Below are 72,089 nucleotides of genomic sequence, written 5' to 3'. Positions count from 1 at the left end.
GATATATGTGAAATTCCAAGAGACATTAAATCTAGCTGTAGAAACCTAGATTTGAAGGAAAGCACATTTAGAAAGCAAAGTTTTTAATTGTCATATTTTTCATAGTTTCATGGTTTCTGCTTATAAATCATCAAAAGAGAAATTCTACACAACTTACTGGCTGCTTAAAAGGTACATGAAGCAGAACTTGTTTTCTTACTAAAACCTTTTTCTTGCATCATCAGTGTTCACTCAGGTGATTTCTCCCTAAATAAGCAAACACAATGCACGTGCTACTGTACGCAGGAGCAGGTGTTGCACACTGCTTGCATGCAGCGCTTGCAGTTTTATGCACCGTCTCTGATTGCTCAATGGTGACTTTAAATAATGAAAAAGAAAACTCGGAAGTTTCTGAAAACTTACTCAATTCTGTAACGCAGCAAAAAGCTGTACAGAGCTGTAAATGCTGTGCATCAGGTCACCATAACCATTTACATTGGATATGCTTGTTCAAATGAGACAAAAGAGATGTAATTTACTTGGATAACCTATCTACTACTTTATGAATACTTTACAGGTGGCACAAACCTCTAAATGATCGTACACTGCAGACTGAAAAAATGCATCTGCTGCTTTCTCTACCTTTGGGCTCCTGTTGTTTTTACTACTTGTCATTCCTGACCTGGCTACAGCATTGTGCCCGTTGCAGGTATTGTGCATGTCTTGCACATCCACTGAGCCAAACAGAAATGTTCCAAGCAGAGACAAGTAAGACTTTCACACAAGTTTTTTTTTTTTAAATTATACATTTCCCTTTAAATTCACCATGATTGCCATAAGTATTTTACTTTATTATTTTTGCTAATGCAACATTTTAATGTGAATCACACTATTTTGCGTACATGGATACTTCATAGTCTCACAACATCAAACTAAATATCCTCAGCAATAATTCAGTGCCTTGTATCACCATACAACAGTTGAGTTTTCAATACGAGTTGCCTTTGTACTTCCTCGGCTCGGCTGAGCTGCATTTTGGATCCGATTCGCAACGTGGATCATTAAACATTTGTGACACAATCAGCGTTTGCATGTATAAAATGGAGGAAAGGAGCCTGTGCAGAAAAGAGCTGGATTTTGATCAAGCCTTTATGTTAGCAAGGAGGTGTTTTTCTTTCTTTTTTATTTTTTATTTTGCTCCAGACTACACTGCCTGTTACCATGACAACAAACTGAAATTTGACTTCATACATTTCACCTAAGTGCTCTTTTTCATCACTGAAAACATTCTCTTTACTCCCTGCAAAGTAACTCCACGCTTCTCTCCTCCCAGTTTATGGAATGCACTCCAATCCTTGGGCACAAGACTGGTCACATGTTCCAAAGTTATAGATATGCCTCAGTTCCCCTTACTTTTTATGCAGTTTCAGTTTGACAATAAGCTCCTCTGATTGAATCAGCCTGAAGTGGCATGAGTTTAGTTGCTATTCACAGATATGGTAGAGTGACATGGTGTTTAATGGTGACCCAGTCTGGGAAAACCACACAGGAGAAGTGTCTGACCTGCATAAGATGGATGAGTGAGGGCAAAAAGGACATCTGTTCAGGGTCGTCTGCCAGATGAGGCAAGAAAATACACATTTTTAGCCTCTGAACAGTAAAAAGTTTTCTCCTCCACCTTTTCCGGAGGACAGTACGTACGAGGAGTGCAGAGGGAAACTTAGTGTTCGAAAAGAAAGCTTCTGAATACATCAAATCTGGATCAGTTTGATCCCTTAGTGCTTAATTGTAAAGTTTAAAAAAAGGGTTACATGTTTCCCAAAACTGAGGCCTTGATAGAACAGCTGATTTTATACTAAATGTATTGATAAACTACTGATTAATTGCACTGAATTTTTTAGGAGCATCAGAATAAAGGAGTGTGATTTCAAATCTAACCCACATATTTCTTCTTTTTATTCATAAAAAGATTTTCAAAATCATGTTTAATTTTCCTTCCACTTCTAACCCTTACTCTTATTTTTAGCACATGCTTTCAAAGACACTCTACAATTTTCTGTCTAAATGATTTATCTAGCCTGATAATTTGTTATTTTTTTAAGTTGTACGTAGTGACACATTTGGGTTGGAACTTACATTAGAAACTGTTTTAATACCTTTCTTAATACGCCAAACTGTTACCTTTCTTTTATGGCATGCACAACTGCTTAAACTAATGAACTCCAAAACCACCAATGTGATAGAGCACATTACATTGGTTGAAGTTAAATTGGTGCAAACTGCAGATGTTTTGAAGCAAATTTGTTTATTCATTGTTCTAGTGTCTCATGTCTTTCTGCCTTTTCTTTTTTGAGCATAATGTTAGCATTTGGAGATCTTTCCATACATTTATTAGTCTTGTGAACTCATTTTTTGTGAGTTTCTACATTTTTTATACACACGTGAATCCTGCAGCACAGCAGAAGCCATATTTTAACCAGAAAACACATCCTTCTACGTATCTGTCAATTATAATAGAAGGAAATTGAAAGGAGTATGCTGAGGTAGTATATTCAAGGTCAGCACTGCTGGGTCTGTGCAAAAGCTGGTAAACGCTCCCCATAGAGGTCACTGCCTTGCATCATGCTGACTTTTGTCTGGCAAAAGGCCTACTCACATCCTATGAATGTAAAAAAGCAGTTTGTTCATAGCAGCAGGAACAATTATTGCTGACAACTTTTCCATCAGCTGTCCCATGACACCGCTGTTGTTTGTAAAAGAAGCAGCCAGGTACCCTTTAGGGGTTTGAGGGATTGAATTTCAGGGTCCCGAAGTGTACACTGCTGTGGCATTGGGTTTCCATCCAGACAGTAACGGTGTGTGCCAAATTCTTTGGCATGACTGAATGGAAGCAACCACGGACCATGTGACAAGATATTGTTCTCTGGTAGGTGTTGTCTTACACCTCTGAGAAGTGGGGTCTTTTCCTGGAAGATGGAAGCGGATGCTGTAACTAGTTTGAAGTCAAGACAGCTTTGCAACAGCATCATCTTTACAATCAATAACCAAAGATTATGAATTTTATGTTGTCTCTATTGTAAAAAAATAAATAAATTATTAAACAGTATATCTTGGTATGCTTGTCAAGACCTATTTCCCATTGAAAGAGTTCTTGCATTTAAAGGCTCATTCAGATTTAAGAGTTTGTTTTCACTTTTTGTCTCTTTATTTCATGTCTTTGCCCAAAGATACCAAACTTCTCAAGGGCTTACAAAGTTTTTGACAGTGATTTGGATACAGTTCACTCTAAATCAGTTGACTTTATAGTGCCAATTATTTAAGAAAGATTTCAGACAATTTCAGTCATTTACCTTCCTGTAATCCTTTGTTCTGCGCAAGCATATGCCAACAGTAGAAGAGAAATGACTGTTTTAAAAGGAAGGAACCTCCAGCAGAAGCATGTCGAGCATTAATTGTGTGTGAGAAGGGACTGACTCAGGAATAAGAGGGCAGATAAGAGGTGCATTTAACTGTATAAACACTGAACAAGGAGTACTTTCAATCACAAAGAGTTCACCCCATCAGTGCTAGCAATAACTGTCAATGTATCTGACCAGAAGAAACACTGTTAAAAGCAGAAGCACTGATCCAGTTGTACTTTTAATGAGACATTAAACAGAGAGAGCACATTGGTTAATGATAGCAATAGCTCTGTAAATGAAGCCATCCATAAAAAAGTTCACAACTTAAACGAGTAGCACTGAGCATGCAGTGTTTTCCAGAGAAAGAAAAACAGAGGACACAAAGTTAATGGCAGCAAATAAACAACAAAGTGGGGAAATGCAGTCAGTGTGTCCCACAGCAACCTAACCCTAAAACAGTGTAACTACAGAGTAAGCTCAGGATAATATAAACCCATGGTGGTTCTTAAACTGTGGTACACGACCCACTTAGGCTACTTGGGCTACCTTTGGCAGCCCTTTTGGAATCAGCTGTTTGCAAGGCGAATCAAAGGCAAAGTAGCTAGTGTGTAGATTCATAAATATGCAGCCATGTTTTATGCAATCCAGCAGAAATGTGTTCACAAATCAAGGCTGTCATTTAGTTATGTATGGAAAAGTTTTAATTAGATTTAAAATCTTTATTACTGCAGCTACTTCTATTGTAAACCTTTGACGGCCAGACTGTATTTTGAGGTCATGGGTTTTTTCTTGGAATTCTGTCTCATTGTTTGTTTTTCCATTCTTGAATTTGCGAGTTTCTAATTTTGATGTGCAATGTTTCCCTTCTTATTAGTTGTAACAAAAAACAACAAACTGAAAAAAAAAATCTGACATTTTGACATAGTACTACAATACATCTAGATGTTAGGTACATGGAAAACTTCTATCTAGTGGGGTGTTACTTATTTAAAAAGTTGGTGAGCCGCTAATCAAAATCACAGACTAAATGTCATACAAAAACATGGAAGGACAGTCTGGTACGTGGGCAAAAGCTAGGATGTGGTTCAGCAGAAGAAGAATAACCAAAAGAGCTACTTCCCACTCTGTTTTTATAGACTCTGGGATCCACCAGTTAAGTTTCAAAGAGTTTTTGTGAAAGACCTAGGGAACAATGAACTCTTTAATTTAAGCTGAAACTCTATTATTTAGACTTTTATTTGACAAAATAACTGTTTAAACTCTAGTCCAGATGCAACAGACAATAAAAAGAAGCATAAAATGAGGAAATACAACCCTTTACTACTTCTACTTTATAATGTCTGCATGATTTTCAGTCTATAAAGTTTTTTTACTGAAATTATCTGCGCTGGATGTTCATATACACATAGTTTACTTTTGAAAGTAGGCTGTTTGAGAATGAAATATGCGTTTTTGCATCACTGCCTCTTCTCTATTACTAGCAGAACAATGCAGCCATCTGAATGAGTTAGTGGCAGACATTAACGCATGTTTCTGGTTGCTTTGAGCATGAGCGACAGTAGTACACGGCGCTCCTGTGAATGATCAGTGAGATGTGTTGTGTTTTGTAGAGAGTGCTGTAAAGGTTGAGTTTCTAAATATATCTTTTACACTGCTCTTCTTTTTTTCAAACCATGTAAACTCAAAAGATCTACCTTTCAGTCAACAAACTCCTGATAAAAGTTTGTTAAACTTTAAGATATATGGTATCTGTTTCTGCATCACCTGAGAAATTTTGAAAGTAAAACATTGTGCATCCCAACAGGACTTTGTGTTGTGAAGCGAGGAGGCAGAGTACAAACTCTGCCGACTTCATCCATCAGCAGCTTGACGAATGACCTGATGTTTGTCCAAGAGTCAAGTAATTGCACCACAACGGACTCACTTAAAATATTTAAACGTTGTTGAACATGAACAGCTCGGTCATCGAGTTTCAAAAGCAGCCGTCGTTAAAAGCTTGTGTGGATGAAAGGTTCTGTCACTGTGATATTCACCCCCCGCTGACAGAGCTGAGGAAAAGAAACTTTCAAAAATATGTCCAAACACTTCAGTCGACTGCAAATGAGATGAGAAAGCAGAGAGAGAGTGAGATGTGCCATGTTTTCTCAGATCCGTTTAGATCTGCTTTCAAACCAGAAAAGCAGTGACAGAATAGTTTAGGATCAGTAGGGATGTAAAAAAGAGGGAGTGAATTATTTAAAAAACAAACATTTTGCTTTTGAACTTACCCAGATGTCTTGTACGACAACGTCCATCTGGCATTCATAGCAAAGCAGAAGAAACTGCTTGAAAAGTAATTTAGAGAATTCAGTGAGTTATGATTTTAATCAGATTTTTAGCCTCATTCCTCCATAAACAAACTTATAAAGGACCAGCTTCAAATCATGGGTGTGATAGTGGGCCAACCAAGGTGTCGGCTGGTGGATAAAGTACTTCCCCCCATGCTCTGTTTTCAGAATTTAACTCCATAAGCTTTTTTTTTCAGTAACCAGAATTTTTCTTTGGGGCTTTTTTCAGTTTTTAGTTTTTGATACTTTGAAATGTTTCAGATCATCAGGCACATTTTAATGTAAAACAAAGATTAACTGAAAAACTAATTATAATTTTTGTAGGATTACATTTAAATAATGCCCTGTCTAAAACTTGAGATCAAATTTATAAGCCAGACCTGATTACAGAAACTCAAGTAATCCCTTAAATAAACTTATCAGATGATATAAAAAATGTTTTCTAAAATGCATCTGCCTGGACAAGGGTAAGCTGCTGTAAGATCGTAAGGAAAAACATATGTGTGCTTTGACTTTGCTATATTTTCCCATGTTTAAGATTCAGCTGATCATCTCAGTCCAAACAGTTGGTGCTTTATGCAGAGTTTGAACCTCACAAGAAATGAGATTTCTTGTTGCCCCTGTGATCTTGAAATGATCACTAGTTGGATCAATCAGAAAATATATCGGTCTGCAATGAGATGGAGCTTCTCCAAGCATTAAACATGCTGATGTGAGTTCATTTTCATATGTGCAGATAGAGCATCTGCATCATCTAGGATTACGTAATGGTATTCTCATGTTTTTCAGATGCATAGAGAGGCAATGTTGAAATATTTGCCAAAGCCAATGACGTTTTATGCTACTAAATGAACTTAGATACTCAATAGAATATTAGGGTATTGACAAAAAAATAGGATCTTACTGTCACTGGAAAGCACACCACCATCTGATAAATCCCCTAATTTGTTGAAGTGGCTATTTATAAAGCAATTTCTTAAATTAATTGCCATTACTCTAAATCTCATGTGCCCTGTGAACACCGTAAGATAAAAAATGAGCAGGAGAATCACTCTGGAGGACAAATGTCTGTGTTCCCATCCTGGATTTGTTGCCCCTGTGATCTGATCTCGGATATGAATAAGATGACGAATGAGTACAGCAGATGAATAGAAAGTTGGATAAATAAATCAGTTCTTTTCCCAACCCCTGCACGATATTAGCTAATTAAGATATTGTATTTTGATGGATTACTTGTCAACAGTTTGGTAGTCAGCAAATTGTTCACGAAACCGTTCTGGAAATGGCTTTTGTTAGACTACCATGGATTAAATATTTTAGGTATCAAACAAATATAATTGCATAGACTAGATCATTTCTCTGGGTTTCATCAACATCAGTGGCATTTTGATGTTCCGACTAAATCTGCTTCAAACAGCAAACACCACGGAATTGAAACGTTTCCAAAAAGACATCTTAAAACTGTTTTATTTTCTGAATTTTTATTGAATATATTATATTTTTCTTTAATCAACATTGCACATATTCCATTTTCAATCACATCTCATATTGCTGTCTACAAAATGTTATGAATGTAGAAAATCCAGAAGTTGGAAGGTTTACCCCACCAAAAATAAAGAAATAAAACAAAATGAAGGAAACAGAACAAGAGAATTAAGGTCAGAAGTGACGAGCTCCAGAGATACAGAGAAAGGGAAGAAGAGGAGCACCCTCGTTGGAAAAGAATACAAACGTACCTTGGGTTAGAATGCATATTTCTCAAAACAAAGCATCATGCAGAATAAAAGCAAGGCTGGGCAAAACGCACATGAATAATTCTCAACACCTGAACTGTAGAAGTATTTTACAAGTTCATTTATACTCATTTTGTTGTTTTTCTGTTGCTGACTGATGATAGTTTTTGAGTGACGGTGACAAATGAACAGTTTGATTATTAGGCGCGCACAGAAGTGAAGTAGGAACATTGAAAATAAATGCACCCACCACCTTTACTGTCCCACAAACTGAAATAATTTCCATCACAGAACATCTACAGCAATCTCTTAAAGAACTGTTTACTTCTGGGCATTCAAAACGACCACGAGAATCATTAATGATGATAGATATGCTGGATTTCAATCATAATGTAAATATGATTGTAGCCTTGGCTGACCAAACTGCACTAGTTTGCATAGAAAGATGATGATTATTGGTTTGCTTGTCCCACTTTTTTTCTTTTCGGATTAAAAAGTAAAAATATACATTGTTCATTTGTGTTTACTATGTGTGCAACTTTCTATCATTTACACAAACCGGCCCTCCTTCATTAAGCTCTCAGTCTGTAAATGAGAAAACATGCTAATAGACAAAATGCAATTAAATGAAGGCAACACTTGCTACAGCTTCAACAGCACATGTGCACAAAAACTAATTTTACAGCAAGAGAAAACAGCTGAATGCATGTAAATTAAATCATAGAAGTGATTCATTTCTTTTTTTTGGTAAAAAGTATAGTGAGTATGAAGTATTCCAACTCTGAACTTTTTCACAGTTGTCAAGTGGAAGGAAACAGATCTATGGTTTTCTATTTTTTCTGGGTTTTTTTTTGTTTGTTTGGGTTTTTTTTTTACTAATAAAATCTGAAAAGATCTCAGTTGATGGAAGTTAATTGGTTCCAAAAGCATGCCAGGTTTGGAAACAATTAACTTTCTATTGACACAACTTATAAGTTGACCATTTTTCACCATTGCTGAAAAATGGTGAAAAATGGTGCTGACACCATCATGTTATTGGGGAGCTTTTCTATAGCAGGAACAGAGAAACTGATTAGAGTTAATGTGAGACACAAATACAGGTCACTCCCAGAAAAAACAGTTAAAGGCTCCAGAAGACTTGGATGGAGGTTCACTTGCTAACAAGATGACTCTATACATTTATCCAGAGCTAAAATGGACAAGATCCAAGTATATCCATGCGTTACCATTTCCCAGTCAAACTCCAGACCTACATAATTTAGGAATAGACTTGAAAATTGATGTGCACAGACATTTTCCATTTAATTCCACTGAATTTAGGTTACAGAGTACCCAGAAAGTATTCACAGCAGCACTTCACTTTTTCCACATTTTGTTTCAGCTTTCTTCCAAATTGTAATAAATTAATCTTTCCTCAAAATTCTACACACAAGCGGAAAAAAGCTTAGGAGGTATTTGCAAATGTTAGAAATAGAAAAAATATATATATTTACATAAGTATTCAGTCTTTCTGTCATTTATGGCAGCAATGACAAACTAAGCACAACAGTCTTTAGTCAAATTGGCTCTTTCTTCTTTTCAGCTCTTCTAAAGCTTCAACAGGTTGGAAGGAAGGAGTCAATCAGTCATTTTCAGAGAACTCCAGCGGTCACCTCTACAATTAAGGCCCTTCTCACAATCTTTCAGCACCTCAACTTGTGCCTCAAAACAATCTTAGTCTACAGACAATTCCTTTGATTGAATATTTCATGTTTGACCTCAGACCTGCACCGTCAACTATGGGACCTTATATAGACAGGTGTATACCTTTCCAAATCAAGTACAATCAAATAAATTTACCACTGGTGGACTCCATTTAGGCTGTAAAAATGTCATAAGGCACTGAATTCTTACATAAATGTGATTTCTTGGTTTTCTATTTTTACAAAATATGCAAAAATCTCAAAAGTTCTTTACCACATTATCATAGTGGGATATTTGTTTATATAATTTTAAGAAAAGAGATCATTGTAATACAATATGGAGTAAGGCTGCAATATAACAAAATATGGAAAAAGTGAAGCAGTGTGAATACTTTCCAGATGTACCGTTAAAAAAAACAAACATGTTTGATTGTAATGTAACATACTGAAAAAGCTCAAGAATTAAGAATACTTTTAAAAGGCATTTGAACAAACTGCACTATAATTGCAACCTGTTTTTAGTTTATTAGTGCTTCAAGGTACGGCTCTTACTTGTGCCGTCTCTCAAGATATTTCAAATTTTGAAAAGATTTGTAAATTTTGTCACCCTAACTGCTAAAGTCAATGTACTTCAGTTGCTTTTTATTTGACCCACAATTAGAGAAACTCAGTTTACAGCCAAAACAAAAACACAGTTTTCTCAGTCAGCAAGCAGTTGATATTTCTCACTTTTCTTAGACTAATGGCTTAGTAACTCTAGGTGCAGTTTGTGTCGCTTTATTTGTGTCTATAGGGAGAAACCTACTTGATTCACCATTTCTTGTAAGAGGGAAATCTCAAAGCTTGACATAGGGAGGCCAGTGTAATTAAGTTATTTCACATTAGCTTCAATACTAAGCAGACACAAAGGGCTGAGGACAGGTGCTGTGATAAGATATGCTTCTGTTTTCATAGCTGCTTTTGTTTTCAAAGCACACATTAGTTCACTGTTTCAAACCTGTGCTCCTCATTTCATAAAAATGTTGCACTCTGTGGAAAAAGTCACCTGTTTTCTCCATAGAGCCTCAAACATGTCCCAGGTTTTACTTGACTGATGCTTTAGCAGTAACGTCCTTCATTACCATGTATTTTTAGTAAACTAATAAATAACATTTTTATATGAATTCATGTAGATTAAATGCAAGCATCCAGCCTCTGGACAGTGTTTGCAGCAGTGACTGTGCTCTGCAGGAGATAAATTGTTAAAAGCAATCTGAAAGGTTTCCTATCAAACTGCATTGTACTTCATTACAAATTCAACTCGTGTCGCCATTTTGCATTTCAGAAGACTTTCCAGACAGGTGTGATTTTATTCTGATGTCAAGACAACACTTCTCTAAGGCTGTTACATTAGCTTTTATGCTCAGACTACTGCAGTACTTTCAATTCATGCAGTCTATCTGCTGTAGAGAATGTCAATAATAAGGCATTTTAGAGCAGGTTACAGAACTGGCTGCGTAGAAAGAAAACATATCCCATTTTGTCAGTTTATTTAAGACAAAATAAAACCTTATCACATTATATAGCACATATTTAAATTTCTGGCAAAAACATAAAATTTTCATGACTTCCTTTGGATCATTTGGGATCATTTTTATTTTATTTGTTGACAGTTTAACTGTCAGAATTAAATATTTAAATAACACTCTGGGATCCTATAAATGTTCTCAAGGAAAATATAAAACCTTTATTCAACAGAAAAAACACTTTTCTGATTGTTAAACAAATCTTCAGCAAGGTGTTTTTTTGTATTTGTTAACTTATTAATTTAAATCTATTAAGTTAATGTCTGATAGTCGTTCTGATTTAAGATGTTTACATCTCAGCCTTCACACCTTATTGGATTATTTGCTCATTCACACCAATTATCATTAATTACGCTGATGATTTAGCAGCACTGGCATACAAAATCATATTCACCTTCGACTCATGAGATGTTCTGGATAAATATCTCCTTTTAATTTAGCGTCTATGCTTTTTGCTCCCTGCAGCCCAAAGACACTATCAGCCCTTGGAATGCTCTGTCTCCTTTGTATGACTTAGCATGAATCCTCTCTTTGTTACCACTTATTAAAGCAGGTGTAAGTGAGCCATGCATCAGCGCCACTGCAGCCCCACAACCTGACAAATTATTTTAATTCACAGATAAAGGAAATCGGTTAGAGGCTATCCAGATTGTTTGTTCCGCTTGACTGGAGGATCAATTCCCAGGCTGGTCATGTTCTTGTTGAATCTCCTAACCTGTGGGCATGTTACTCTTAGGCTTACCCTCCCATGTGGGAATATGAAGCTGTAGCTGAATCATTTGTACCTTAAGATGTGTTAAGTAGGTACCTCCCAGGCACAGTTTAGTGTTGGTGTGATATCACCGTTTAAGGTCTCTAAGCACCGGGGGAGCAAATGTTCAGATTTCAATCCTCAGGTTATGTCCTGCTCCTCGACCGGAGCTGATGGGATTTAGGGGGCCAATACTGGTGTCAAACAGCTCATACTGGAGGTGCATAATGTGAGAAGATCAGTTGAACAAAATCAATTCTGAACATATTTTTACACCCTGGTTATGTTGCCATTCAAAAAATGAGAACTACATGAGTCGGATTATTCTTTTTCTAATATGTCCTGTAGACAGGATGTGGTTGATCTTTTAATGAGGTGCTTTGACTCAAATATTAGCTTTTAAGAAACCGCTTGGTTGTATCACACCTCTAACGACCACCAGTTAAATATAAGGCTACTCTGATTGTGATTTTGTTCTGCAAGTCAAAGATTAGGTGCCCATTTTAAAAAAAATAATACTATGTGTAATATTTGTCAGCCATATGTAAGTGTGTAAGTGTGTTGTTATCTGCAAGACTGAAGCTGCGGTTTGTGCTCCACACTCCTGAATGGAGAATACAATACTGGCTAAACATTCCCTCAAAGTCCGCTTCTCATTTGCTATTTGGAGTTGAAGTTCAGAGAAATCCCATTGGGAACATAAGGTGAATGTAAACATAAGTGATTTTTCATATATTACATTTATGGTAAAAATTATTGTCAAAATTTTGATTAACAAAATTTTACTTGGAATAAAACATTTCAAATGAGTCAAATCATCAGTTGATAAATGTTTTTAAATTCCCAAACACTAATAAAAATAATTTTATACATGAGCATATTCATAGTTAGACTGAACAAATTACACTTTTTATCCAAACCTGGAAATTGTTTGTATCTCAATTTCAAACGTTTCCTGTGATGTTTATATAAAACAATATCAGCCTAGCCCCTTGTTTACAAGGCAGGTCGTTTCCCTTTTATTGAAGGAAATAAGTTGATTTTGCATCATAACTTTCCACAGGTTTTACACAAACTGAGGGACATATTTATCTTAAAATTTCAACTTTTAAAAAGTTCAAATTTTGAAATGATGACATCATTTTGGTTCTTTTGTTGCTGATTCAAATTAAACTGTTCATTTTGTCTCATAATTCACAACTTTGACATTGTTTTTTTTTTTTGCCAAAATACAGTTTAATCTGCAGTGACCATAATAGACTAAGAGTATTACTCTGCATTATTCTTGTGATGATGTACCAATCACTAATAATATTTTGACAGGTAAATATATTATCAGATGTGCTAATACCAGACATAAACAGTGGCAGAAGCAAACAGTGCCAACACCATAACCCTAATGTTTCATGTCAGATATATGACACAAAATGTTTCTCAGTTTTGCTCATGTTACTCATCTTTTATTAACTATACCGGGATCAATGTTACATTTTTTATTTTTCAGTGGAAGAAAATTCTCAATATTGTATAGTACAATCTCTTGCTGTTTTCATGTTTTATTTTCTATATCATTTGTATTTTGGGGAAGAAATTAATTTTCTCTTCATTGAATAAACCCTGGGTCTTGGTTAAAAAAAAATATTTTTATTAACAAAATGACAAAAAAATAATTGTCTACGTCTTTTCAATATACATCTTCTCCATAATGATTTTCTTTGTAAACTACCTAACATTTATTTTAAAACTATTTCTTGGTTACAAGCTTCTTGACACTAAGGAAATATTTGGAACATTCAGTAAACATTTTTTTCTTTTTTCTGAGGGATACAATTTAAGAGGCAAGTACAAATACAAATTCTCAGAAAGAGCAGGAATGTGAACTTTGGATTTTCTTTAGGAAACACTAAGTTTAAGAAGTCTAAATTCAAGCTTTTAAGTGCCAGGGTAACTAACACTGTATGGAAAAGGAAAAAATAAGGAAATAAAACACTGTCTTTATAAAAAATAAATATGAGCTATTACTTAGTACTACTGGTAGGGCAGCTGACTTTTCTACTCATTTCATTCACAGGCAACGTTGCAGGTCTAAGAGATGTAACTAAGTCCAATGGTTTTCAGATAAAGCTGCACAATGATTGGCAAACTCATGTACTACTGCAAGAAAAATGCAAGAAAAAAATCAACAGCAATGAAGAATGTTTGAGCAGCATTAGTAACAACATGAGGAATGTGATTTTATCATGTTTTCAACAAACCAAACATAGATTCTTGTGGTTAATGGTCATAACAGTCAAAGAAAGTAAAAAAAAAGTCTCAAAAAAAATTACTGTACCTGCAACACATCTTCGGACACACATGTATAAACGTCTGATATTTACATTTTTTTTAATCCCCCTCCTATTCGGAGTGCATCTATATCACAACGTTTTCAGAAGTCCACAACATACAATAAATTCAGGGTTTCACCTTTGGTTATGTAATTATCAAGGCTAGGTTTAAAAAAATATAGAACACATGTTCATGTTACTTTTGCATACAGTAAATTCAGAGTGAAACATATCAGCAAAGCAGCTGGTCAGCTCTAAATTTGAATCTTAGAAAAAAAAAAGGAAAAAGAGTAAAGTATTTTATCTCATCAATAAACCGGAAGGTGAAAACTCGCCGAGTTTCGTCTGCCATTTCACCCTGATAGAAAGTGAATGTGGCAGATATTTATGACAGGTGTTTATGTGACTGACATCTTTGCTTTAGTGTAAGTGGATCTTGATAAAAGAAGATGCTCTTCCGATGTATTTCCGTGTGCTGCGCTCTCTCCCATAACTTTATACATCGTCTAAATGAGGATTTTCTTGTGTTATGAATATAAATCAAGATTTCTGTTGCCAGCAACACAGGCCAGCCTTGTTCTGTTGACAATATGTAACAAGAAAAATAAATGTGTACTGTCCGCATAAGAGCAGACAGCCAACATACTGTTTAAGAACCTATGATGCCTACAAAGCCGACCCAGCTAAAACGTAATGTCGACATTACAACCGAACATCTCTATCATATTAAAATATTCACATCTGTTCCTTACAAGACACTTTTTCACATCAAAAGAAAACATCTTTAAATTTTATAAGTCTCTTAGTGTCATCACTCCATACATTTATATATGTGTAATTAAGGCAATCATTTGGGGCCACGACTTACTCTTTCTCCAAGTCCGGTCTCAACCCTTTGAGGGTTTGTGTACTGACGGATTACAGCAGCTTTCGTCCCTGCTTCTCAGAATTTGTTCGAGGTCCCGTCCGGTTGTTGCTTTTTTCAGTGTCCACTAGTGCTTGAAGTTGACTGGTCACAATGTTTTGCTTGTTGTCTGCACTCTCCAGAGACGGGGGGGATATTCCCTCTCTCTGTAACTGGCAGCGCTGCAACACAGAGAGAAACAGGAAATGGGGGAAATTTGTCATCATTCTTCAGAAAATGGCACCTTCAGAGTGGAGCAATTAGCCCAAACACAAGCTTTCATTTCCCTTCCAGTGGTTGTGTACTTTGATACCAAGACAGATAAAGTTAAGTAAAGCAAGTTAATTACAATACTTTTAATGCAATCCAGGATGAAATGTTAAATATGCTAGTCAGCCAGTCATGGTAAAAGGAAGACACATCCTCTGTACTGTTTTCATGTGTAGAAAAGTTTAAAGTTCTCAAATTAACCAATTCATGAAGTAGCAATTATGACTCTTTGGTTTAGCATTTGAATCAAAGTGCTGAGCAACAGGACGTATCTTATAAAGCTTTTTTTTTCTTCCTTTTTTATGCATTCATGTAAACAATGTTACTGTAGTCTATAAATGATAAGGATGGACTCTGGAATTGTCTAGCAAAAACATTTATGAAACAAAAATTACCAAAAAATCCAACTTTCATCTAAGCACTTTCAAAAGTTCATCAAAAAGATAATCAAGGGTTTGGTTAAAGTCAAGTTAGATGCCAAAATACATTTACAACCCACCACACAAGGGTGCCATCTAATGTAGTATCTGTAAGGTAATAAGCTGGATCTTGTGAAAACATATATTGTCTTTTTGACATTAAGAAATAAAATTAGTTTGGGAAAGAGAACTTTGAAAAGGATTAAACACAAGTCAAAGAGTGTCTTCTGCTACTCATAAAGGTTATGCCATTTTATAATTAAGTGTATCATCTGCTTAAAAACAAATATTAGCTGATCCCAGGCCTTTTCCCCAAAAAACGTTTCATAAATAGGGAAGAAACTGGTCCTACAATTGAACATTTAGGATCAACTGTCTTCACCGCATAAGATGCTCTAGTTATAAAGAGAACCACATTTATACTTTATTACCCTATAATTTAAACAGGATGGACTTGTTTTTTACAATGACTCCAAATTCCTCGAGGCATCTTGTATTTCTTGAACAGAAAACTTCTGGCACAGTAATAAACGAAGGTAGCTATGATGGCACTAAAATCATGGCATCACAAATCTGTGATCCAATTTCCAGATAGCTCAAGGTTATTATTGAAACAGAAACATATGTATATCAACAAGTGTAGTGCTACTTAAATGGTATTACTGTGTGCATACAGCAGGTCTTTTATTATATCATTTAATATGAATATCATTACTTAGTACATGTTAACCAAGTTATCCAATAATATTATCTATTATTTCATTTTAATAGACAATGATACAATTTTAGTGATCCCAGCAGAAAAGGCTGTAGCTTTTTGTGTTATTTCTGAAGAGAAGAATTGGTCACATAAAAAAAATGAATATACAGTATGATGTAAAATAAACAAAGTAAAGCCACAACCAAAGATTAAATACTGTCCCTTTTTCTCTATAATGTGTGCACTTTGATTCAGCATGTTTTGGCACAAATGGTATCACACCATCCAAAGTTAACACTCTTCTTATACTTTGTTGTCATTGCTAAAAATGTAGACCAGTAATAGATGCTCAGCCATTTAGGTAAATATTCTTTTTTCATTTGAACTGTAATATTTTACCAACCAGTTAGAGCATTATCACCACCTTGTGGTAGAGTTGCCAGCAAATTGTTGATATATTGACAAAAGACAGTCCGTTGTCAAAACAGTAGTGAACTGAACAACTATTGGTTCACAAAAGAAAAATTACTCTATGCAATACTCAATTAAAAATGAAAACAATGGAGATTTGTTTAAGGCAAATTAACACCAACTTTGAAAAATGTAGGTAAAACTGCATTTAAAACAACACCACTACTGCTAATTGGCCTGGAGCCTAGAATAACTTTCTGTTACTGTTTTCTTGTTAAATGGAGTTTCAACTGGAATTGCAATTCCTTCCTCATGAAGTGTTTATGTTCTTTTGGTTACACCCTCTGGGGTGAAACATTTTGCAGAGTAACTGTTCTGTGTCACAGCTATTTGTGCTTATTAAGATGCACACTATTAAAGTGGAGTGTCCTCTTTTTAAACAGAGCAGCTGTTGTATAATTCGCTACCTCAATAATTTGAGGATTTCCACAGTCTCATAGGAGTTGAAGACATTCTGTATGCAATCATAGCTGCAGCAGGCGCAAGGCAATTATAACAAACATACTGAGTGTTTTATCTAATTCTCTTATTAAGGCTTCAGAGCAAAACATGTGGTTATTTACATTTGTTTACCTTTAGAAAAAAAAACTACACAACCAATGCCAAATAGACAAATGTAGCACCAAATTTTACACATTTTTAAATGTGGCACATTGTGAACTATTTTTTGCAAAATAGTTAAATCTCAGTCAGATTGGATTAGAGGATCTGTACTCATCATCTTTCAAGAGTTCCCCAAGATTCTCAAATGTATTAAGAACATTTTAACTCATGAATGTGCTTTGAGAAACCATTTGATTGTACCTGTGCCCTCATCTAAGGTCTGTTCCTTAGTGTGATCTATCTGCCCAACAACTATGGCAAACTCATCTTTCGCTGATGTAGAAATGGATTCCCACAACATAATACTGTCACTACCAGTTTTGCATGAAGCAAACTACATACTGAAAGATTTCTAGCTTTCCCTCAACAGTGACTTTCGTCTTGGCACTCTTTCAGAAAGGCTCAAGTAAAGGCTCTATTAATAGTTGTCCTGCTGACAGATTCTTCCACGTGACGTGAGCTTTGAATTCTTGCAACTCCTCAAAAGGCTACCATGCTAGCCTGTCAGTCGAGATGGACAGCGATGTTTTTGTTGGTTTTCAGCATTTCAAGTTTCAGATGACAGGCTGAACAATTCTCTGTGAAACATTAATATGCTGTAAAGATCTCCACCATTTTGTCCGCAATGTGTCTATTGTTTTGTGCTTGAATATTTAGGTGACTTCTAGTGACAATTGTTGCACTTGATTATATTTATATTATATTCAGGAGGCATCAGAATAAATTGTCATTGATTCATGCCACACTTTCTCTTTGTTACAAAAACGGAAAAAAACATTCATCTTTTTCATTTCAATTCAAAGATTTTATTACGTTATGCTCATCTTTCATATAATATCCCAGTTAAACACAATCAAGTTTGTGGCTATAAAATGACAAAATGTGGATTTCAAGGGGTATAAATGGCTGTGCATTCAGACATTATGAGAAAACAAGGTTCACATTTTAATGTGGGAAATTAACGCCTGGACAGAAAGAGGAACAGAATGGTGATAATTAATGTGATAATTTACACAAAAAAGAAAATCTTAAACAACATGTGTCTCTTCCTACAAAACGAAGACATATAATGTCTGCCAGGATCGCTGGGATTCACATTTAATATAAGGGTATTTCGTATGAAGGCAATAAGATAGAAAATCTGTGGTTTTATTAGAAGATAGGATATTAGCAAATTCAATCTAATTTCATCTCAATGGGAGGGACTTTCATTAGGATGGAGCACTGGTTGGGAAAAAAACTTACTGCAATTAGCTTTCAGGGAATGACTGATGGAAGACAAGCAGGACCTGTCAGCCCCATGCAGATTTTCACTTGTTACTGTATATTAACTAGAAGAAGCTGACGAGCCTATTTTTATGAAAGATGTGACGTAAAGAAAAATGGAAGAGCTAAATTTATGAATGCAACCCATACATTAGAGATTAGAGTGGGGAAAAAAGAAAATGTGGTGCAGATTTGGTCTAAAGTTGACCATTTATACATGCAGTTCGCAGCTGGAGATTTCCTCCTTGAATTGTTATCACACTACTAAAAATACTCTCCTGATGCACCTGGACAGAGTGCACAGGAGGGAGGAGAAAATGCATGGAATGTTAAATATGTGAAAACATTTTGAAGTCTGATAGCATTAAAACCACACAATAAGTCTCATTAATGTGGAGGAGCACAGTTGTTATGCTTTTGCCTGCTGCAAGACATGTGCACAAGTTAAGAAATAGTTTGAAATAAGAAAAGTAATTTTTTTTTATGAGATCTGATCATTTTTCCCTTTCACCATTTTGCACACTATGAGTTTTGGATCTTTGTACCACACTTTTCAGACATAAAATGACGCCGTCTGTTGCAGGGACATTTTGAACCCACCATATTGTGCCTGCTAGCCAGACATCTCTTACCCACTTTGACAACTGAGGATTTAAAGTAATTCTCCATTCTCTGCCTATAATCCATTGTAAGATAATATGGCTAAATTACATTAAATAAATATTTGTCAGCCCAAAAAGGATTTATAAAAATCTAAATATATATATATATAAATTATGAGTGAAATCAGTAAACATGAGTAAATGAATAAACAACTCAAGATAGTTTAGGAAGATTGGTAAGAATTGGCTTGTTCCCAGATATGACATGTAAATGGAAATATTGAATGACCCTGTACTGACTTTAAATTATTATTATGTTCATTTTTTTATTGAGGAGCATTTAGAAATGTTCTTCTTTTTTTTTTGTAGAAAAAAGCAGAAAAAGACATGAAAATGTCTTTTGAAAATGACCCCTCGTATCTGCTACAGTCGGTATTTGTTTTAAGCAAAACCAAGGAGCTATTTCACAGTTTGTTGATGAGTCTGGGCTTTATTTGATCATCATTACTACAAAATCTAAAGTATTTATCAAATCTGAAGTGAACAGCATTTCTTAAAGACACAGCTGAGTTTCATGAAATCTTTGTTCTATGCAGAAAAACACAAAAGAAGTGGGTTTTTTAATAATTTTCTTGGATCATTAGAATTAGATGATCACTACATATCATTCTGAATGTAGTGTAAGACCTTTTGTTTACAGAATATCAAAGATAAATGATTGCGCTCACTTATTTTCCATGAGGATGGAATATTTAGAAACTAACTCGCATTTCCACAGAAGTCTTTATAAAACACATATGGGATCATCACACTCAGAGCTATGGCGTAATCTTCAAAGAAGCGTTCTGCTCATACATACTGAGGAGCTGCTGAGTAAGCTCAGCTGAAATTCTGACATTTCTAATAAGGGCAGAAAGTTTCCACAATCTCTTCTTTTTCAAACTCTGTAACATAAAAACTACACACAGTGCCATGAAAACGTATGTACCTAATTAGAGATTTGTTCTATCATAATTTTTTTTTCTCAGTTGCTTTTTTTATATGAAAATGGATAAACCAAGTAAGTACAAAATGCAGTTTTTATATGTTTTGTTTATTAAACATGGAAATCAAGTCAAACTAAGATAGGGCCAGTATATAAAATAAATGCCTAACCTAATTAAAACACCATTACAGTACTGATTTAATGCCACAATGGAGGGTATTTTAATATGCATGATCTGTTTAAGATAATGCCACAGAATTTAAATTTAAGTTCAGGTTTTGACTAGACTATGATAATTCAGTTTAGGCTTTTTTTAATAGAAATTCATGCAAGAAATATATTTTTTAAAGATAGTACAAAGCTTTTAAGCAACAATTTTTGTTTTATTCATATTAGGATATTATCTTTCCATATCTGGGTTATGCAATGAAATTTTATTTTGCCCCCACCCAGAATATCAAAAGACATCATGATGGTTAATAATAAATAATTTTTAATATAAATAGGACATATACCTGATATGTTTTCTCAAACCAACACATAGGAGTGTACTGAATATGTTATGTGTCCATCTGGAGGGATTGGGCACCCTTGAACCAGCTCACTTCTGTGGCACAAAGAAACCATGGCTCCTTTTTTTTATTGCCACATTATGACACCGTCTGCTCAAGGGGAAGCCGAGAGCACCGCATTAGACCTGTTACGATCTACAAAACCCTCTCTCTGCCAAGAAGTCATCCCTATTCACAGTTCAGGGGCCCGGCAGCTGTTTTCCGTGGGACTGGATTTAAAATGATTATAGTGTTTGCAGAAAGGAGCCAGTCGAGACTGCCAGAAAGAGATCCTGCAGGTACAACAATTATGTGGGGAGACTTTTAGAGCCTCAGAGCATGAAATGATATTAACTAACAAAACTGCAGGCGGTTGATGGAATTATTAAAACTAAATGACTCAACAGCTACTTCACCTGATTTCTGAAAATCACTTTGCAGTTTAGGGACAAACAGGCTTTGATTGCTGGAATTTAAATTAAGCCATCTTCTAACCAATTACTATTTTATTTTCTGTGCAGATTGAGTTCAGCTTCATTCAAACCTCAAACTCACTATTGATGGATTCACTAATCCATTTAGCGCTGTTGTTCTGCCCATTGACAGCAGCACCTTTTTTTTAACAATGATCAGAAGCTTCATTAAAGGTATTGACAGAAAAAAAGTAACGAGCTTGGATGCAGTTTACTGCATCAATACAGAAATCTTTTGTTCCAAAATACTTTTGACAAACGTAACGAAAGTGGAGTATGTGTATCAGTGGCAAAAAAAAAAAAAAAAAAGAAAAACAGAAATGATTTGCAAAGTAAAATAAACAGAATTTATTAAAATTACAGACTACTGGGAACTTTAATGAACCAATATTTCTTTAAAAACTTACAAAAAACCTCCCGTTTACACATTAAAATTGGGTGCTTTATTTGTGTGATTGTTTTTCAGGTCATTTTTTTCATTTCAGGTCAAACTGCTTTCAGGGGTCTCAAACTCCAGTCCTCGAGGGCCGCAGTCCTGCAACTTTTAGATGTGCCTCTGCTGCACCATACCTGAATAGAATAATTAGGTCATTAGCAAGGCTGGGAGAACTGATCTACACAAGGAGGAGGTAATTAAGCCATTTCATTCCAGTGTTTTGTACCTGTGGCACATCTAAAAACTGCAGGACTGAGGCCCTCGAGGACTGGAGTTTGAGACCCCTGGCTTAGTTCAATTTGTACCCAACTTGTCAGACTTTCTTTACCTGCTTTAACAACCAATGATATTAAACACTTTTTCATAATTTGTTCACGGTGTACTGTAGGCATCAACTGTCTTTCATTATTACATCTTGAAGCAGAGTTATTTTTGGTTTGATCATGGTCAATATCAATAAATCTCTCGCATCACGAGTGTACAAACCTACACAAAACTACTATAAAACTGAAAACAATGTTAAAGACAATCTTCAGAAAACTACATACAATTAAATTATATATGAAATCTTAGTCCTTATTATTTATCTTATCAAATTTTTGTGGTCAAATTACAAAAAAGGAGTTTGCACTCTTTGCACTCTTTATTTAGAAATATCAGAGCAAAGATGAATAGTGCAACACTTTTTGTAGATCTTTTTTCACACAATGTATAATTTTGCACAGCAAGCATCCTTCCACCTCCCATTTGTTCTGCCACATAAAATCCTGCCATAAAATCAGCTACATTGAAGTTTATAGTCATGACATGACAAAATGTGTAAATTTAACTGGCATGAATACTTTTGCAAGTCACTGCATTATAAAAGAACCAATTACTGCAGAAGGTCTTTCTATGGGCTCAATTTTATATCTTGCTGACTTGCATGGTGCATCTGATTACAGCTGAAGGTGCTGCAGTTAGATACAGATAATTTACAAATAAACATAAGCATGTGTGAAGAAGGTGACTAAATAAATATCTCATGTGAACAAGGACAAGTGTTGGGGAAACAAAGCATGTAGTTATTGCTGACAATGCTATTTATGCTGTAAATAGAACAACTGCAATTAAGAAATGTAAGCAAACAGTAAAAGTAAAGTACACCTACTTTCGCAGTGGCATTACCTGATATGTGCATTCTTATTACTGGATATTTAAGCCTGCTTACAAGTTTTGTTTCCTTACATCTAAATTATCTTGATATTGTATGCACATATGCAAATGCCTGTTTTCTCACGTGCAAACTAATAAGATGAACAGAAGTGTTTCCCTCTGCAAATATGAATAATAAATGAAATCATTTAAAGCAATGCATCAGTATCAGGCTGTGAAAAGAGGACCTGCAGGCCCTTTTCCTCCCAGGCCTGTACATGGATAGCTTGCATACTGGGTCACAGTTTTTGTGTGGACATGGTCAGGAGGGAGAAAAAGGAACAGATGGAGCAGTTGGCTGTTTTCTTTAACAGCCTTCACAAGCTTAAAGTGTACCATGTGACATCTATCATTTCAAGCAAAAAAAAAAAAGAAATACTTTTTTAAGAATTCACTCTCATGTTCAAAGTTTTCATCCACACTAGCCATTGTTGTGGAAAATCAAAGATCTTAGAAAGATAAAAAGTAAAAGCTGCAAAGAAGAGTGAACAATACAAGGGCTTATAAAAAATTAACTATTTTATTGATGCTGAACAGGTAGCTGTTGAATTACAAATCTGCATTTTTTTTCTTGGTTTCATTTGAATGCATAAAACTGCAATATTTTTCAGTCAAGGTTAAGTATTCTTAATTTTAACACTTGCTGAAGAAAAGATAAGTTTTTGTTCTAATATTTGTTGAAACCAATTTCTAGTTGTGTATTTAGAGAAAACTTTATGCCTAGTTCCCTGCAAGAAAGTCCAGAGCTGAAGCTTTTCCACATGAATAAACAGATAATATCTGTACCACAGACCAGAACAAACTCTTTAAGAGGCATGAGGGCGAAAAGGACATTAGCAGAAAAAAACTATTATAGCTGAATCAAGTTGGGAAATGAGACATAGCAGCTTCTCATTACCTTGTGTGCACATTACGTCTACAGGTTCTCGCTGCCCTTGAGTTAGTCTGATCTTATATTTCATGGTGTTAATTGGTGCTTCCGTTGTAATATGGAAATCTCCAAAGACAATGTGAGTTTCTCCTTTCAGGTAGAATTATTGAGCAAATATCTAGACCTGCAACAAAGGAATTTAAAAAATGAAGCAAAGAAGTACTACAAAATGCTTTGTTGCTGAATTGCAGGTGGAAAACTGTCAACTCAATCTTTTAATTTTTTATTAAATAGGTTTGCATTATTGTGACAGTTCCCATTTTAAACTATCTCTCCGTTGGGAGTATTCTTTCAGGCAACAAAGTGTTTTAAGATCTCATTTAAATATTTTGGTCTGTGTCTAAAACACTTTAAAGTAAAACTATCAAAAGAGAGACGAGCACGTTACAGAAAAGCAGCCATTTTACAATTGAAAAAGAAGTCAGTCCAATGTTGTTTCAAATACATTGCTTAGCATTTCACATTCTACGTTATATGTATTTACACCTCTTGTTTGAGAACAAAGTGTAAAACAAGAAAAAGTAGGGTGGGCAAAACCTGCATATTGGTTTAAAGAGGGTAAAACAAAGATAAGATAGAGAATGCAATTGGATAAGATCCAGCAGATGCAGAATTAATATACCTCCCTATGGTGATTTATTTTCACTGACAAATAGGCATAGAAAAAAAACAAGGGTAAAAAAACCTCTAGATTTCAACAGCAGAATTCCAAAAAAAATTATGTGGAGTATTTTCCAATACTCCAAGACATTCTTATTATTGCTATTGTTATTTTTAGATGGCTCTGAAGTAAAAAGAAGGAAGAAAAGGAATATCTGCTTTGTTTGTCTTACAAGAGGCACAACAACTGAGCTAATTCAAATTGGAAAAACCTATAGACAGAAAAAACAACCTTTAACAGATTTAAGCATAGATTCTGAATCTTTTGAGTTGCATTTAAATTCCAAGTTGATTTGCCTCATATGTTTCAGACAGTTTCACTACTCTATACTAAATATGCAACAGAAGTTTGATTGGTTTTACTGACAAATCTAATAAGTAGTTTTACAAAATGTGACAACAATCTGGAACCTTTTGTTGTCAACATGACATACTGTATGTCAACATATTAGGTGAGATCAAAAGGCTTCGAAGTTATTGTGCTGCAAAGTGCAGAAAGTCTGAATCCAAAATTTTCTGGATTGATTTTAACTCATGTTTAAGAGAAATTACATAAAATGTTAGCATAGAAGGGACTACCTAGGAAAAGTAAACAAGTTAAATATACTCCAAATTTATAGATGTGAAAGTCACTTTTGAAACATCTTGAAATGTACCCTCATAATTATTACACACAGAAATTAATGTGACTTGGATAAACCAAAGGAGAATATCTTCTCACCTCACCTAAAAATTATCCCAGCTTAGGGAAGATATTAGAGTTTCTGAATCTAAATTATGGATTTTCTTTTTTCTTCTCATGGTTGACTTTTGCCTTGCATATGTAGAAATAATAATAGCATTCAGTCTGTGTACTTCCCAGATGTGCTTGAGCTCAGGCAGTGATTTCCATTACAGAAGAAAGCCTCTTTTTGATGCTGCAGCTTCCGAAGGCTCCAAGATCCCAAACTCAAAGCTTTATGGCATAAATTTGAAATATTTTACTTTTTATATTTGTCCTTTCAACTTTACTCTGTGTACTATTGTAGATAAAAGCTTTGCTGCCAAAAGACATTAAAGATGTACAGAAACCATTCAAAATAATTTGAAAAAGTCAATAGCACAAATACTATTTGTATTTGTGCTATTGACACAATAGCACAAATACTGATGTAAGTGCTGTGAAAAAGTATATACCTCTTTACAGATTGCTTCTGTTTTTGACTATGTGTTACTGATGCTTCAATTTATAAAGAAAAATGCAAAATGCAACCTAAAAAGCATTATTTTCTTTAGCTATCCAAACTAAATTGACCCTATGTGGGAAAAATAATAATTGCTGTCTTGTTAAATTATAAATTAATTGCGTTGAACTGAATTTTTTTGGAAACCAAGTTTAAATTTATTAGTCGCAGTCAGATCTGATTACCAGTTTGCAGTATTACTATGGTACCTGTATGACAACATAAAATATAGTAAAATATTTCAAAACACAAAAAAATCATGCGTCAATCTAATACAAATTCAACACCATATGAGAAACAAACCCTTATGAGACCATATGCGACTATGATGAAACCACAATAAAAATCTTTAACCTCTAATAGATAAAACATGAAGCAGTGGTGAACCTTCCCAGAAGTTGGTGATCTACAAAAATTGCTGCAAAAGTTGGTCAACAACACATTCATAGGGTCACAACAGAACCCAGAGAAACATCTAAAGCACCGCAGGCATCACTTCAGGTCAGTTTTCCAATTCAATTAGAGAGCTATTTAAAAACATTTAATTTGTACAAAGAGCAACATTTGTTTTGCTCTGAATGTAAATTGGAGGAACTAAATTGCAATTCATCTGGGACAGATTTCTGTATAGTACAGATGCACATATAACATGATGCCTGGCTTCCTGTTTGTTGACATTAATCCAAAGGCAGCGGGGATTTTCTGCCTCTTGCTGCTTCTTGCCTCACACCCCTGCAGGGCTCTTAGATCCACGCTCACCCCCCCCACACACACACACACACATGCACCCAAACATACACAGACGAGCACGATAGACTATAAATATTCTGGCAAGGAATGGCTACATGTGCAGCACAATGTACACTGGGGATACAACACACACTGTATTTATGTCAACTCTGCCACCAAGCTCTCTGTCAGCAATATTTTGTATTGAAGAAAAAAAAAACATTTCTCACATCTGCTTATCTGATAATGCTCATTTAGGCCAACTTGTCGATGAGCCCAGATAGGAGCGGTGCCGTCACTGTACTCATCCCATTTGTCTGTTGCTGCTTGACCTGCCAAAGCTCCAGGTGCTGTGTTTTGTTTGTGCCTCCATCTGAGTGTGAGAAGCGTGCCGTTTGGAAAGCACATGTGCGACGCAACACGTCACATTACACCGTGACAGTCTGTCACAGTGAATTAAAGCTGGAACACAAACGGAGGCAGGCGTCGGGGAAAAAATCGTTAATGCCACAGTGCTCCAGTTCACCACAAGCTAGACCTGTAGGTGACAGAAGTGGCAGGAATTAGACTGACTGGAAGGAGAAAAACCGACTTTCATCTTTGTCTTTTTCATTCAACAAGTCAATTATGATCCAAGCATTGGTTGCATAACCAATGGACAATATTTGCAGTATGATATGACATGGCAGAAGCAGCTTAAAACTGGGTTACCATCAATTATTTTTATGTCGGCAGCAGAAAAAACAATCTATATGGTTTGAAGGTTGTTTTTTTTCTGTCAGCTTGACAAAATGAGACATCAGCTCTTATCTAATCTTTTTGCTCACAACATACTGACAGAATAAAAGGGCTTACTGTCCAAAATGTCAGATTTAGCAACACATTTAGGAAAGAGGCAATGAATGAATGAATCCAAAAAAAACCACAACCAGCCAGATTCACTTGAACGTCTGATGGGGTGTCTGTCAGTCAGCCGACAGTTAGACATCCTTCAAATCCTGTAACTAGTGAGGTGGGACCTCCCTGGAACTGCTTTGTTCTCTGGAGAGATCTTCACTTTTAGCTTGAAGGACCGCTGAACCGAAGCACAGAACAACATCAACAGCTGGACATGTCACCTCTTATTAACAGTTCCAAGTTCAAGAGCAGTAGTAAACTTTTTCTGCAATGAAACAGAACTCAAGTACCTTGTGAAATGGCAGACTAACATACTCTATGTAAATTAAATTTAACTGTTTCCTTTGCTCTATTTCCCCTAATATTATGTAAACCTGAAGCTATTGGGTTATCCATGTGTGTTGTTAGAGAAATAACAATGCACATCACACTGAACACATTATCATCACTGTGGTGGAGGCAGTATCATGCTGTGGAAAGTTGGTCAGAGTGGATGGAAAACTGGATGGTGCTAAATACAGGGCTATTCTGAACAAAGAAATGCTGCAAAAAGCAGAGCATAATTGTAATCAAGAGAATATATATGAATGTCAGGGCAGAATTTTGAGTTTTGTAACAAAAAAAGAAAACCCCACTGTTGTTTTGAAAGAATAGTTGCCCTAGCCATGTGTCATTTTTCCATCAACTTCATATATGTGTTGATCTATTTCATATAGCCCTAAATTAATGGGACAAAAACATAGAATTGTTTAAAAATATCATTACTTATGCAAAGTACCAGTTGTTAAGATTTACTGAATACTTTGTTAAAAGCTTCAAGTATGGTATGTATTATACATGTACTGTTTTATCTTCCTCCACTGGTGTTTGTTACATATATAGTCTTTAACTGTGGTTCTGGTAAATTAAGTACCGTTTTATATTTTGTGCAAACAAAAGGGAAGAGGAGCATTACACGGAACAAAAACTGTCATTATCTTTTCCTCCATGTCAGTCAAAATGCACCACCTCCAAACCAGCCTCCTCCATCTCAGGCCCCCGCAGGCTTTTCTCACATATGTGCATTGCAACAGTGACTTAATGAAACGCCTACAATCACTTATCAACAGCAGATGCAGATGCCTGCCAGTTGTGCTTCCAAGCATAAAAATTACCATGTTGTTTCCCTTGATAATGGTAGCTGCCGGCAATATATCCCCCAATTTGCAAACTAAATTACAAACTAGATCTCATTTTGCCCCGCTGTAATTGTGTTTTTGGGGTATTTTATTATAAACCTCAGAAATGGCTTCATCATTTATCTTCTGCAACAACTTTAAAAATATCAACTAAAAAAGTATTTAAGTATTTAACAGGCTGAGAAACTTACTAATATCATTAATAATTTTTCAGCATAATAATATTGCATCGCATGCCATACGTTTAATTTTTAATTAACTGTCCTATTTCTGCACAGAAACCAACAAAACAGTGATTTGTTGTGATGCTCAGTGAAACGGTGCATATACAGGTGGTTTATCTTCTTTTGCAGAGAAGGGTTGTTTTTATTTACAGTTATTACAGAATATGCATGCTTATACTGTAAATGACTACTGTAATGCTTGAGGGATAAATAAAACAAAATACCAAGTGCAAGTCAGCATTTCTAGTTTTATTTTTTAAATAATTTACTTCTCCACGGCTTGCTGCCGTTGATGAATGCAACCTCTGCAGTTGTTTCTTTGATGATTACAGTACAAAAGAGCTTCTGAGTCAATTTTCATGAATATTAGTTGAGAGTCTAAGCACAACCATTTAAGAATGCTATGAAAGAGAAATGCAGATAGGTGTTTTCAAAACGGTGAATTGCACATTAGTGTAAAAACTATTTTCTGGATGTTTTTGCTCTCTATACAGGAGGTAAATAAAAATGCCTGCTGTCTTAAATATATATTATCTACTTTTCATTCCTTTCACTTTTGCCTTGAATTGCAGCTAGATTAATGCATATTGATAATAGTCCACTGTATTAGGGCTTAGACGTTTTGTATATTTGAGTATTTTTTAAATAATAATTTTTAATATCTTTAGATATCTCATTTAGATAAATTATGCTATTTTGTTGGTCCACAATTTATGCATGCAATTTAGCAGTTTTTTAAATGCTGTATGAACAAATGTTTTTGTTTTCAACTTCAGTGAGACTTTGACCTTAATTTGTTTTAATTGGTTTTACTGTATTTATTTTATCATTTCATATTTTTCTGTTGTTTTTTTTTAAGCATACGTGAGCTGCTGCACTTTGTTTCAGTTGTGGTTGTTTTAAAGTGCTTTATTAATAGTGTTGGCATGGTAACATGAGAGTATGCGTTGATAAGGTCTGCTGACAATATCAACATTAATAGCCCATTTACTTGCACAGCACCTTTGACAATTGTTAGCACCACAGGTAGAAGTCTTCTAATAATTGCATCTTTTATTGCAGTAACATTATTATATGACAGAATATTTTAGAGAAAGCCAGTAGTTTAGCACAGTGGCAAAAATGTCCCATTTTTAGGAATAAATGCATGTATATGGCTGTGGGTAGGGTGTAGTGTTTGCGGTGAGAGTGTGTCTTTTGGGGGGACAGTGAAAAAGCATGGCTCTGGGTTCATAGGTGTGAGGTTGGTGGGGTGCCCAGTCTTTGGCACGCTGCAGCCGTCGCCCTGGCGCTGTGTTAGGGTCAAGGTCAGGTGAGTGGTGCACTGGAGTGTGTTTTGTGTTGGTGCAGCTGGTGGGTTGTGTTCGACCTTTCATCATGTTTGAATGACAGTACTTTCTCAATCAACTTAAAGCAAAGGAGTGGGGGGAAACACAAAATGACTCAAAGTTAAGGATCTTCTTTATGTACAAAATTAAGAAAAAGAAATGAAAAGAAAAAAGACTGAATAGGACTTTGAGCTAAAACGCTGCACAAAATGTCAAACAACCATCCATGGAAATATTTTATTTTGAGATTTACAGAAACAAATGAAATGGACTAAGATTGCAGTATGTAACTTTTATTAAAAATATATTTTACATATTTGTTAGAACTGTCACTGCTGTGGCAGTATGCCATGAGACAGATAATCTGTGAAAGAAATCAAGCTTTTCTACCTTCTCCCATTACTCCCAATGCTATCTAGAAACAACCAATCAGAGCCAGGAGGCAGTCTTTGTGTGGTCAACCAACCCTCCATGAAGCGCCGCTCATCCTCCTCTTTCTACCACCTTGCTCTTTGTTATGCTGCAGCTAGAACAGCCTGTCATGAATGCTTAGACTAGTTAGTGTGGCCACCGGTGACGGCGGATAAAACCGGTAACTTTCTCCGCCATTAGTACATTTAGCAGCGATTGATTGACAGCGCGAAGGCCTTCCTCCTGGCTCTGATTGGTTGTTATTGACCAGGCGTGGTGCATTTTATCCGATGGCAATAGTAGGTCTGGGAGGAGGTGGAAGAGATTATCTATCTCATAAACTGCATGGTGACAAATATAACAAATATATTTTAAAAATAAAAAAAGATTTTCTAGAAGACTTACATACTGCAGATTTAAAGTTGGAGAGCAAGTGTTGGTATGCTTCTTTTAGAAGTTTCCTCATAACTAAGAAAATATGTCATTGTTACTTTTAATGTTAGTTTAAACTCCACCCAGGATAGTTAAAAAGGCATGCTTTGAAATTCTTCCCCAGACAACCTTAATGATTAATGAATTCTTTGTAGCACAGACCAGCACCAAATTAGATGTCTTACAGCAGTTGTTCAATGCATGCGGCCAAGCAATCACTTTGAAATCTCTATTTCATTTATCTGGTTTTTTAAACAGAGGCAGATTTAGGACTTTTTTTGTAATTATTCAAGTCCAATTAGTTAATTCACCATGTGGAGCCGTTGTGTGTCTGGAAACAGATTAATAAGAAACTTCTTTCCCTCTTTAAAAACTAATTACACTCAAGATGAAAGTTCCTTTTCATGGATTTGTTGATAAAATGTGCATTTTATGTGGTCATTTTTTTGTTGCATTGGAGGCTGAAGACATCAATGCTCTTCCTGCAGCACACAAGAAGCTGCCAAAAACCTACTTGCATAAATTGCCATGGAACCTACATCAATCCAGTCCCAACCTTCTGAAAGTGTTTTTCATTTCAAAATGATAAAGTTATGATCATGACTACTTTAAAAGCTTCATTTAATTGAAAGCATGTACACATACTGTAACCTCAGAGCAACAAAACTGACCGCAGACACTATCTGTGCTGTTGGACAATCTGTACTAGCTGAGTGTTAGTAAAAGATACAGTTTGATTAATCTTGGTCCAAGCCTTTCAACAATCCCTTTCAATAAGCTTTTGATTAATTTCTACAACATCTTCTCCTGCTGGCATCCACATAAATTTTAAGGGACCATGGCAAAGCAAAGGTGGGCCACACACACAAACTAGAGCTGTGTTTTTTTCAGACATAATTGCTCATTAAACGCTTCATAGACTAAAATGTTTCCGCAGTAACCACTGTCTTCAAAGACCACAGGTGATCCTGCTGAGCTTAAGTACCCCACAGATGAGCCTAATCAACAGGTTTTATGATCTCTAACAAGGGGAAGTCAGAATCTTCCAAACTGATGTGAAACATGTGAGAAACAGTTTGATTTGACTCTCTCACCGTTATCTTTGCACATCTTAATAACAGTACCGTCTCTTGTCAAACGGCTAAATTAGTTTGTCCATCACTTCTCCCGGAGTGTGTCTTGTCTGGCCTAAACCTCGCTTTGAAAATCTTTATTTGCTTCCTTTCAAAAGAAACTCCTAATGAGCAGTGTCACTCTGAAGTTTCAGCTTAATTTAAGAGCAGAATAAGTTCCTTTTTCTGCTGCTTCATTCTGTTGGAAAACTTAAATGTAGATAGAAAGAAATAGCCATATATTCAGAGGAAACATGATTGTAAAAATGAAAGTTCCTTCACAAATATTATTTTAAATTGAATTAAATGAAGAGGAAGAGATCAACAATAAAGTGATACATTAAATATCTATGACATTTGGCACGTGTGCATTTTTTATTTTGGCAGCACTGTAGAAAAATGATCAAATAAATTGCTAAATTAAATGAGGATAATGACAGGTAAGCAAAGATTTACATTTAAAAAATCAGAAACAGAAAATAAGAAGATGACAAAATAAAAAGTCTAATTTTCATTTTATCATTATTTTTGGTAGCTCTAGTTCTCCAGAGTACTCACCCTAAAACATCTGTGTTTAATTACCTAATTTAACTAATGCTTAATGCATAATTAATTAAATGATAAATTAAATGATATTATGAACTATTTTGATTATTTTTTGTCATATTATTTATTTTAGTGAGGCATTTTTTATTTTTTTTTATTTTTGTTAGAATTTTGGAAGTTTTCAATCTCCATAAGTTTGTGCTGATGTTAGTGTATTTGTCTAGGCATTAGTCAGGTAACATGAATTCATTTTCATTATTTTCAGTATTGGGAATTTAGTGAAATGATTTATGCTTATTGGGGCATAGTTTGGTGTTGGCAGTTTCCTGTGTGATACTTGGATCTGTGTTAATGTTGCATTTAGCCACCCCATCCAATTAGACTGAGCACTGCTGCCAAAAGATATAAATCAAATTTATGCAATGTATGGATGATTTAAAGGCAGAATTAGTCTACTTTATTTTCAACATTTTGGTTGTTTCAGTATAAAAACTAATGTGAAAATAAGAGCTGTGTGGAATGGCAGATGCAGGGCTGTAATCAGACAAATTATTGTTATTAAAAATTTGTATAGTTGCCCAGAGTAATGAGCAAAGTGACTCACACCGTGGCCCTGTTTACCTGCCTGGGTTGACTCAACCCAACTCTACTCAACTCAACGGTCCACTTGGCAATTTGCAAGCATGAATAATGAAGCAGTGATGCACAGGAGGCCACAGTTCAGCATTATTCAATCTGTTGCAGGCTGACATGCACTCAGAAAGCTGTTTATTTTGCCAAGTTAACCCTGTATGCAAAAAAAAATACACAAATGCACAACAGAAATTAAGTGTCAATATGCAATAGCATTGCATCCTTTAGATTTTAAGGCACTTTGTTGTGGTTTCCGTTCAAATCTATGTTCAAAATGTTTTCTCTCTGTCAAAGATATAAGAGGGATACCTAGTATTTCCATATTTAGAAACCTTTGAAAAAATGGCTGGTGGCATTTTTTTAGGGATATCTTAGCTTGGTTCAAAGATTAGAATTGTTGAGAGATGTGATTAAGAACAAGAAAAACTTTTAAGTTCTCTTTACAAAATTATAATTTTTTTTAGTTTACTTTTTGACTATTTACATTTATAATAAACCAATTACTCTTATTAACTTTGCAGCTACATTACAAGGCTATGTGCCCCTGAAGCTTTGTCAAATTTTGCTACTTTACTATCACAATATGAAATTGAGAAAGGCCAGCCCATAGCACTACAATTTTGTTTTACAATTAAAGAGATTGAAAAGGAATGTATATTTATGCAGCCAATCCTATGCAGGTCAATATTTTGTGTAAATAAATGTTTTGGAGCTTTTAACAGAGGCCATGTGCTATATTTTTGCTAATGAAAAGCATCCCCAAAGCATGATGCTGCCACAATCATGTTTAATACTAATGGTGTCCAGTCCTGGTTTTTATTTTATTTTACTTTACGATTTTCATATCAGCCAAAATATTCAGTATCACTCTTATCTATCCAGAACTTACTCCTCCATGTTTGCTGTGTCCTCTACATGACGTAAACTGCTAAAAGGACCTTCAAATGGCTCTGTTGTAATCATGGCTTTTATATTTTGATTTATCTCAAATGCCAGATTTGTTTAATACACAGAAGGATCAAAATGCAAAAGTTACAAAGCAACAAAAAAAAGTTCAAATCAACACCAAAAGCCACATTGCAATAAAAACAGTGACAACACAACTATGTAAGCCACAACATCAAAATGTCACAAAGCAACAACAAAAGCCAAAATGCAAGAAAAATGAGCCACTGTATTAGTTATATCTTTTCACCTGCATATCTGGTTTGTTCGTCATCATCATCATCATGATCATGTATTTACAATAAACTTAACTTACACAAAGGTAGACTCTAATTTAGCTTAAGGGAGTTGAATACATATGCATTCCACACTTTTCAGATTTCAGATTTTTATCATTTAGAAAAATGACAACCAGGAAATCTGCAACAGACTAGCGACCTGTCCAGGGTGAACCCTGCCTCTCGCCCGAAACGTTCACTGGAGATAGGCACCAGCACCCCACCCCGGCCTCACTAGGGACAAGGGTGTTAGAAAATGGATGGACAACAAGGAAATGCTTTTAATCAATGCTGTTTTGAGTTAGTATGTCACAGTATATAGTTTAGCATTTATGGTTTTATGTTCTGCTTGGAGCTGTATTATTATTAAAGATTTGTATTGACTCAGGAGTGAACTAATCAATAGTTACAAATCACAATGTCATTCATTAAAACATTCAAACCAGGGTAGTTATTATCATTGTGATGACTTTTATTGACTGAAAATAAATATTTAGTGGGTTTATGATAACATTTTACAGACTTCATTTTTACAAGTTTTTTTCATTATTAGTAATCAGATTCTGTACACAATCCAAAACCTTTTTTATCAACTTCCTATAATTTCATTGAATTGAAATTATAGGAAGTGCCTAGGAACTGATAGGAAATATTGGGAAAGTGCCTAGAAAATGCTCTGCTTTACAAACTGAGGTCAATTATTTTCCCGTTTTCTCCAAGACACTCTTGTCAAAACTGTCAGTCAGTGGCACCTTCACGTAATCCTTTCATGTTTCAATAAAAAAAATATTTTTGTAAACATGCACCAAAGGCGCTGCTTCTTTTACAAACTGAGGAATACATACAGTAGATCTTCACCTCTGTGCTTTTGAGCTTTTCTTTTCTTGTCCTTTGTCACTGATCTCAGTTTACAAATATATTTCAGTTTAGATACACAGATTTATCTTATTTCCTAACTTGGCCACTTCTTTTACTACTTCTATTGCACTCTGTAATTGATATATGTACATATTTTAAAAATCTCCATTTATTCAGAGAAGCAGAGTTTTACAAATCTGAACACAAGCTATCAGTATAAGAGATGCACAACATATCTTTTCACATTGTCATCAAGCTGAGCTAAAATGTTGAATTATGCTCTTTTTTTCTAAACAAAAATACTGTGCAGTCAAAACAGAAATTCTGACATATCCTTCCATCCATCCATGATTCATGCAAAGTAAAGTATTGACTGGCTTCCACATGAAAACAACTCGAGTTTGTTTGGTGGCTTTGTAAACTGATACACCAGCTGCTCCTCTGTTGTCTGAATAAATATCTGTTCAACTAATGTTTGCCTTCCTCAGTATTTTGGTCACAGAGGTATGTACTGTTTTCCATCTCAGAAGTTACCACATCGATTCTAAAAATGACCTCTAAGAAACATTAAAAGACTTTGCCCGTTGTTTGTGGAGTTTGGAGATTAAAGCAGTTTTTTTGCCGTTTTTATTGGGTTGTTATTGTGGAACAACAAACATATTGGATTTCTGGATCAATAACATTGAAAAGATGAAGATTGGAGAAACAAAGCTTCCATACAACAGGAGCTGAAACTGTGACCTTCACCCAGGACTGTGCGACCTGTCACTCCAGCGCTTCATGTGACTCCTTAGGTGTTCCACATTGTCACTTCATAACTTTTGCCAAAAATCCTGCAGTAACCTCTAATGTCTCCAAATATCAGTAATTTCAGTAAAGACAAAAAGAAAGCCTAATTTCAGCAATTCTCTGACAGCAGGATTGTAGAAGTACAGCAAATTCTTTCTTCAGTTATTCAATGATCTGTTTTTGTTGGTTTTTCAGTTTCACATAAATATAGAAAGGATTCAATTGACATTTTTATACTCCAAAAAGTGAATGTCCTCCATTGTTGTACATGTTTGGCATTCATCTAATTCCTTAAATGTGGTTCCTGAATTTCACAACAAAACTTAGAGCTGCAATCTTCCACACAGCTCCCACCTCTACATCAAAATGTATAAATGCATCTTAAATCACAGGATTCATGTTACTTAAGCTCATGCTACCATATTCAGATTCTCAGTCTACATTAATGAAGATGTATTTTGGGATGCCGAATTCCTGAAGTAACCCTCTCTATCAAGATTTCCTACCCTTTGCACCTGATTTGGAATCACTAATGTGAACTTGATGGAACTGTGATCATTATGCATTCATATTTTATGTAGATTTCTATCTTTGTTGAATATAAGAATTAAACTGTCAATTTTAAAAGTCATACATTCCACATGTCCTTGTCATGTCATGGAAAATCATTAAGAAATTTTGCAAAATCAGTTATAAAGGCACTTGAGGGGAACAAAGTCAATATTTTTGTAGTTACAATTACAAAGTACTGGTGTGAATTAGAACATGAATGGGTAAAGCTGAAAAGTTTTGTGTGGGCAATGTGGCCTACAAACTAGATTTAGTTGCATCATTTCTCTCCAAGTGAATGACAAAATTCTAGTAAACTATTGTGGGCAGCAACTAAAAAGAGTTTAAAAGACAATTCTACCCAAAGTGGAGAAAATATATGCACACTTCCATATTTGAATAAAATTAAAACAAGTATATTGTCTCTTCTGACATTTAGCATGTAGGAAAAGTTCAGTCTGAATTCATTGTCAACCACATATTAAAAGTTACATATTTGAATACACTTTTATTTGAAATCTTGTCAATATTAAAAAAAAGAAACTCTGGTCGTTCCTGTGCTTTAGCTACTGCAAGTTTTTTTTTTTTTTTTTTTATATTCAGGGCATGTTTGTGTCATATACTGTCACCAAAAAAACTTTTAAATTCATACAAGTTAAGGATAAAAATTTTTGAGGCATTCACAAAATACACTCTTCTTGCAGATAGTGTGATATGCCCTTAATGGTAATGATATTAAAAGGTTACCTTACAGCAAATCCATTTATTTATGAATGATGACGTTACAGTAACAAGGAAAGCGCCACATATAATGACTGCTATGTTTTGTTATTCTGTCAGCCCAGGAGCTTCAAAAGTGGTGCAGACTGAGAGACACGAAAAGCACTGCATTTAAATAGACATGGTGTAACATTCACAGTATAATGCATAATTCAGTCTCGCACTGTGGATTAAACTCCACTCCCCAGCTGTTACAGAGAGCCACTTAAAAACAGCGTGCAACGCAACAGCCGGGACCCTGAGCTGTTACTGATATCATGAGGCTCCTTTTTGGCTGTTCAGCAGCTGAATTTCACTCCAGAAACTGCAGCAGATCGACTCCCACAAGAAAGGCATTTTTTTTATATATATAAATGTAGGTCTTCGTGTTTTCCAGAGGTTTGTGTGGGGGGAAAATCACTCAGCTATCCAAAACACACAGTTTCCAAACTATGGGTGATACATGGAAAAAGACAGCAGGATTACATAAAGTGCAAATGTTCACACACAGATGTTTTTTTGGTGTGTGGCACACTCACACAGACTCTTGAGGATAGTGTTTTCCATAGACAAATAGCCCCTATCAGAGATTCCAGCCCCCGTTGCCATGAAAATAATTACATTTAGACCAAACTCTAGTTTCTTAGTTATGACTTATGGTGCCCTCTGCCCTATCCTGTGGGATTTTTTATTTTTATTTATTTTTTTTTTTTTTCAGAATAATGTATGGCAATGCAGCCCTTGAACATAAAACTACTTGATCAAATTTGACAGGAAAATCCTGGCATGCCCAGATGAATTTGGTGATTACAGCTGGAATAAAGTAAATAAAAAAAATTTCCTACAGGTTAATCTGCAAAATACTACCTTTAGCAACTGAGCATTTTCTATGGTTGAATGTTTAATATCTGGTTTGAAAGAGAAATAACTGTTTACAATTTTAACATGATAGCAATTGCATTCACTGATGCACACAGCCACAAATATCTAATCATTTGCCCTGAGTGAGAAAAAAGTCAAAGTCTGTCAGCAAAGAAAAGTAAAAGGAAATCCGTCTTTTGAGATATATACAGCTGAAAATCAAATAAAAGCCAGGCAGCAGATAGATAACACCACGTCAAATGTTAAAATTGAGTGCTCCTGCAAAGGAGAAAATGCTTTTTGGATGTCAAACACGATTCTAGGTTGATATATGTGAATGGGCAGATTGCTTTGAATTAGATTAGTGCAATGACACTGTCTATCTAGACATAAGATTATTTGAATATTCCTTCCTTCAAGCATTGCTAACATCTTTGCAGAGTTACAGAATCCAAAAGAACCATTCATCTTGAGAATCATTTATTTGAAAGGGGCCTTAATGTATTGTTTTCATTGATTCATTGATTCACCATTGCCTAACCACCATTGCCAGAATGTACATCTAGCAGTGCAGACGTTTAGGTTTATGGTATGAAAATTAAAGATACTTTCTCAAATCTACATTACAATAAAGTCAAGTCAAATGTAGTTTATTTGTGTAGCACATTTCAGCAACAAAGCAGTTCAAAGTAATTTACATCATAAAAACATCAGTCACTATGGAGCGAGCAATAAGCATTGCATTTTGTCAAATACCATTAACAAAATCATTAAGTAAATACACATCAAATATATTGATCAATATCCTACATACTACTAATCAAAGGAAACTGCTTTGAAGTTTTCTGGAAGTATGTTCCATGTTTGTGGCGCATAGAAAAGGATTGCTCTTTCTCCATGTTTGGTTCTGGGGATGCAGAGTAGACTGCAACCAGAATACCTGATAAAGAACTTCTTCAGATTTTTCAGAAAGTGGTCAATGCTAGACAAAAAAAGTTGTTTAATTCTCTGGCACCACAATGTCTTAAACAAAACTGTGATTAATTTAATAAATCAGAATTTGTGATCTGTGGGATTGCTATAGTGCTGTGAAAAAGTATTGAAGAAACAACAAGAGTTTTCAGATTGCCAAAGAATGCATACATTAGACAAAGATAGTACAAAGAGCCTGACAAAATTCTAAACACAGATTTCAAATATGTAAAAAAGGTAAGCAATTCAGGTCATTTGAGTTTATTTATATACCGCCAATTCATAGCACATATAATCTCAACGTTTAAAAACAGCTTTCTGTCTAAGGAAACCCCACAGATTCCACTGAGTTATTAACTTGCAGCTTTCACTCCTACTGGAGGAAAATATAGCGACAATAGACAATCACTTACATAGTGTTGTTGACTTTGCAGCAATTCATCATACTGAGCTTGCATGTAGTGAAAGGAAAAGCCCCGTTTAACAAGAAGGCACCTGTAGCAGATCCGACCAGCTATCTTGGAGCTTTGAGAAGACAGCAGATACACAAAAAACAGCAGCACTGATCCAGGAGTACTTTCCATATAAGCAAAAAGTAAGACATTAATGTCAGTTCAATTTGGTTAGCCACTACTAAGTGGCTGACAATATGAAGCAGATTAAAAGATATGATGAAAATGTTTTGATGATCCCAAGACTTCTGGGGAAATATTCTGTGGAAGGATTAGTCAAAAGTGGAACATTTGTGGATTTCATTGTCAATGATCCAAGAGCCAAGCCGGACGACTTGTCTTGGTTGATGGAAATAATAACTCTGGCTTATATTCAAATATTCTGAAGAGATGATTTTGCTATCAGATCAATATGATAACCCCGAGTTATGCAGGAGAACAATTATGTGACGCCAGTGGCGTATCTAGGCCTGTATCTCAGCACCCCTGAATCAGGTTGCCACCCTTCCCGTAAAATACGGCGTCGTCCCATATTTGGCCGTTAAATGTGTGTCCTGTATTGAACAGATACATAACTGTCCAATAGAAATGCCTATCATACACACATCAACACTAAGTTTAAGAAGAAGAATTACTTTATTCATCCCAGCAGGGAAATTATTTCGCAGTTACAGCAAGAATTTTTTATACACAGATTAACACACACACGACGGGAGCTGCGTCTGCAGGCAGCCAGCTGAGCCGGCGCCATTTTTTGAAGGAGGACATGCGGCAAAGGTCGTCGGGACCGGGAGTCGAACCCGCGACGTCCGCGGCCTCCAAATGTGGGGCGTGCTAACCTGCGCCACCATAGCACGCCCCAACAATTAACAATAATGACCAAAATAAAACACAGGAAATATTGTGTTTCAACAATTAAGGTCAGCTAAATTGTTGTGGCAGGAGCTAAAGGACCTCAGAACGCTACCGACCAACGCTGAACGTCACCGTTGCCTAGAGACGGACACTACTCAGCCAAGGTGAGCTGCTATCAACCCGCGTCTTTTTAAAACGTCCTCGACCCGATTCCATGTCCTTAGAAGCAAAAACGCTTTTAAAAATACAGACGTGAGTGAAAAGACGCGCATTATAAGCTGAACAATTTCAGAGAGGATGAATACTGTGTACATTGAAAGACAAAAAAAAAGTGTCCGTTGTGGCGCAGTGTGCTGCTGTATGATAGACAGAATGAATCAGGAGAGGAACTGCAGACCCATCAGAACCTTAAGAACCAGAAATCAGCGTCTCTTCATCCTCTATCATCTCCTGAGGCTGACATGGTACAGAATATTTAGTTATGATTGATTAAGTTTCTTATTGTGATTTTAGTTGACTATTGTGGTTTGATTCTTTGCTTAGGAGGTTGAGTTTGGATGATATTTAATAAATAATAGCAATAGCCAAAATAAGTGTCCATTTAAAGAACAAATCATACGAATAGATTAACAGTAAATACAGTATTATGCTTAGTGATTTTTTTTTTAAATGGGCAATGCAGAACTTAATTAATTTAGAATTAGTTTTATATTTATGAATGAAATTGTGTACAGCCTTGGCTTTATTTATTTGAAGAGTATTTTGTAGTTCTGTACAAAATGTTGTATATGTGCAAAATATTTGGATAAATAATGGGTTAGTCTGATCCCCGTCCTTAGCCTTGTTAATTACTCTTATTGGTCTTTTTTGAAGTTTGATTAGTGACTGTTGTGTTGTTTTGTAATTAATTTCCCAAAACTCTCTGGAGTCACTTAACTAAGGTAAAACTAAAGAACAGTGCAGAATGTTAGGCATTCTGTTTCTGTGTGAACAGAAAGGTGTTTGGTACTGAAACAAATGGGCCCACTTCATGAACTGTGAACTGAAATAGTAAAACCCTGACTCATCATGTCTACTTTTCCATAGATGGACATTCATTCTTGTTTAAAGAGAAAAGGCCAACAGCGACATAACGTTCAGATAAAAATAAGGGTAATGCAATTTCTAAGTATGATTTTCAAATAAAGTTCAGGTTAAGGACTCATTTTCAATAGTCATTAACCTGAAGCACCCCTAAAAGTCAGATCCTAGAATCGCTCCTGTGCGACGCACTCCAGCAGGTCCACCTCTGAATACTAACCAAATAACAACTTTTTAGTGGCTGGGACAGTGGTGCTGAGCTCATACTTCATTCGTGCTCACAAACCAGTGTGGTTGAAATATTAAAATTAGCTGAATAACCTGAAAATTTCAAGTTTGAGGGAAAAAAAGCAATGTGGATGCACATTCAAATGTGTCTCTACAACAGTGGCAGTGAACATATTAAGATTCAAGGCTGGACATTTCAAAGAAAATCTAGAAATATTAAAGATTAGGAGTGTGATGGATGTATTCTGACAGAATCTAAACTGTAAGGTACGATCTGCACTGACAGCCCTAGGCTCTGCCTGCAAACCAGCTAATAATAAACCTCTTCTATAAGTGCACTCGCCAGAGTCAAATATAGCTGTGAAAGGCTTGGGCTGTCACTATAGGAGGAAAAAATACATGAATGGATTAGGCATAGGAGATTTTATGATGAAAAATATTTCTATTAACTTTTTAGAAAACAACCTGTATTCATCCTTGGAGAAGAAAGTCTGCAATATTATCTTGCAAGACATGGTGCAGTTACAATGCAGCATGTGATTAAGAGACTGGGAGGCATTGAGCAATCATGCTTCTACCCCATTACTACAATCGTTTTGCTGAGTTCTTCCCACATGTTCCCTGCCAGGGAACGCTTGATCCGTGGGGTGCATGCACATCTCAGCATGTAGGAAGCGGCACGAGGGAGAAAAGGAAGTCGAGGTGCAGCCTTTGAGACTTTGATAAAATGTTTGAGTGATTCTAGCTCTATTAACTTTATCTTACCATCTGGTGTCAGAAACAGGAAAACAGCAGCCTTAGCAGCACTTGTGAACTTGTGAACAGAGAATGCATTAAAAAATAGCACAGAGGAGAATTGCTAATGCAAACCACAATTCCATTTTGATGTAGTGATATAATGAGAAGACAAATTATCACCTAATTGATCATTTCTATCAATTTTTGTATTGGTTTTTTAACTTAATCTTTTTTTCGTCTTTCGTTTTAAGCTGGAACTCAACACTACATTGACAATTTTTTAGCAGGGCTTTTTAAATTAATCTCTCAATGAAAATCTGCTTCAAGAAAAAAGTTTCTGTTCAGTGTACTGTCCATAGTAGTCAACTAACTGCTATCTGGACCAAACAGCAGCTATGTGATTATTAAGAACTATTAACATCTACATTTTCCCTCCATTTTTTCAAGTTGATCCATAAATAAGGCAAACTGCGTCATACTACCCATCTAAGTGATAGTACTGTATTTGTAGGATAACTCCACAATGTCAAATAACATTTCTGATCAGTATTTAGAAACATAAATACTTTCACTAGCTAACTGACCAGCACCATTAAAATTATTCAACAAATCTATTATTAAAGAAGCACCAATTAATGAGAAAGCAAGATACATTGAGTTTTTTAAAATTTTACTTCTTCCTAATGTTATATTTTTAACTGTTTTTGTGTAATATTAAGCTAAAATCAGTCCAGAGTCATAAAAAGCAGCAATTAATTTTAATTCTTGCTCCTCCATAGGTCACCTACAACAAATGATGCAAATGATGATTATTTTCTTTAGCCCAACAATGAAGCTGGTGGTGGCTATCAAAAAGTCTTGACAATTTGGCAAGTGATCTACACTAATGAGCAATAAACTATTCAGAAATGAAATTAAATGGAGCGCAAGAGAACAAGCATGAGTTTTTATATTTTAGTAAACAAGCCAAATTAAAGGCAATAAGGTCTAGCTTAGAGCTAACCAATGCTAGTTATATTAAACAAAACTAAATCAGTAGCAGCTGTCAAAATGGCTGTTTAAAAATCTCTTCAGTAAGGGAAAAACAACAACAAATGTTATCATCTGTTTTCTTTCCCCTTTTTTTGCATTTGCTACTGAATTATCCAATTTCATTGCAGCAGATAGCTACCAGTGGAAATAACAAGCAGCACAAAGGTGGAGACTGTGAGACAAATACCGTCTCTGGCACAGCAGGAAATGCTGTACCTATTTTTATCTGCAAACATGCAGTTTTTTCAGCTGGGACACATGGGAGGACTCCAATTAGCTCACAGGAAAACCCACAGAGGCAAACACTGAGATAACTAATAATACGTCTTCCCCCTCCTGCTGACACACTGTGCCACAAGGAAGACGAAACAACATGTCTAGAAAGAAAACAAATTCATACTTCCAGACATTTAAATGACAGTTTCAGTGACATATATATTATTATGCACATTTAGAACTACTTCAACAGATGCAATTCATTTTTGTAAATGTATATTTTCTAAAAATTAACATTTTTTTAGGAGTTTTTAATGAAAGAGAAAAAAAAAACATTATTTCAGTTTTAATAATTAACGCTTTGCTATTGGACTCACTCAGTGACTCAGTCTTTAACATTTATACATCCATTAAGCTTTTTCCCCATTCACACCCTGACCGACTCTCATCCATTCATTCACACTCTCACCATTACACAACCTCCCTTACTGACTGACCCACTTAAAGCTTTCATTCTCACCTATGGCTACATTTTTAAAACTTTGCTCTTTATTAAACATTCTGCTTTGTGTTTTTATTTTTGTTTGTTTTTGTTTTTTTGTTTAATTTTTATTTAATGGCTGATATTTCTCTGATTTGTGAGACACATTTAATTTTTTTTAATCTACTTTTGTATTTAATTTGTGAGTTTAGCAATGAGCTGCCAGTAAATGACAGTTTCATGTATTTGTTTTTCTTTCTTTTTTCAGGAATGAAGTTATTTTATATAGGGTTGCAGGATGTAATTTTGCTTTTTATTAAGCCAAATCTTCTGAGACAACAATTTCTTACCTCTCACTTTTTTGTCTAGAATCTGCAAAGATTGTTTTTGAAACAAAAGGAAAACCTTTTAGTGTAATTTATTGTAATTATGCAGGGTAGACCCACTTGCTAGCATTAAAGACGCACGAGTTGCATTGCCATGTCAGCATATCTGTGAAGCTTAGTTAAATTGTCTTTTAATGTTTAATTTAGGGCATTCCCATGTTGTTTCTGTAGTCTTATTGAAGATAATTTTATTAGCTAACACTAACAAAAAGCTTCAGTAACAAATAACTTATAATGCAAAGATAATTTAAAAGAAAACACATGGGAATTTGAAAATATGGGAATCCAAGAAGAGTCCAGGCTTGGATTGGGTAAATATTCCCTCCCTCCCTTCCGACTTCCTTTAAAAGTCCATTTTGCCTTCTGATAAACATCCAGTGTTGGGTGATACTTCCTTTTAAATAATGTTTTTGTAGGCTCGGGGTGCAAGTAACACTGGGCACCTTCTTATGTAGTTCTAGTAAATCAAACTCATTTTCTCTAAAGGTTTGTTTGTCGCCCAATAATAATTAACTGAACATAATTGATGCAAACTTTGAAAAGAAATTATGCTGTAATCTTGCAGTGCCATTTTTAAAAAAATTATACAGGCCAAAATTCAAAACTCAAGATAAGGGCTGTAAAAGAAAAAGAAAACTAGATAAAAAGCTTTTCTGAAAGGAACAAAAGGAATTTACTGCACCTTTCTACAAGAAACTCACCAGGAAAGGAGGGATATTTTTTTTGGTGGAATAAGATCTTGCAAAAAATGAATAGGAACTATTTAAAGGACATTTAATAGGCACAAAAAAAATCCCATGTTTCCTTACAAATTTGCTGGTGCCACAATTTTTGGCACCCCTAACAATTCAACTAGGAGCAGCTTTTAAAAATGTTCTTTACTGTTTCAAGTGGATCACAGTGTCAACAGATATTCAGCAATCTATTTGCCTAAACTTGCCCAAATCTGTTTACAGCAAAAAAATCTCTAAAGCTCAATGTTAGCTGCAGGAAAAAAGAAGCATCTTCAGGTCAGCAAGTTTGATTTTGAGACATAACAGGGGTGCCAATAATAGTGAAGTGCTCTATGCATGGCAGATCTTTGTTCAGATATAACAATTCTTTATATTACTTATTTTACATTGCTTTTAGTAACAACCTTGTTCACTTAAATTTAAAGGAAGTTTTAGGGCATGTCTTACTGTAGGCTATATGTTTAATTAAATTGTTATTGATTCAAGACTTGTTTTACTGTAATTTTTTTTGTCTTAATATAATCTCAAATATCACAAATGGATAGCTGTTGCTGTAAAAGATAAGAAAATATAAAAATAACGCCCTGTGGTTTAACAGTACGAAATTACTGGAATTTTCCATTAGAGCTGTGCTATTCATTTAAATCTGCCAACTGCAAAACATAATATCTCAACAGAGAGGCAGAAAACCATGCCTGCATGAAGCCAGGAGCTGGCTGGAGGCAGAGAGGATAAACTGTTAGTGGCAAGAGAAATAAAACAAAACTCCTAAAAGAGGACATTGTGGTTTCCCCACATAACCCAATAGACGTCAGTTACAGCAAACCAAAATAGCAGCGCGGAGCCATTCCAAGAAAAATCCCTTGAACATAAAGACGGTTTTCAGCCTCGGAGGTATGAGCGAAGCCAAAACTGGAAGTAGCTGGCCAGTTGGCTGCTGGGAGAATAAAGTATTTCCACATAATGTTATTAATAACATGCCACAGCCTTGGCAAAAAAATTAAAAATATATATGTTCATGAGCTCTTGCTCACATTTATGCGCGATTTTATTTTATTTATTTATTTTTTTCAAATTTATGTAAATTAATATTTACAGATTTTTAATCTAGAATTTTGGAATCACTACATGATGTCTGGTAAATACTTTCATTTTCGCCTTATAGCAACAGAATGTGCATATATTAATCAACACATTGATCTGTATTTCTCTGCCAAATAATGTACAAGTTTCAGGTGCAAAAGACACAAAAAAATAACCAGTTTCTATCTTAAAATTAACCATTAAGAGCAAAACTACTCAGCTACTGGAAAGACACAGAGAGGAAACTGAATGTCAGTGGGGGAGTGTTAGTGCTCAGTGTAAGGCTACGTGTGATCAAAGAGGGGAGCAGGGAGCCAAAGAGGGAGGCTCCGATGTGCTGCTGAGGGAAACTGTCAAGCAACCAGAAGAGAACCGACGACCAGAAGCAGCTTAAGTCAGCCACTGAGCTGCTCTGTGAAGAGGCTCCTTCTTACTGTTGCATTGATTTAAAAGTTTAGATGAAACCAGTTTCTTAATCCGATTCATGGTTACATCACCACAACAGCATATGCACATTCTTTAAATTAAGTAGGTTTAAAATATAAATTTACTAACTCACTAGCTTGTCATTTATTTTACTTTTTCGCTGACTTGTACATTAAATTTAAACACATCATTCAAATGTCCCATTATTTCTTTGAATTCTTGCTAGATTTGACCTTTTATTTAACATCTTTAAAACTTCAGACTTATTTTCTTGAACTCAATTAAATGTTTAAACTTACATTTTTTATTTTAACACTTTCATTTTAAATACAACTGTTTCGTGAGGCTTTAAAGTGTATCAAAAAATACTAATGAACAAACAGCATAACGGAGTCCAAGGAGCACATTAGACAAGAAAATGATAACATTGTAAAACACTTTAAAGAGAGCTAGGTCCTGACTTGTGAGCATCTCAGAGAGCACTGTTAAATCCCTAATCCAATAACGGAAAGAGTATGACAGATCTGGATATTGAACATGACATAGCCACTCACTTTAAAATGACAGGCCAAGTTTGAAGATCATTGTTCACAGAGGCAGCCAAGAAAACTATAGTTACTTTGCCAAAAATGCAGAGATGCAAAACTCAGTTGGAATACATTTTTCACAAGAAAGATATGAGTTATGAACTCCATAAATGTGAAGAAAGAAAGCCAAAAGAAGTATTCACATTTCTTGACCCTCCTGATAGTTAGTCATGTTATAACCACCACCGTTAATTGTTGACCCATATGAGATGGGTCAACAATTAGTTTTTCTTTTCCCACTTTTCCACATGTTTATTGTGTCCTCTACATAGTTTGTGGCAAACTGAACACTAATTAGAGTGCTGTTTGGCTTAACAATGTCAGCCTGTAGCTGCTGGTCTTTTTAAGGCAATATTTTCACATTTTGGGAAATATGTTTCTTTGGTTTTCTGTAGAGTGAGATACAAAGACTAATCCCACTCTCATGACTCAGCTGCCACCAGTGGTTTCTGGATGGTTGCATAATGCCTGAAAACAGGCAAAACAGCTCACTTGACTCAGCCCAGAGGTAACAGGTAAATTACTCATAGGTGGTTTGCTAAATCCCACACTAACACCAGGGTCTCCAAACAATTTGTCATTTTACTGCAGGTCATATACTGTATGTGCAGGCTGGTCATCCAGATAACCTACACACGTCAGTCCCTTTATTTCACAGAAAATACCATGAAAGTGGTCCAGATTTGTAGCCATTTAATAAGAAAGGGATTCACAGATTTCCAAAATCATTAAAACTTTCTTTTAGTTTTGTCTATCTGCACTAATGTGCAGTACTTGCTGTGCAGTGCTTTAAATCCTGTTTGATATGCAATGCAAAAATAACAAAAAAAAAAGATTCCTGGATGACTTGTTGATGTACACTTGGAGTAATTCTGGCAGCCCAACCACTCTTGCAAAGGTTCTCAACTGATCCATGTTTTCTTGCATTCATCACAGTGGTTCGTGGTTTTAAATCCTTAGAGATTGCTTATTAATCAATTTTAGACTAATTGATGTCTGTTACTTTCTTTTTCATCTGTTAAATTGTTTTGGATTTGGACAAAATGTATTACTTTTTTAGATCTGTTTCCCAATACCATGTGGTCATCCAGATTATTTATTGATTGTGAAGGTTTGGCAGTATTCATCCTGGCTTTATTAAATTATTAACTGCAACTTTAAAAAAAATATGTATTTAATTTCATTTGTTTCATCTGACACATTTGAGTATGGCAAAAAAAAACAGAAACAGAAGAAATCTGTATGGAGGCAAATAATTTCTCAGCACTGTCCATGTGGTAAAATGTACAAAGTCATTGGTTAAAATTAATAACTATTATACAAGTAATGATAAAGATGGATAAAAGCTGAAAGAGCAATGTATAGTTAGGATAAGTGTGTGAATATAAGTTTTCATAGGCTAACTTTAACAACCTTTAATGATTATTAATGTGAACTGCAAATAAGTCCCAGGATCACAAATGCAATATGATGAAATCTGAGAAAGCGCACATACTGCGACTTACTTCATACTCACATTACAAAGATTTAAGATGAAATTAATCTTTATAGATAAACCAATACCTTAATATAAAAAAATGATGACCCTACTGCATTACTTGCTGCTGTGTTGGCTATTAAAGTGATGGCCTATTGTAAACAAAATATTGGTAAACTGCTCCTCAACACTTGTGTAAGAATAAAATATAATAGGATAAAAACAGTCTTATGATTCTTTATGCCCTATTTTACTCTAGCTTTAACATTTGCCTTGATTGAATCAGATAAGAGTGGACAACTTCAAGCACCGGTGTTCACAAGCATTTGACTTGCATAATCAGATCTCTGCTTCCACATTATCTGCTGAATTTCAAACCACACCAGCAGGTTATCTCATGTCACAAATATATTCAGACCCTTGAACTACTTCTTGATCTATTAAGTACTGATGTCAATCTTCCTAAATTTACTAGACAGAATAAGAGAGATAACTAAAGTGAAACATAAGTGATTTATGACATCACAGAGGGCAATATCAGCGCAAAGAAATGAACCCCTGTAAATATATCTGATCATTAAATTTTGACAATAAATTTTGAATCATTAAATTATTAAATTTTATTTGAGTCATATCATAGAGGCACTTTGCAATTAACAATGCTAGAAGTACAACCATTAGAAATGTAAAATGTGAACCCTCTATCAGCTGTAAAGCTTTAGTGTAGAAAAAGTCTGACTTTTACCTGGTTTTAAAATTATTCTAAAATAAACTTATAAAGAATATTTGACAACGTTTATTTGTTCAGTGACACTCATTGTCATACATATTTTGTACATGTTGGCTACTTCTTGATCAATTTAAACAAATGCTTCAACACTGTAAAAAAAAAAAAACCTCCATCCACTAGTGCCTTGCACAGTGTGGATGGAGTAATAAAGAAGAATGACATATCTCCTCCCCCAAACACAACTGGGTCTTCCTAAAGGACAGGACATATCAAAACAGTTTTGGCACAAATATTTCTCAAATTTGTGTATTAATAATTTGTGTAGTCAATAACTATTTAGTAAACTTTTAAATGATCAGTCTCTACATTTTTCAGTTGTTTCTTTGCTGGTTTTGTTTTTTCCCCTGTAATCATCTTAGTATCATTTATATCTGCATAACCTAAGTGAAAACATTTAGACTGAAAAGATTAAAAACAAGTTCACATTAAAGGCAACTTAAAAAGTACAAACCAAGCACAAAATGATACCTATTGCAAGTTTTCATCCCTGCAGGCTCTCACCATAACTCTGAACTCAGTAACTGATTGTCCTCACATTAGCTTGGATTGACACTATAGCATCATGGTACACGGTGACTCTTCCTCACATTTACAAATCAAACCATTTGCATGGATCAAGATGAAGTGTGTGCATGTGTGTCAGAAAAGGGGGATCTTGGTCTTCACTGACCATGAAAGTGACTCATTTTCATGTAAGCGAGTTGAGTCCTCGTACGCCAATTGGATGTGTGCAGTGTTCGCACGCGTGTGCACACACACCATTGCATCAACCAGACACGTGCACACCCGGCGAGATATACCCCAGGCCCTTCAGAGTGAGCATTAGTCACTCCACATAAAAGCATCTCGTTGCTCCAAAGCAGAAGAGAACAAGTGGGAGAGGAGGTCTGTAGAGGTTTGGCCATGGCAGCCATTTCCCAACATATAAAAGCAACACTCGGTCAGAACAGAAACCCAGAGAGCTTTAAAGTTGGAGAGCCAGGCTCAAGTTTGCATAACAGTGATCGATACAAGCAAAGACGCCCCCTGATCCAGTCTCAACTGGGATTTATGTTTTCTATGAGCTAGACTCACCACAGGGGGAGATGTTCTGACTATAATTGATGCTGACTGCACACGTTGCACTTATATAACTAGATATTACTGATTAGTGTTTAATATTTATAGCTGACAGGCTGGTCAGAAGTAGTGAAAAAGGCATGAGGAAGAGAGGTGTTTATTCAACTGTACTAAATAATTGAGTCTGATCTGCATTCAAGGCTTGATTGTTTGATTTGAAACTGCACCGCGAGTGAGTAATACAGCATGCATCTAAAAACTCTGCAAGAAAATGCTGATATACTCCTCACAAATGGCACAGTCAAATTATTCAAAAATCATTCAAGCATATAACAGATGGTTGTTATTGTGATCTACTTTCAAAATTTTTCAGTTAATTTATTTCCTTGATTGAAAAAAACAAAAACAAAGCATGAAAGAGTTTAGAGTTTGTGTGATGTTTATTCAAAATGTGACTCACAAGAGCTGTGAACTTGAAATTTCCATTTAACTTCACAGCATGACAAAAGAACAAAATATATTAACTTTATCGGCCTACCTAATGGCAACAGTTTCTGCTTAATGTTTACAAGGGGTAAAAATTTAAGCTTCACTTTATCAGTACCAAGGAGCAATGTGTTGAATGAACTAAAAAAGAATATAAATACACATGACCTATTCAGGGTGTACCCCCCTCTCACCCAGTAACCTCTGGAGATAGCACCAGCCAGCCCCCTCCCTCCTGTAACAGAAATATGTTTTATAGGCATATTGTCATAATACTGCCCTGAATCTTTATGACCCAGAACTTAAGTACTCTAAATACCGTCTAAACCCTCGACAGTGGGTTATTGGCAGACTCATTAGAGACTTGAGACTGAACTTAGGGAAAATAATTTGTGAACATCCCAGCAGAATGCCCAACAGCTTAATTATCTTATTTTGTAAAGCGTAAAAGCAAGCAATCGTGGAGCTGCGTAACAGGTGGAAAATTTACAAAGAGCATGACTGATGTAAGTGACAATGCACGAAACACGAGTCAGTGACGGATGACACAATGTTTCCAAGAATTAGCTGAGTCATTGTGCGACGGATCCTTCTTATGCCATAGGATTATAGAAACAGTAACTCGGCTGTGGTATGTTGCCCTGTAAAAATGCAGGTATTAAAGACTTCTTGCTTTGATGTCTTTGTCATCACTTCCTCAGATAAATTAATGTCCAGAGTACCATCTAATCATTTCAGTTTTTGGGCACTGCTAGGAAATGAAATCGAATGCTTAAATGCTCCTAAGCATTTAATACTTAAAATGAAAACAGAAGAAAAATCTTCAATGCAAAACTGTTATTCAAATTAATGTAATATAATGCCAACAGCGGCATCACATCAAGGGGATAACTCACTGCAACATGGTCATTTCATGAGACATAGCTTTTGCTACAACAGTCCTTGGTGTTTAATAATAGGACAAGTTAATTACAATTTAATTGATGTATACATAGAAAGGTATTTTACAATGCAATGTACTAGTGATGACTTTTGAAATATGCACGTGTCTGTTCAAGGCTCATCTCAGCCGTTAGTCATTTTGTGGTTACATCCTTGTGTGTGTTTTTTTAAACATCTGAGTTGGTGATCAGCACCTGTGGCCCCTCGACTGTCTGCAAGACCAGCAAAGCACTCGTCCTCTGTTCCCTCGCTCATCTTCACAGAGAGCAGGACAAAAAAGTTTTTCTGTGGTTGAGCAGCTGCTCCATTTAATCAAATCTCAAGCTTGTTCATAGAGAGCGGCAGCAATGTGTGGTTTTAGGTTGCACTCTGGAAAATGAAGGGAAAAAGCCTCAACTTGATATGACAAATCTTTGAAATGCTTACCTTTCCCAACAAATCTATAATCCTCTGTTGCCCCAGATTGTCTGTGTGCAATGGCATTCTTAATCAACATTTAGACCAATCATACCTCTGTGTGTTCTGCAGGTAAACTGGCTGAGATCCAATCTATTATCCTACAGCAAACAGTGATTTATGTTAGGTATTATATACTTTGGGCTTAATATAAACATATAAAATCAAACTACATTTGGTTCCTTTTATGAAGTTGGACAAACTGTAAGAGTCAGACAAAAAAATACAGAAAAAAACAGCTAATTTCTCTGTGGATATTGAAATCCAATACAGTGTCATGTGTGATTAGCAATGCATTCTGCACATCTAGAATAAAGTAATACACTGAAGCCTGAGATACCATTTGTTTAAAGTGGCTAATTAAAAAGCAGAGATACAGAAGAGGGTGCAAAGAATCAGGTTTCTGTCTATCAATGGATAGATGCTACATACAAACCACAAGATGGTTTCAACTTACATTGGGGCTTTAATGCCAGGATGGCTTTATTAGCCCATGAGGATAACGTGTTTGTGTAGAAGGGGGGTGGAAACAGGATACTGGATGTACAGTATGTGGAATTTTATAGAAACATTAAAAAATAGCTGTCAGGAAGCACATGAAAATGCACTCAACCACCAAGGGTGTTCACATACACTCATTGTTTGTAAGAACGATGTTATGTTAGGGTTTTCATAATTTATGCAAAGCCACTCCTTTTTTTCAGTGTAGAATGATTATATAAGGTGCATTAAAAACAACAATTGATGCACACCTTTTTTTCATTTACGTATTTTAACAAGGGACCTCTGAAAGCTTTAGAAAGTCTTTTAACTTTACAAAGTCAAGGTCTGTTAACTTCATGTTATTGTTATTGACCAGTACTCGGAACAATGAACCCAAGGAATTCAGGAAGGATCCAGGAACTAATTATAGATTTAAAAGTTGCTAAAGTGTTTGGAGCCATGTCTGGACACCTGCTAATTAAAAGACCAAATCAGTTTAAACATTCTATTCAGATGTGTCACCATTTTCTAAAGACCTAGAGTCTTTAAAGTACTACTTTCTGATGAAAAAAAAAAACAGAAAGTTTGTTGCTGAGGTTGTTCAGCAACAATCAAAGAAGCACCAAATGCCCTTTGGAGAAAAAATCCATAGTAAGATGAAACCAAAATTTAGCTATTTTCATTTAATGGCAAGAAAAATATTTGATATTTAGTTTCACCCTGAGGTTTTTAAACCTAAGAGTTGGGTACCAAGCCCTGTGAAGGAAACATGAGGTTATTAAGCTGTTGCCAGTGGTACTGGTAGTTTCCACAAAGTGGGTTGGAGTAAGAAGGAGAACTAACTCCAAATTATTTAACTTCACCTCAAATTAGCAGCTAGATGATTGGAACATATTTTTTTTTTCCAACAATACAATGATTTCAGTCACAATTTAAAACTGCTTTGATATATTAGGCTTCTGGAATAGCTTTCCCAAACACGCTACCTTAATCCTATTAAAAACAACTGAGGTTGTGCTAAAAGGCTGAGTCAATGCCAGCAAGTCATTCAAATTAAATAAAGAGATGACAGCTATTCAACCAGAAATATACCAAAAGGTTGTAGATAGCTGCAGAAATTGTGTGCCCAATGTAGAAATTGGAAAGGGGCAATTACTCATGTCTTAGTAGAGATTTATGTTTTTATTTAGTTTATGCATACATTTGATGATTGACGGTGAATTACATAATGAGTTACTGAAAGATAGAAGCTGAAAGTAATATACTGAAGCAAAAGGTCAGGATAGACTGCAGATGATAATCCATAAAAAAATTTTAAAAAACAAGGAAAAGCATTTGCACATCACTGCACTGTTGAGCAAAGGTTTCTGTCTATTAAAGGAGAATCTAAACTATGTAAGAATTTTGTTACTCATACTTTCACACAGCTTGTTTAATATTTTACAATTGAGCAAGGGAAGACCTACAGACTGTGTTGTGCTTTGTTTCAGTCCTGCAGCTGGACCAGGACAAATATACCCATAAAGGGATGTAACTGCTGCTTCTGTTAGTTTAGCATCAGAATGTTCTGAACACTGAACTTATAGCAGTAGGTTAGAGGCAGCTGAGCAGATGTTTTATTTTCCCTCTCGTAGTACAGTGAATAGTACGGTTCATTTGGTCGGTCTTAGTTATGTGATCACTCTTACTTTTATCTGGCAGCGGAAAATGCACCAACAATACTCTATTCCAGGTTATTTTGTTTCTTTTTTAAGAAAGTATTCACATCCTCTAGATCCAAATTATGACAGAGCTGCTGTTCTGAGCTGCTAAGACATGTTTGTCTTAGGGAGATGTTCAGCAGCTGGTGAGCTGACCCTACAGAAGCAGTGCCGATGCTGGACATGCTTCCTTATCTAGATAACAGATGCTTAACTGTATGTTTATTCTTACCAGTTTTGTTTCACTCAGTCTGTCAGCTTTCTCAGAACTGAAGATTCTGACATCAGCTGAAAGGAAATCTCAGTTACCTTCCTTCTTGCCCAGAAGCACATGGATTAATCCTGCTCTTATTGGACTTCTTCAATAAAATGTCTTTTTTTAGCACTGACTTAAGTGCTCCCACAACAAAAACAAGCTGAGTATTTTCGTTCTATTGTGTATTTTGGCAGTTCAGAAAGCTGTTAGGCCTGATTAATGCATTGGAAACCCAGACGAATGCTTAGACATTCCAACCTAATGAAATTCCTACTTTTATGATGTTGTTGTTCTTGTTGCTTTGGTTACTTCCAAGGAAAATATTTTATCAGGTGGACGTCATAGCTCATACAAGATTTGTAATTCACAGTAATTACCTAAAACAGTACACTTCAAGTTATTTCTATGTTTCTATGAAATAACAACCAATTTCTAAGACAAAGCAACCAGCATTGTTCCAGACTATTTGATAATCCACTAAAGACGGAACATTTATACCATATATACAGTACAGACCAAAAGTTTGGACACACCTTTTAATTCAATGAGTTTCCTTTATTTTCATGACTATTGACATTGTAGATTCACACTGAAGGCATCAAAACTATGAATAACACATGTGGAAATACAAACAAAAAAGTGTAAAACAACTGAAAATACCCCTTATATTCTAGTTTCTTCAAAGTAGCAACCTTTTGCTGTGATTACTGCTTTGCACACACTCTGCATTTTCTTGATGAGCTTCAAGAGGTAGTCACCTGAAATGGTTTTCACTTCATAGGTGTGCCCTGTCAGGTTAATAAGTGGGATTTCTTGCCTTATAAATAGTCATGAAAATAAAGAAAACCCATTGAATTAGAAGGTGTGTCCAAACTTTTGGTCTGTACTGTATATATATATATATATATATATATATATATATATATATATATATATATATATATATATATATATATATATATATATATATATATATATATATATATATATATATATAGGTCCAGTGGTATTAATTGGAAGACAATTGTTAGTGTGGTTAAAGTTTTGATGATGCCCCCATACTCAATGTTGGTTTCAATATGTGCATTGCAGACTTTAACTATAATATTTTAAACACACAAGATAGAACTCTTCCCAGTTTTTTTAACATGAAATAAAACATCAGAAAGCCTTTTTCGTTTGTCCAAATAATACCATGGTCAAAAAAAGTTCATGGAAGCACAAGAATTTAAAAAACAACAACAAAAAAGTCCACCAACAGACCAAAACCTTGTGGGTTTTGGTCGTTTGATATTCCTGAATAAAAGTCATGTTTTTTTATGTCTCCATGTTTTTATGTCTCCATGTCTAGTTAGGTTTGGTCTTGATGTTCCTCATTGTTTTTTAATCATTGGCTTTTTGATCTGATGTGGTTGTCTGTCTTATGTTTACAGGGTTCCTAGATATTCGATTTGTGAAAAATTCACACTTCATTTAAAAAAGTCCAGTCTCTAAGCCAATTTGTGCAATATAAAAATAAGAGTTCACTATAAATTTAGGAAAGCAGTCAGGCATTACAAATGAAACCTGAAAAATGTGGAAATCTAACTTCAATCAGCTCTATTTTTGAAACTACTAGCATTTTTTTCATCTGTACTTCAATATAAAGAATAAATGTATTTTTAAGGTAAAGTTTATTACTTATTACTATTGTAATAAGTGATATCTTAAATTAGACTGTGAAATAAAAACATGATTTCAATGATTTGAACCCCAAGTTAAATTCACTGAATTTAATCTAGAATTGCATTACAGCAAGAAAATGTCCCTTTTTATTGTCAGTAACTTAAAAATGCAAAAACTAAATGAAACTGTATATAAAACAATTTTAAATTTTTTTTAAAAAATTCTGAAATTTCAATTTTCATAATTTGGTTTTTCTAAATCTATCAATTGGAAAAAGTATCTTATCAAATTCCATGCTTTTCTATACTTAAAGGACTTTGTAGGAACCTTGATATCATTGTAATAACTGTGAAGAATTCATAGAAATCTTGTTTTCTGGTATAATAGAAAGGTCCAGTAGTATTAATTGTACTCTTACCACTTTTTAGCAACAGCTACACATTTTGCATGTGATGCCACCAGCTGGTGACTATTTAGTCCTTCATAACAAAAGAAGCTTGATGCAAAGTTCAGAAGTTTATTGCCAATTTAGTTCAGGCCAGAACCATCAAATTTCCAGGTGGGAAAGTCGTAAGAGCTTAATTGTCACAATGATCTTGAAAAAGAGATAATACCAATGTCTGCAATTTTTCATACAGCTGTGAATATTTGACAAATTCCAACTTTTACAGATAAAAAACAAAGATCTTTCAAAGTGGTCATAGTGATCTGTGTTGCTTCATAAATGCATCTGCACATGTGTCTGCAGTCCATTTGAACACTGATAGCCATTCACGTAACAAGATCCACAATCAATTTGAATCTCAGTGAAGAAAGTATTGCTTAAGCTAAGTTTGCTGGCTGTCAATTGAGTCAACACTAATTTCCACCAGTATAAGATCAATTACTTGCGATTTTATTTGATCAATTTCTATGTTTAAAATGTAGCTTTATTTGTGGAACCTTGTACATCAAGAAAGGTGGGATATTTTGATTTACAGATTATTTCACTTTTCTGCCCCTCAAAATCAGGAGTGATATTTGTGCTACCACTAAAGATCACTTGACTTTTTATTTGTAATATGATTTTAAAATCTAATCTTGTTACAATGATTAACCTCTATTGAACTGTGTTTTTTGGGCAAACGTGCTTTCCTTATTTCAGTAACTAGGGCAAACAACAAAAGGAGTAATGTGTGTGGTTAACACTGCTGAGATCACATTCAGCATCCAGAAATGTTTCATTGCTAATTACTGTCACTATCCCACCACTTTCAGGCAGATACAGAAAGTTTGTTGGGCAATTTAGAGCTCTTCTACTATTGCAGTTACCCATCAGAGATTTTGACAAATGTAAGGTAATTTTTAAACATCCATCTTTTGTTTCTATCTGCCACACATGCAAAAAGACACAAGTGTGCAAACACAAGAGCATGGAAACCATAGCAATGGCAAGAGCTTCCACTATTCCTTTGCTGTTTTGATAGTGGTGATGCAGCCAGAATAGAAGGTTTGCATCATCAAAATGGAAGGGTGAGTAAGAATGACCAAAACTTTGTGTAGACAAAGCATAATTGGCAGTTAAGCGGCTTTGAGAAAGACGTTATAGCACTTTCTCAACATTACCGGTATGTGCAAGTCTTGTAAAGATGCTCAAAGCTTTAAAATAAATTCATATTTTTTTCAGTAGAATGATTTTACACAAAAAAGAAAATCTCAAACGTTGATTTAAAATAACCAGGAAAAAAACATGCCAAGAAACAAACCATTCCTCTGGTTTGTTCAGACTCCTCGGTGCTCCAGTAAGCTCTCATGACTAAAATTTATTGGTCTTAGAACTGAGATGACCAAAGAAGGATGTTGGCTTTCTGTGTTAATATTGTCATTTGTTTTGAATTATTACCCAAATCAAAGACTGAAAGACAATTCATTTTCAGTTTTCTGGCAAGTCCACTAGAATTTATTTTAAATGTCTAATTGTTTTAAAGAGTTCTCAATGCAGTTTACGCTAACAATGCTCCTAGGCCTCTGGAATAGAAACAGGCCCACAACATCAGCAATCTTCCACTACACTTAATGAGCTGCTTTCCATACTTGGTTTCATGCACAGCATACTATATTTTATAAAAAATGTTTAGAATTAAATGTGTCATTTTGAAAGGGAATGAAATTAAACTAAGCTTAATTTCTATTTTCAGATTTTTACTCCGTTCTTTTGCTTGCTTTTGTTTTAAATTTATTTTCTTTTTATATTACTTTGTTCATTCTTTTATTTTCACTATGTTCAATAATGTAAAACTCAACAGACAAAAAAAAAATCTTTATTTTGTAGACTGAAGCCAGTTGAGTGAATCCTCTCCATTGATAATAATACTAAAATAAAGAAAGACGAGTAGCCCACTTAACAATGGAAAGCACATAGTTTAAACCCCCACAAAATTAGTTTGAAAAAGCCTTGTCCAATTAGTCCCCTTTTGCTGTGGATAATCTATGCACACATTGCATCAAAACATGCAAAAGAACTAATTTCCATTTTTGTGGACTCTAAAAAATAAAAGTTACAGTTGTTTAGTAACCACGAATGTATTTTCAGCACTGATGAAAATCAAAGATTATCTAAAGGCCTTTTCAGACAGGTAACCGTTCAGTTTTATGCCCACATTTAAAGGGTGCAGTTACACTGATGGGTGTTTCCAGTATCGACTGCGGTCTGCCTTCAGGGGGCAGAAAAAATATTTAAAATCCTCACGAGAAAACTGTCGCACACATTTCCCCCTTCTAGATAATTGGTAGGCAAAGCAACACCTCTCTGAAGCGGGATCTTTTGTAGAGAAAGAATTGATTGCAGGACCATTGTGTTAGACTGCAGTAGTTTTAGCTATTGCTAAATTTCAATGCGTTTTTTTTTGTTTTTTATCTGACTCTACAGTGTCCCATCGATATGTCCCCTGTAGCTCGCTTGGTATAATCTGGGATGGACTCCAGCACTCTGTGACCCTGAGCACGTCTACACAGATCCAGAAGATGGATGGCTGTCCTGGCTGCAGGTGGGAGTCATTTTCTCAACAGCTAAATGAGCTATTATTCACAAGGGTCAGTCGTGACTTTGACCTTTCGGTTGTCAGCACAATTTGGTATCCTCTATGCAGATCAGGCAAGGCTGAAGGAGTCACTAAAACACAGACTGCAGAATGTGCGGAGCCTAATTCAGTGACACAACTGTTGAAGCAGACAGGGCAAAGAAAACCTGAAGCTGAGTATATTATTCACACATGAAACTGTTTAAGAAGAAACATTATGAAAAGAGGCCACCATTATGAAGCGTCACAAAAAGAATGTACAGCTAAATTAGGGGATATTTAAAACTTGTAATGCTGAGCTGATTGAACTCTAGATTATTATGAAAACATCATCAAGCAAACATTCCTCTGCATGAGAAAATTACACCCCTAGTTAAGAACATTTCCATCTCACAGATCTATATTAAACAAGCAATGCAGCCCTTCTACTTTTCTTTACAGTGCCTTTTATACCTTTTATGTTCTTTATTACAGAGCAATAACCACCAGTTTCTGGTGTGTTTTTGGGTATAATTTATATTTATAGCCCCACTTCAATTGAGGGATATTTTGTCCCTACAAACTTCCATTTCCTACCCATACTTATACCTTTGCATATCGATTCATTAGTCTTCGAGATTATGTTTGTAAAAATATTCACAGAGACGCTCAAACCTCAAGTGCAACTCAATTTAGTTGGATATATCCTGGAACTTTGCATTACACCTTATTTTTATTTACTTTTGTTTTAATTCTCATTTAGTTCCATTGACCCTTATGAAATATGAGATCAAAACCAGAATATCTCAAGACCATCACTTGCATATGGATGTTAAGTGAAGTAATAAACCCATATTTTCCATCGTATACTATCAGTAGAATATCAAAAAATATTAAAATTAGCTTATTTTCAGAGTAGAACGATCCCAAAGCAAATGTGAATAGATGTGTGGATGCCACAAAATGTCCTGCAGCAGACCGCTCTGTTTTATACTCTAAAAACTTTGGAACAAAGTATTGCTTTTTTGTTGAGCAATGATATTCAGCATAATTTTCTCTTTTTTCAGACTGAAGCTTGTTAGAAAAAGGAAAACTGATGAAATTGATACAATAAATTAATAAAAAGAAAACTTAGGGTGAAACTATGTTAGAAGGTGAAATCTAATACGATCTTATTTTACTAAGTAAGTTGAAAGGCAGAAGTGAGTGGTGGAGCCGAGGAGGTGGTCGCGCATTTCTGGACTAAATGATTCACATGGCAAAACAAAGTTATTTTGCAAGGTATATGACGCAACAACAAGTGTCACCAACACAACAAACTTGAAGCAACATCTGGTGACAAGCCATCCTGAAATCAGTTCGTAGGTAAGTATGCTTTAAGTAACATATAACCTGAGGTACTTTGTTTTACAAAGCTACATACTGAAAGATATTGTGTCACTGTGATTGTTGGAGGAGCAGCTGGAAGCAAGCAGCAGCTCCCCTGTCTCTTGAGCTGCATGAAACTGAAATCGGCTTTATGCACTTCAGCTGACAGCAAAGTTGTTGAAAACCATCAGGTTTTAGTAGCTTCACTAGAATTTAATACCAAGTAGTGTTATTGGGATCATTTTCTAATTACCTGATTTAAATATTTAAAAAAATGAAATATTTAAATAAATATAAAATAAGCTGCTTAGCTGAAAAACATGAATCTGAAGTCCAAAAATTCTAACTGCGACAGTCCGATGCCCAGGAGGTTGTCGATTGGCATTGATTTGTAGATAGAGAATAAACTGACTTCATTCTCTGTCCACAAGAGACAGAGAAAGTGGACATTCTCTGTCCACTTTGCAAGCAACTTTGTATTGCTTTACAAACAGCAATACACTTTGCTGTTTGTAAATGTATTTTTTTCCACAAGAGTGGTACACTTTCTAATTGTGGCATTGTTTGAGGAATGTCTGTTAATCATTTAAAGTGTTTGTAAATTGAAATTGCTTAAATATTGGGCAGCAAATTAGCAATTGGAGAAACTTCATATTTATATTTATTTCCAAACCTAAACTTGTTTCATGTACACTTCTTTTTTAAAATAGAAATGTCTGTTTTTGAAATAATGCTAAACGTTAACTTAAAGCATTAGAATGTTGCCCTGTTATCACAATTTTTTGTATACTTATTTGTATATTTATAGGATAAATATTTCAAGAAATTATTTTTCTTAAAGGTGTGAGAGCATTGTGCTAAACAACAATGTTTTGTCAGAAAAAATATTGAGTATATTTTAGTCAACTAAAATGTGGTAAAATTTGGTCTGAGAAAAACAAAAATGACAATGGGTTACTAAAATATTTGGACTAAAACTAAATGAAGAAGTACTTATATTGACAGAGGTATAAAACTACCAATATATGAAATGGAAAACCCCTGTACAATATTATAATGAACATTGGACTGTTTTGTTCTTTATTGAAGCACAGTAATGTGAAAAAAGGCTTACAACAGCCTGATCAGCCTGAGTTGTATCATATAACATATATTTGTAATTAATAAAATCAAGCTCATGCAACACAGAAACCTTTTAGGCACTGCACAGTTACTGACTTCTCTCTGACTTTGGTTACATGTCTTACAAAGGTGACCTCAAGACTTTGTTCTACAGGATGAGATTCATTGCAGAGAACTAGAAAGGAGTATACATTTATCAATGGCCAGAACTTCTTACAGATGTACTGATACAACCTAGAGTTGTGTGTTGATCAGACATTTCGTGTAAAAATCTAATGCAGGTCGTATTTCTTCTACTTTCAATAAAAACATCTAAATCCTTCTGACCAGCTCAGTATTACAGATAAATTGTCTCTGACTATTATCTGATTAGCAGAACTGCCATTTAATTTTCTGTTGCCCAGCCAGACTAATTTGGACTCTGCCCTATTGTTACGTAACCTAGTCTGACATTATCTACAGCTGATTTATTTCCACTTCTTCTCTATGTCCTTTGACAGGCTCGACATACCTTTGGAGAAATACCCATAAATACCTCAGATTTTCTCTTCACGTAGCCAAGCCATATGGTTGGTATCTGCACTACAAACAATCAGCCTGCACGTGACAGTAGGATTCACAGTGCCTCCATGGCTGAAGATGATACAGGCTGTTTTCACAGTCAGCTCAGCAGCCACAAGCCTTAGAATATGCCTGACCCACACACACTTTGCTGAAAAATGTTTTGGATTGTGCCTCTTGCTATAAGCCACATTATGTAAGTGCAGAGTGTGAGGTGTCAGGAGCTGGCTGGGTGCCAGCATGGTGCTGTGGATGTTTGGATGTGGGTGTAGGTGTTAAAAATATCTTGTATGAATAACTCCTCCGAGGATATAAGCTATGCAACAAATTATTATGCACCGGTGCTGTGATTGTGTTGTGAGATGCGCTGATGTAATGTGTGATGGCTGAATCAGTCTGCTAAATTAGAAGTTAAGTTGGAAATTAAGTTTTTATGTAAATATTCTGGTGCTGTATGAAAAGCACTGGAGTATGCTATTTTTATAACAAATTCACAGTAATGAATTTACCAAGAGGTTTGTTTCTGATAAGAAATGAGGTAAAGATTTCTAAATGGATAACAACGCAATGTGAAAGGGGCATCAGTTTTAGAAGAATACTTTTCCTGTTTTTATTCACAGTTGGAGGCATTTTTTGGGCTGCAGCAGCCAATCCATTTTTTAACTGCTGACACTGATATTTTGATCATTCATCTTTGTAGATGGGCATGACATATTTGTGGTTGAAATTATTTCTTACCATCACGTAAATCTTTGGCTGCCTTCAGATTTTATTTCATATTTAAGTCCGAACTCTGGTTGTGCCACTTTAAAATGTTAATTATTTATGGTCAAAAGCAATTGATTGGATTTGATGTTTAGATAACTTTTTTTGGTATAATTAGCAAATTAGAATTAGATGTAAGCTGTTTCCTACTACACACTTAACTTTTAGACATAGTCTATACATTTTCATTAGGGGTGAAGTTGGGGCAATTCCTTAGGCTTAATGTCAGCCTTCTTTGCCCTTGCCAGAAAAGGTTCTCATGTCTATTTAGTACTATTATCACACTGGAATCCAATTTTCTTCAGGTTTAAACAATCAGCCCTTCCCTACAGTGAAGCCTGGTGGTACTAACGTCAGAGGGAAAGATGAATGCAGCAATGTATAGAGAAACCTGGCTGAAAACCTGCTCCAGAGCATCTTGACCTCAGACTGGGGCAACGGTTCATTTTTCAGCAAGAAAGCAACCCAAAGCATTTGGTCAAGCTCTCAAAGGAATGGCTTCAGAACCACTCTGTGAATGTCCTGGAGTAAACTTCCCTAGTGAGATCTAAAAAATGGCTGACAGACATCTCCCAACCTAATGAAGTTTGAGAAGTACTGCGAAGAAGAATGGGGGAAGCTGCCTATAGATAGGTGAGCTCAGCGAGAGGCATCATATTCAAACAGACTTGAAGCTGTAATTGCTGCCAAACGTGGATGAACAAAGTACCGAGCAAAAGCTGTGCTTGCTTACATAAATGACATTTCTTGGTTTTCTATTTTAATTAATTTACAAATATCTCACAAACCTTTCCCCATATTTGTGTACTTTTGAGGAAAAAGATGAATTAATACAATTTGTAATATAGCTGTAACATAAAATGTGAAAAAAGTAAAGCGCTGTGAATACTTTTCAGATGCACTGTAAGACATTTGTAATTGTGAACCCAATTCTTGTCTTTATAATAAATTAAAGTAATTTACTCAAATTTAACATGACATCCACATGTGCTGATGAGTGAATGTAAATGTCTGGACAGGACTGTGCATTCATTCTGAGAATAAACTGCACTGAAGGCTGAAAACTTTCCACTTTGTCTAAGAGGCATATTCAGCTTTCAAACTAGCTGATGTCATGGAGTCCTGCTCCTCTGTACACTTTTAACTGAGAGATTTAGAGTAAACAGAGTGAAATTTTCCTCTGGTTGTAAAGCCATCTTTCTACTGCCAAATGCTGCTCAGCACAAACACAACTGCAACCATTACACATCCAAAGCACACTTCTCCCTGGTCCAAAGCTTTAACCTTTTAGACATGGTTAGATTGAGTATGCAAGAAAGCTTTACTAAAACACTGAGATCATAAAAGTTAATTTATTGGACTTATTATGAGTGCTACACACCAGATCCTCATGTTACAGTTTCCTCCTACTACATCTGCTGTTTGGAGTGAAAATGCATGCAGTAAAAGAACTAGAAAGCTGAGACCTGACAAGTCTTATAAATAAGCATTTTATGTCTGAACTGTCTAGTAGGGAAAGGAAGAAAACTCTGGACTACTTCAGCACTATATCAAGAGTTATACAAAAATAATCACATTCAATATCCTATTGAGTTTAAGTAAAAGTCAAATAAAAAGTGATTGTACAAAAGTGGAAAAATTCCTAGCTGGAAACTTTCCAAAAACATTTGGCATAAGTTCTGAGGAGGCTGACCTGATGTCACCTTGAGTGAGATAATGGCAGCTGTTATTAATTGATCAAATATAATCAGATCCCTGCATGTTGTAAAAGAGAACCATTAACTAATAATGACAGAAAAATGAGTCCAGGCTCTTCAGGATCTCTTTTAAACATAGACTCTGCCACCCTGGGCAATGATTCACAATTGTGATTATCTACATCAAAAACCCACAATCACAATCCAGTAAAAGTTAGCTTTACACAGAAATTGAACACTACATACCTTGGAAGACATCCACAGCCTGATTATCTTCTGTGCTCGGAGATAATCAAAGTCCTCTTGAGCAAAAAAAAATATATAGGTATATATATAAATATATATATATACCTTTTTGTGCACTGAGTCCAGCAGAAAGGCGAGAAAATTGCTCATAATCTCTCCTTTTAAAGAGTTCCCACGTCAGAGTCCTGTAACTTTCCATATTCATCTTTGTAAAGGGATATTGTCATTTTGAGGTGCTTTTAATGAAAAAAATAAATGTTGCAGCCGAGGCTTTAAGAGCGTTCATAGAAAACCTGGGCTGGGTGACTTCTTCAGCCATTTTAAACAATGATGACACCTGTGCTTAGCTCTCATTGTGGGTCTTTTTTTATTATTATTTTTGGCCTCTTAAGGAAAAGCTTATTTCAATATAGCCCTGGTTTATTTAATGCCTACGTTATGACATATCTCATCAATGTGTAGGTCATTTTTGTTTGAGTATTTTAAATGAACAAAGATAAAAGTATTCTTTCTTAGGCTTTTTATGTAAATAGAGCTCAGTTTTACATTTTTGTTTTCTGGCAGACTAAGTGAAATAGTTTCCCCTTTTCTCTACTCATACATTCTGTATCCAGGTGAGCAGAGGATGACTACAATGTTGCCATCTGAATGGCCTACAGTTACTGTCTCTAACCCAGCGCAAATTCTACGTTATAGTGCAAACAAATTTTAACTTTATTGCATAACAGCAAAAAACGACCATCCCTACCCCTGTGATGTGACAGATGAAAGTCATAAAGTGCGAATGCATAGCCTGTTGTCTAATTTAGATTCCATGTCAGATTTGGAAGCCCACACTGGATAAACGGATATATCTGTGTCTATCAGGCAAATTTAGGCATGGATGCTATTAAGGTGCCAATTGGTGGCCTATGAGTGTGAAAGTGTGTGTGAGGGGTCTCTGAGGCGTGCGTAAAACGTATATAGGCCTATTGGGGGTATGAATCAGCTGCTGCTGGCCAGAAGAAGAAGAGTCTTTAATCGGATGTGTATCTTGTTTGGAAAATAATAAAATAAAATTCTTAGTCACACGTCAGTCTGAATTGATTTCGAGTTAGTACTGTTTTTTCTACTTATGTCTGTGCCATTTCCTTTACTGGGGCTTTTGTCCAACCCGCAGAGCGACTCCGTCACCCCCTCCTCCATCTCCATGTACTCCCCTTTGTCACCCAGCGAGGAGCCAGACGGCGAGCCTTTGAACTTCCTAAGAAAGTCCGGGAAGTACGGGCAGCCCGGTGGCATGCTCTCCACCACGGGCGACTGATCCTCGTTGTCCGTCTCCCGGTGATAAAAGTAGTTAAAGTTGGACACTATTACGGGCACCGGGAGCGCGATGGTCAACACGCCCGCGATCGCGCAAAGGGAGCCCACTATCTTCCCACCGACAGTGATTGGCTTCATGTCGCCGTAGCCCACCGTGGTCATGGTAACCACGGCCCACCAGAAAGCGTCGGGGATGCTCGTGAACTGCGAGGTGGGCTCGTCCGCCTCGGCGAAGTACACCGCGCTGGAGAACAGGATGACGCCTATTACCAGAAAAAAAATGAGGAGGGCCAGCTCCCGCATGCTGGCGCGCAAGGTATGCCCCAGGATCTGCAGCCCCTTGGAGTGTCTGGATAGTTTGAAGATGCGGAACACCCTGACCAGGCGGATTATTCTCAGGATGGCGAAGCTCATCGCCTGCTGCCCGTTGCCCTGGTGCTGCGCCAGGTCCGTGCCGAGGGTTATGAAGTAAGGCAAAATGGACACGATATCTATGGAGTTCATTATATTTTTAAAGAAAGCTGTCTTGCTTGGACTCGCAAAAAATCGAACTATAATCTCAAAGGAGAACCAGATGATGCAGACCGTCTCCACGATGAAAAACGGGTCATTGAAAGGTGTAAATCCGTGATCAGGCTGAGAGGAGTTGTGGCGTGGCTGCAGATACTCTTTTTCATCCCTGAACTCGGGCAGCGTCTCCAGACAGAAAATGACAATAGAAATGACTATGACCAGGACAGACACCACCGCTATGCCCCTGGCAGGACTCGAACTCTCTGGATACTCAAAAAGGAGCCAAATCTGGCGCTTGAACTCGTCCTCCGGCAGAGGTTTCTCCTCCTCCTTCACAAACCCCTCATCCTCCCGAAACTTCAGTATCGCCTCCTCGCCGAGTTCATAAAACTTTACCTCCTCGGAAAAGATGTCAAACGGGACGTTGACAGGTCTTTTTAACCGCCCTCCTGACTGGTAATAGTAAAGAATGGCGTCAAAACTCGGCCGGTTCCTGTCGAAGAAGTATTCATTCCTCAGCGGGTCAAAGTACCTGATTCGCTTGTCGGGGTCTCCCAGGAGGGTGTCCGGGAACTGAGTGAGCGTCTTCAGCTGAGTTTCAAACTTCAGCCCCGACACGTTGATGACGACCCTCTCACAGCAGCCGCACTCGCTGTAAACGTTCTCGTATCCGGACTGGGGACGCCTGTCTGTGATAGACACGGTCTCCTCCTCATCATCCATGTTGCACAGAAAGCTCGACCTCTTGCTCCCTCGGCCGCCCTCCGCCGCCTCTCCCCCTTCCACCTCCTCCTCCTCCTCCTCTTCCTCCGCTCCCTCGGCCTCTTCCTCCTCTATCATGATGTCCTCCTCGGATCCGAGCAGCGCCAGCTCCGAGTGGCGCAAGTCCCCTCCGAGAGTGCTCCGGTTGCGCCTCCACCGACCGACGCCGCGCTGCTTTTTCCGCTCTCTGAGAACTCTGTGCTGCTGTTGCTGTTCGGGCTCCTGCTGCGAAGAGGTGGAGGAGGAGGAGGGGCGCGAGGCGGCGCCGCTGCTGCTGATGTTAGCGGAGGAGGAGGCGGCGCGAGACTGATGTTGGCGGTTGTTAAGGAGATGAGCGCCCGAGGAGGTGGCGGAGGTGGGCCCCCCCGCGCCTACCTCCGCACAGGAGCCACCGTCGGCTGCTGCAGCCGCGGCCGCCGCCGCCGCTCTCGACTGGGCAGCCTGGCGCTCCCTCTCGCGCTCCCTCTCCCGCGCGCGGGCTTGGGCATATCCATACGGCAGGTGACTGTTGCACCCGCCGTCCGCACCCACCATGGCAAACTCCATTTTTGTAAAGGTTCGGTCCGCGAAGGCTACAGAACCCTCGTCAAGGGGGATGCAGACCAGCGGATAAAAGTTGCAGCTCTGTCGCGCAGACACAGAGAGACTGAGGCATCAATCGTTTAGAAAGTCAGATTAACAAACACACCTCAGTAAGGTCCATGTTGGCTGGAGTCCGCTTTGCTACTTACATGATAAAAAAAAACAAAAAAACATTGATGAGCATATCTTGTTGCGCCCAGTATATATTTTATGACATCATTACCATAACCAAAAAACACCAGGGCCGGTGGCATACCCTGTTACGCAGACGCTGTGTCAAACTTGCAGCGCCCCTTTTATGCTCAGCATGATAAATCACCGAGTCAACAAGCGACACCCAAACAGTCTTTCTTCGGTTTCTCTGGTGCCCATCAGGTGGTTAATTTCTCAGCCCCAAAAGGCGTCTTTTGATCCTCCGTGGTCGCCCATGGTTGCCATTTTATGAGATGAGATTTTTTATGGGTCTTCGCTCTTATGTTTTGGAGCTCCGATGAATCTGAATGACTTTGTTCCTCCGATGCGCTCAGCAGCTGCGAGAAAAAAAAGAGAGAAAACACCAATTGGTCTATGCAAAAAAGGGGGGTGCGTTTATGGTAATGTCAGTTGTTTTTGTGAATACATTGACCACGATGCTACTCATATTACGCGTCTTCACGGCTTTATTATTATTATTATTATTATTATTATTATTATTATTATTATTATTATTATTATTATTAGCGTTGGTACATCAAAAATAAATATATGCTTACAATAACATTGCGCACGAAATTATGTTATTAAAGTATAATTCTTTCATCCTTACTTACATTTAAATGGGGGGCCAAAAGAAATAGCCTCTGTCCCCCCTACAAACAAATCTGATGGAAGAGGAGAAGGCGGAGGAATGCTGGATGAGGATGCAGCTCTCCGTCTGTGCTCAAATCCTCTTCTTGATTGTGGGGTGTAATATCACAAATCCCTCGTCGTATCCGGCGGGCAACCATATCCACATCTACATCCAGCATATACATCCGTGCTCTGACGCACTCTGAGGAGGACACTTTTTTTGGCTGCGTCTCGACGCCGTGCCTCAATTCAACAGGATCTACTGGCACTTCATCCCCTGTTGGTGCTGCATAGCTCCTGGTGTACCGGCAACACCAATCAAGACGAGAAAAAAAAAGCAAAAGCAGGTGTGCCAGCAGCGAGTTGGCATCAAAGACAGTTCCACTCGATAGCGGCGAATAGAAAGGAGGGTGGGTAAAAGTTTACATTGGCACAGACGAGGGTAAATGGCCCCATGGTTGAGTCTGAGCATCACACATCTGTCTGTCTGCCGCTGTAGCCTTACCTATACTCCTGTATCCCTCCTATTGTGTGTGATGATGGAGAGTCTTAGTGAGAAAGTCGTTCATGTACCGCAGCGCATGCAGGCGGAGCTCGGTCCTCCCCCAGTGGATGCAGCCGGTCACTGCGCACCGTGCTGCAGTCTCAGCCGAGCCTGCTCTGTCCTTGATCAGGTCGCAACCGGTGTCTTCTCTCTAAAAACCTTATGCGTTACTTTGGGTTCATCCCTACGAAATAAGATTGTAGAGTACAACGTACACTTTTCAATAAAAATGCACCTTAATTTCCCAGGCACCAGTTAGATTTTTTGTCATTTTAGAGTGTGCACTTCTTTTTTTTTTTTTGTTAAACATTTGACCCTGCACACATACATTCTTCCAAATTGGTCTTTATCTGTAATTATTTAAGGAACCACTTTAAAATAACAAAATAATTTTAAAAAATTATAATCTAACTGCCAAAAAGGGGTTCTGCATCAATGAATGAAAAGTCTCATACTTATTCGCTATTTATAAAGCCAGGTTAGTAAATAACATATTTAGAAATTATTCGTAAGATCTTAAGGTTGCCTTGCTTATTTTTTTATTGAATTTAAACAAAGTATTTATTTTACCTGTTTACTGAGCTGTTTTTCCATTAAACTGTGTTAATATTCTTAAATTCACATCTGTTATGTATGTTGAACATTCCTAATAATCTCAGTGAAGGTTATTTTCATGTTTTAAAGCTTTAAAAATCTTTGCATACATTAACATTACTTCTGGGAGTAAACACTATTACTGCCCACTGTTTCTCCCTCCCTCTGGTGTATAATTAATAGAGCACTCCAATGGGAATATCACCTGTTTAGAAAGTGAAATTACTCAGTTGGTATTTGTGAAAATTAAAATCCTCCTTTATAATTTCATTAGTCATAACTGTCTTTTTTGTGCATGCAACTTAAAAATACTACATAATGTTGGTAATAATGTACTTACGTTTAAAAGTAAACAATGGCAGCCAATGAAAAGGTGCTATAGGTCACAGTCATTCTAAAGGTGAAAATATAGTAGTATTAGTATAATAATATTCATACAACCTAAGCTTTTTTGCCCTTTGTCAAATTACAATTACAAAGTTGCACTACATTGTATTTGGGGTATCCAAGTGAAGGGACACAGAATAGTAAAGCTGATCATACTTTTCAGGGGTCTTTTTGTTTTGTTTTTGTTATTTAAAAATATTGTTGAAAATGGTGTCCTACATTGTGTTGGTCTTTCACATAAAAATTCACTGTACTACGCTGAAGTCTGGTTGGTACAATTCACCATGTGAAAATGTTCCAGGGGTAGAAATAGTTTTGCAGCACATATTTCAGCTTTGATTTTTAAGAAGCAAGAAAATTGGCATATTTCTAATGAAGAAAATAGAGAAAACTGCATATTTGTGTTGGCATGATCATAATTCCAACTACCCTGATCAAAACCCAACAACAATAAAAGCCATGTTTGTCCCCTGGACAGAGGCAAGCTTTGAATTACAGTGCACTGTAGAAATATTTGAATTATTTGAGGAATTATAGTCTATGGTGTAGAGAAAGAACTGCTATTAATTCCTTTATCAGTCAGAGAAAATTGACCTGAATTAAATTGATTTGTTTGAGGCATATGCACCAACTTGGTGATTGTAACACAACTGTCAGTCTAACAAATTACTGCAGTTAGGTATTAATTAGTCAATCCTTGTTCTACTATTGAAAAGCAATTAAGGATTCAAATACTGATATGTTGGTATAGTGAGTATCATTAATGTGGTCACATTTGGTCCTATGTTTTCCATGTTTATGCCAGATTAAAGCTTTGTTGAAAATAAAAATTAAGATGTTCACAGTTTAAATAAACAATATAATTGTTTAGAGATTTGCGAGTATAAAGTAGTATATCAGCTAATAAAGTAACAGTTGATTGCCCCCCTGATTGTCACACAATAGATTTATTTGGACCCCATTGGGCTATGGTGGAGTAAGGGCCTAATTCATTGCACCTTTTAAGCCTACTACTTTGAATCTGATTGCTCAGATAATTAGCTTTTTTTTTCTCTCTGCAGGACCCCTGCAGGCCTGCTGCTGGAATATACACAACAATCATTAGCCATAGCCAATTCACCTCTACCCATCTGATTCATTTGAATCAAACACTCTAATTAGGACAGAACTGCCTGTTATTCTAGAAACAATATTCCTCTAAGGGATTCTAATCT

General features: G+C 36.1%; 1 protein-coding gene across 2 annotated transcripts; it reads right to left on the bottom strand.

The window, feature by feature from the left end:
* Positions 1-12,646: 12,646 nt before the first annotated feature.
* Positions 12,647-70,446, bottom strand: kcna4 (potassium voltage-gated channel subfamily A member 4). Of its 2 annotated transcripts, XM_023332807.1 has the most exons (4): positions 69,332-70,446; positions 68,779-69,052; positions 65,364-68,663; positions 12,647-14,851 (listed from the first exon to the last, which is right to left on the bottom strand). In XM_023332807.1, exon 3 carries the CDS (start codon positions 68,484-68,486, stop codon positions 66,429-66,431), a length of 2,058 nt encoding a protein of 685 aa, XP_023188575.1. In that variant the 5' UTR covers positions 68,487-68,663; positions 68,779-69,052; positions 69,332-70,446; the 3' UTR covers positions 12,647-14,851; positions 65,364-66,428. The 2 variants fall into 2 exon arrangements, with proteins under 2 accessions (XP_023188575.1, XP_023188576.1); XM_023332808.1 differs by having other exon boundaries at positions 65,469-69,052.
* Between the last annotated feature and the right edge of the window lie 1,643 nt (positions 70,447-72,089).

The sequence above is a fragment of the Xiphophorus maculatus genome, chromosome 4, assembly GCF_002775205.1.
Source record: "Xiphophorus maculatus strain JP 163 A chromosome 4, X_maculatus-5.0-male, whole genome shotgun sequence".
In the NCBI taxonomy this organism is placed as follows: Eukaryota; Metazoa; Chordata; class Actinopteri; order Cyprinodontiformes; family Poeciliidae; genus Xiphophorus; species Xiphophorus maculatus.
The sequence above is the reverse complement of the archived record's forward strand: the minus strand, read 5'-3'. Positions and strand labels throughout refer to the sequence as shown.

What these genes read in the sequence shown, in the direction of transcription:
- kcna4 (XM_023332808.1), bottom strand. Translation starts at nt 68,486, where the DNA reads ATGGAGTTTGCCATGGTGGGTGCGGACGGCGGGTGCAACAGTCACCTG.